Raw genomic sequence first — 72,089 nt, 5'->3', positions numbered from 1 at the left:
TCATGATCCCAGGGTCCTGGAATTGAGCCCCACATCAGGCTCTCTGCTCAGCAGGTAGCCTGCTCCCCCCCTTCTCTCTGCCTGCCTCTCAGCCTACTTGTGATCTCTCTCTTTGTCAAATAAATAAATAAAATATTTAAAAAAATTTAAAAAGGAAGAACACAAAATTATCATTATTTATAGTTGTAAAATTGCTCCCTAGTAAAACCAAGAGAATCATCTGAAAAATTATTGGAAAAATAAAGAGAATTCAGTAATGTTTCCAGCTGCAAAATATAGGGCAAAATTAGGTTTTATTATGTACCTATAATAATAGATAAGCACATATAATGGGGAGAATTCTATTCACAAAAGCAATAAATGTAGCAAGAAATGTGCAGGAAGTTTTACAAAGAAAGCTATTAGACTTTATGAATGTACCCTAAAAGAAACACGAGTAAATGCAGGTTGTATGTTTTGGGTGGGAAGATAATATTGTGCTGATGCCCATTCTGTCCCAAAATATATAGATGTATGTATTTAATACAATTCCAATAAAAATTCCCAAAGCTACAATGATATGTGTGGTGCTGGTGTTAAAATAAATAGCCATAAAAGTGATGCAGAGGAGAAAACCCTCTATATAACCCAAACATATTTAATATTTAGTATATGACAAAGGCTTCATTTGGCTTAAGTATCTTTGGTTTATTCTCATGTATGCATGACTGTAGCTAGGCATAGATTTAGATGTAAATGCAGATAAAGAGGTAGATATAGATACAGTTTTGTCCTAATTCCCTTTATTTAATGTGTATCTCATTTACTAATCCTTTTATTGGGTTTATGGTTTTGATCCAATTTATGTTTCTTTGACTTTAATAAAGAAGTTTAAATAATTTCTTTTTGCTTTTATTTTCATATTACAATTAGCCTGGCTCCTGAAATTTTATTTGGTTAATGTTTCCTTTCCCTTTAAAAAAAAAAATCTTAGTTTTCTACTATGTATTTAATATTTTTGAGTATTTTTTTCCTCTTGCTTTTTATATCACTATGTTAACAGCCCTCACTCCTATTTAAAACAATAATACCATATTTCTATCCATAATTCTTTTTTTAAAAAAGATTTTATTTATTTATTTGACAGAAAGAGACACAGCTAGAGAGGGAACACAATCAGGGGCAGAGGGAGAGGGAGAAGCAGACTGCCTGCTGAGCCGGGAGCTTGATGTGGGGCTTGACCCTAGGACCCTGGGATCATGACCTGAGCTGAATGAAGGCAGATGCTTAATGACAGAGCCACCCAGGTGCCCCTGTATCTATAATTCTTAAATGTCAATTTTGAGAATACAAAGTTTTCTATTATATTCTATATAAGATGAGGACATCAGCATCTTTAATTTATTTCATTGTGATGCCTCCTGCCTCTGACTTATTTTTGTTCTTCATTTTTGAAATTTTATTTAATTTTGAACAAATAATGCTTTCTTATATTTCAAAGTTGAAAGGGCACAAGAGGCTGTCCAGTGAAATTTTCTCTATAACCTCTGTCCCCCAACCAGCTACCTAGTTCCTCTTCCTGTAAGCAGGCAATCAAATTAAGTTTGCCAAGGTGTTATTACACAATAATAATTTGTTTTTTCTTCTTTCTCCACTGGAAGATTTTTCTCTCTTCCTTTCACAGCAAAAAGACTTATGTTGATTATTTACCTATTATCAGCTCAAACCAAATGTGGATATAGTTGCTGGTTCTCATTAAAAAAAATTATTTTAGAGAGCACGAGAGGATGAGTGCATGTGTTTGAGAGGGTGGCAGGGGCGGGGCAGAGGGAGAGGGAGAGAGAACCTGAAGCAGACTCTGCACTGAGCGGCAGCCCCACACAGGGCTCAATGCCAGCACTGGGAGATCATGACCTGAGCTGAAACCAAGCATCTGCCACTTAGCGGACTGAGCCACCCAGTGCTCCTACTGGTTCTCTTATTAATTAATTAATTAATTAATCTGACAGAGAGCAAGAGAGCACAAGCAGGGGGGCAGCAGAGGGAGAGAGAGAAGCAGGTTCCCCACTGAGCAGAGAACCCGACTGATGTGGGGCTCGATCCCAGGACCCTGGGATCATGACCTGAGCCAAAGGCAGATGCTTAACCACTGAGCCATCCATGTTCCGCAGTTTCTCATTTTTTTTAAAGTTTCTTTTTTTTTTTTAAATATTTTTTTAAATGTATTTATTTGACAGAGAGATCACGAGCAGGCAGGCAGAGAGAGAGAGAGAGGAGGAAGCAGGCTCCCCGTACCTGGTTCTGGTGACTATGGGGGATTATGCTACTGGGCCCCACATAATTCTTTCTACATGAGTCTACCACCTTCAAGACCAGGAGATGTAGCTGACCTACCTAACACATTGAAACAAACACAGAAATTAAAATAAAATGTAGAGACAGAGGATTATATTCCAAACATAGTCAGAATTCAAAACAAGATAAAACCTAAGAATAAAATGAAACAGAGATAAGCAATTTACCTAATAAAGATTTCAAAGTAAAGGTTATAAAGATGCTCACTAGACATAAGAGAAGAGTGGATGAACTCGTGAGAACTTCAACAAGGAGAAAATATAAAACAGAAACAATCAGAGCTGAAAGATACAACAACTGAACTGGAAAATATACTAAAGGGACTCAACAGCAGATTTGAGGATGCAGCAGAGTAGATCAGTGATCTGGAAGATAGGATCATAGAAATCACCCAAGCTGAAAAGCAAAAGGAAAAAAAGAAAAAAAAAACTGAGGATGGGTGAAGGGACCTCTGGGACAACAACAAGCATATTAACATTTGCATTATAGAAATCCCAGAGGGAGGAGAGAGAAAAAGGGCAGAAAACTTATTTGATGAAATAATAGCTGAAAGCTTCTCCACCCTGGGGAAGTAAACAGATAGCCAGGTCCAGGAAGCAAAGATAACTCCAAACAGAATGAACCCAAAGAGGTCCACTTTAAGACACACAATAATTAAAATGTCACCAATTATAGATAAAGAGAGAATCTTAAAAGCAGCAAAAGGAAAAAAAAATTATATACAAGGGAAACCCCATAAAACCATCAGCTGATTTTTCAGCAGAAATTTTGCAAGACAGACGGTAGTGGCATGATAGATTTGAAGGGCTGAAAGCAAAAATACCTACAACCAAAGATACTCTACATGGGAAAGTTATCTTTCAGAATTGAAGGAGAGATAAAGAATGTCCCAGACAAACACAAATTGAAGGAATTCATTATCTAAGCCAGCCTTACAAGAAATGTTAACAGGACTTCTTTAAGCAGAAAAGGTCATACATTGAAATAAGAATATTATGGAAAAAATTTACTAGTAAAAGCACACATATGATAAAGTTTGAACATCAATCATTTATAAAATTTGTATGAAAGTTAAAAGACAAATGTAGTAAAATCAGTTATACCTATAGTAATTAGTTAAGGGATGTCCAAAATAAAAAGATGTAAAATATGTCATCAAATACATAACATGTGGAAGGGGGAGTAAAGGTGTTGTGCTTTTAGAGTGTATTTAACCTTAAGCGACCATTGACTTAAAAGAGACTGGTATATACATAGAGTATTACATATGAACCCCTTGGTACCTACAAACCAAAAATCTATGCTAGATAAACAAAAAAATAAAGAGAAAGGGACCCAAGCATAGCACTAAAGAAAGCCATCAAATCACAAGGGAAGAGAACAAGAGGAGAAGAAAGGAACAGAGAAAAACTATAAAAACATCCAGAAAACAATGAACAAAATGGCCATAAGTACATATTTATCAATAATTACTTTGAATGCAAGTGGACTAAATGTTCCTATCAAAAGACATAAGATGACCAAATGGAATTTAGGAAGACCATTTATATGCTATCTATAAAAGACTCAATTCAGACCTAGAAACACATCCAGACTGAAAGTGAAGAGATGAAGGAAGATATTCCATACAAATGGAAGTACAAAATAACTGGGCTAAAAATACTTATATTGGACAAAATGGATTTTAAAACAAAGACTATAACAAAAGACTAAGAAGGGCATTACATGTTGATAAAGGGATCAATCCAACAAGAGGACATAATAATTATAAATATCTATGTGCATGACATAGGGCACCTAAATCTATAAAGCAAATATTAACAGACATGAGGGGAGAAATTGCCAGGAATGTAAAAATAGTAGGGGATTTTACACTCCACTTGTATCAATGAATAGACCATCCAGACAGAAAATCAATACAGAACACAGTGACTTTGAATAATGTATTAGACCTGATGGACCTAACAGATGTATACAGAACATTCTCTCTATAAACAGCAGAATACATAGTCTTCTCAAGTGCACATGGAACATTCTCCAGGATAGATAGTTTGGCCACAAAATAAATCTCAATAAATTTAAGAAGATTTAAACCATATCAAGCATCATGATATGGTGCATACCGCAACGCTATGAAACTAGAAATCAATTACAAGGGAAAAAACTGGAAAAAAACACAAACATATTGAGACTTAAACAACCAATGGGTCAAAAAAGAAATAAAAAAGATAATAGAAAAACACCTTGAGACAAATGAAAATGGACACACAACACTCCAAAATCTTTGGGACACAGCAAAAGCAATTTTAAGCAGGAAGCTTATAGCTATAGAAACCTACCTCAAGAAACAAGAAAAATCTCAAATAAATAATCTAAATTTATGCCTAAAAGAACTAGAAAACGAAGAATGAAGATCAGAAACAAGACAATGATACTCACTCTCACCACTTTTATTGAACATATTACTAGCCACAGCAATCTGGTAAGAAAGAGAAATAAAAGGCATCCATATTGGTGAGGAAGAACTAAAACTGTCACTATTTGTAGGTGATATAATACTAAAAATAGAAAACCCTAAAGACTGCACCAAAAAACTATTCACACTATAAATGAATTAGATAAAATTATAGGATACAAAATTAATACACAGAAATCTGTTGTGTTTCTATATACTAATAATATACCAGAAGAAAGATAAATTAAGAAAACAATCCCATGGGGAAACCAGGTAGTGGGTATTAGAGAGGGCACGGATTGCATGGAGCACTGGGTGTGGTGCAAAAACAATGAATACTGTTATGCTGAAAAAAGAAAAAGAAAACAATCCCATTTACAATTGCATCAGAAAGAATAAAATACCTAGAAATAAATTTAAGGAAGTAAAGATCTATATTCTGAAAACCATAAAACATTGATGAAAGAAATCGAAGACACAAATAAATGGGAAGGTATACCATACCCATGGTTTGGAAGAATTAATATCATCAAAATATCCATACTGCCCAAAGTAGTCTACAGATTCAATGCAATACCCATCAAAATACCAGTAGCATTTTTCACAGAACTTGAACAAATAATCTTAAAATTTGTATGGAACCACAAAGGACGCCTATAGTCACAGCAATCTCAAGAAAGAGAATAAAGCTGAAGGTATCACAACTCCAGATTTCAAACTATACTATAAAGCTATAGTAATCAAAAGCATATGTTGCTGACACACAAATAAACACATAGATCAACGAAACAGAGCCCAGAAATCAACCCATGCTCATATGGCCAATTAATCTATGACAAAGGAGACATGGATACACAATGGGGAACAGACAGTCTCTTCAGTACATGGTGTTGGGAAATTTGGACAGCTAAAAGAATGAAACTGGACCTGTTTTTTAATACCATATACAAAATAAACTCAAAATGGTAATGCTTGATAAAATAAAGAGTACATATGAAATTTTGTGATAATGAACTTATTTCCAATTGCGGGGCATGCATTAGAATTATTGTTGGAGTTTTCAAAAATATTATTGCTACTGAGAATCCCTGAACACGTGCATTCTATTTTTTTTTTAAGATTTTACTTATTTATTTGACAGAGATCACAAGTAGGCAGAGAGGCAGGCAGAGAGGAGGGGAAGCAGGCTCCCTGCTAAGCAGAGAGCCCGATGTGGGGCTCGATCCCAGGACCCTAGGATCATGACCTGAGCTGAAGGCAGAGGCTTTAACCTACTGAGCCACCCAGGCGCCCCGAACACGTGCATTCTAAAAACTTATCACAGTTAATTGTGATGTGCATATCATAATAGAAAACATTGCAACAAATTATATTCAGAGAAAGCAGAATTGGACACCATTCAAGGAAACCTGAGACTCTGAGGCTTTATTAGAGCATATTAATAATGACTGGGACAAACAATTTTCAAAGCCCTATGGCACAGAACTGGTGACTTACGTCTGGGTCAATATCTGATAATCCACACTCTTCAGTATGGTTATATAATCAACAATGAATCAATGAATTGGACCATCAATACATGTGTATTTGCAAAAGCATTCCAAGTGATCTGGGGACATGCATTTGGTTAATAACTTCTGTTGAATGGCCAAGTCCCTTTTGATCACAATATTAAGATTTGTTCCACCATTGTGGAAGCATTTGTAACTCACAGTATTGTGTATGTCATCAGAAGCCTTCTTTCCTTCTAGATTTGCAGGGTTTCCTGCACTAAGAGATAGCCTCACTCGGAGGCCTGGGTGGCTCAGTTGGTTAAGCCGCTGCCTTCAGCTCAGGTCATGATCCCAGGGTCCTGGGATCAAGTCCCACATTGGGCTTCTTGCTCAGTGGGGAGCCTGCTTCTCTCTCTGCCTCTGCCTCTGCCTGCCGCTCCGCCTGCTTGTGTTCTCCCGCTCGCGCTCTCTCTCTCTCTCTTTCTCTCTCTCTCTGTGACAAATAAATAAATAAATAAAATCTTAAAAAAAAAAAGATAGCCTCACCCATAGGACTTGCAGTCTGGTGCCTAAGAGGTATGATCTGAGGGGTCAGTTACAGTCTTTTTACCTGAACTCCAAAGATTCATTTCTTTAAGTGTAGTATTGTGCCTTCCCCATCTTTGGCCCTTTTAAAAAATGGTATAAAAGTCCATCACTAAGGGATGCCTGGGTGGCTCAGTTGGTTAAGCAGCTGCCTTTGGCTCAGGTCATGATCCCAGTGTCCTGGGATCGAGTCCCACATCGGGCTCCTTGCTCATCAGGGAGCCTGCTTCTCCCTCTGCCTCTGCCTGCCATTCTGTCTGCCTGTGCTTGCTGTCTCTCCCTCTCTCTCTCTCTGACAAATAAATAAAAAAAATTAAAAAAAATGTCCATCACTAAAATCTTAGTCTGAATAAATATATCAGGCCTATTTTAACAGGTAGATATTGGACTCTTAGAGGAGATGTTTCAAGGCACTGACTGTAGAGATAAAAATCCTATAAATAAAACCATCCTTCCTCAGGACCACTACATTTGCTGAAAGAGGAGAACTTCCTAAAAATCTTTCTGAGTTTTTCGTTTCTCCTTGGCATCTCTCACTGATCATCGCTGCTCCCTTGTGTAGGCAGCGCAATCCCATTCCCCTTTCAGTCATCTGATTCAACCTGGTTTGGCAGAACAAAGCACGACTTTACTTATGACCCTAGAGTAACAAAAGGGAAATAAAAATAGAGTGTCGTGAAGCCAGAAAACCTGAGTGTCATGGAATAGCTTGCTCTACGAAAATAAGTACAGTGTCATGGTGAATTATCACAATTTCTAAGGCCCATCTGTCTGGATTCTATCCCCAACTCTAATCTTTATGAGCTTTGTGACTTGGGACAGTTGATTTAACCTCTTCATGAATCATTTCTATTAGTCATATGAAGGTAACACAGTACTTATCTCACAGGTTTGTTGGAACCTAAGTCACTTGCATCAGCATGTAGCAAGTACATAGGTTTCCATAGATGTCATTCCCATTATTATTCAGTTCAACAATATGTCCCTTCTTTCAGGGAACCCTAAGAAGAGCTCTTACTTCTGACCGGGCTCCAGAACTTTTTTCAAATGTCAGACAGTGTCTTGGATACTTCTTGCCTGGAAATACAATAAAAATTCAGATGAGGAGAAGCAGAGTTCTTTTCTTTACTCACCTGGAACCTGTAAGATTGACATCAGGAATAGCTTTTCCTTTGAGGCAAAACTAGCTCTTACCCTAAGGAATTTTTTCCTATCATGGCAGGCCAGAACAGGGTAACTACCTCAAAAGAGTACCACAACCCCAGCATTCATATTTCCAAATGTCGCTCCCAATATTGCCAAGGCCTGGCTATTCTTACTGCTACATGTTCTGTATGATGATAGTGTACAGGGTACAAAACAGGTTTGGCTCTTAATAATTGGTCACTTGACACCAAATGATGCCATAACAATCAATGCTAGGCCATGCTGAGTTTTCCATTTCTATAGAGTGGTCCTTGCTCAATGGTGCAGAGAGTTGTTCTGATTTATATGTTTGGGTAGGTTTCACAGTGTGTCCCTTTCAAATAAACTTTGTTGTCAAGTGTTTAGAGTGAGGAAGAGCTATACTCCAGAACTGATGAAAGTTTGCTATCTTAAATCATTTTGGGCTGCTCTAACAAAAATGGCTTCTGCAACAGTTATTTTTCATAGTTCCGCAGCCTGGGAAGTCCAAAATCAAGGTGTTGGCAGATCTAGTGTTTGGTGAGAGCCCACTTCTGGTTTGTGGCTGGCTGTCTTCTGATATCTTCACATGGTGAGGAACAGAGAGAGGGGAAGCAAGCTCTCCCATGTATCTTCTTATAAGAACACTAATCCCAATCACGAGGACTCTGCACTCATGACCTAATTACTTCTCAAATGGCCCCATCTCCAATGCTATTACCTTGGGGATTAGGCTTCAACTTATGAATGTTTGAGGGACACAAACATTCAGTCTTTAGCACTTTATCTCATTGGGAATGGGAATTACATTTACAACATCAGCTAAAGCTTTGAATTTTACCTTTGCAGGCCAAGGTCACCTAGGGGTGCCAGGCTAGAATGGACTCAAGCCGCCAACAGAGAGAACCTGTTACCGAGACTGAATTTTGGCCCAGTAATGTGGATTTTAATGAAGTCTGCCTTATACATGCCTTTTCTTCTCATTTTATGGAATTTATTTATCCAGCTTTATTGAAGTATGATTAACAAAAACTGTGTATATTTAAGGTGCACAATGTGATATTTTGGTGTATGTATATTTGTGAAATAATCATCACAATAAAGCTGATTAATATATGTATCATGTCACAGAGCTATCATTTTTTGTTCTAAGGACTCTTGAGATCTACTCCTTAGCAAATTTCAAGAGTGAAACACATCATTGGCTATATTCACCATGCTGTATATTAGATTTCCAGAACTTATTCATCTTACAAGTGAGAGTTTGTGTACTTTGGTCAATATTTCCCTTCATCCACCCTCCAGTCTCTGGTAACCACTATTCTACTCTGTTACTATGAGTTCAATTAAAAAAAAACTTCTTTTTAAATGAGGTTGTGTGATATTTGTTTTTCTGTCTCTAGCTTATTTCGCTTAATATAATGACCTCAATGTTAATCCATATTGTTGCAAATAGCAGAATTTCTTTCTTATTTAAGACTGAATAATATTCCATTATATATGTGTATATATTGTTATATATCATATACATTATATATAAACATTTTATATATATAAACTATCTACAAACACCTTAAGTGTCCATTGACAGATTAATGGATAAGGAAAATGTGGTACTTAAGAAATGTGGTATATAAAGAAAATATACCACATTTTCTTTATCCATTAATCTGTCAACAGACAAGTTGTTTATATATCTTGGCTACTGTGAGTAACGCTGCAATAAACCGAGGAGTGCAGATATTTCCTCTATACTCAGAAGGCGGATTGCTGGATCATATGGTAGTTCTGCTTTTAATTTTTTAAGGAACCTCAATACAGTTTTCTTTCTTTTTTTTTTTAAAGATTTTATTTATTTATTTGACAGAGAGAAATCACAAGTAAGCAGAGAGGCAGGCAGAGAGAGAGGAGGAAGCAGGCTCCCTGCTGAGCAGAAAGCCCGATGTGGGGCTCGAACCCAGGACCTGGGATCATGACCTGAGCCGAAGGCAGCGGCTTAACCCACTGAGCCACCCAGGCGCCCCTCAATGCAGTTTTCTATAATGATTTCACTAATTAACATTCACACCAATGGGCTGTGACATGCTTGTCAATATTTTTTATCTCTTGACATTTTGATAATTGCTGTCCTAACAGCTATGAGGTAATACCTCACTGTGGTTTTTATTTGCATTTCCCTGATGATTAGTGATATTGATCATCTTTTCATATACCTGACGTATATGAATGTCTCCTTTGGAAAAATGTCTATTCAGGTTTTTTGCCTACTTTTATCTGGTGGTTTGTTTTTTTGGCTATTGAGTTGTATTGAATTGGTGCATATTTTGGATATTAATCTCTTGTCGGATATATGGTTTGTAAATGTTTTCTCCTGTTTCAGAAGTTGCCTTTTCATGTTGTGGATAGTTTCCTTTGCTGTGCAGAAGCTTTAAGTTTGATGTGGTCCTGCTTGTTTTCACTTTTGTTGCTTATGTTTTTGGTGTCAAATCCAAAAAAATTATTGCCAAGACCAATGTTGAGAACCTTTTTCAGTGGGTTTTCTTTTAGGCTTCTGGGTTTACATTTAAATCTCTAATCAATTTTAGAGTTTTTTGTGTGTATGTATGGTGTAAGATAAGGGTCTGTTTTCATTATTTTTCATGCAGATATTCAGTGGGTTCAACACCATTTGTTGAAGAAATTATGCTTTTCCTATCGTATATTCTTGTGCCCTTGTCATAGATTAGTTGATGGTATATACATGAGTTTATTTCTGGGCTTTCTATTTTGTTCCACTGGTCCATATGTCTATTTTTATGCCATATGTCCTATTTTATGTCCATATGTCTATTTTCATATTGTTCTGGTTACTGTAGCTTTGTAGTATAATTTGAAATCAGCAAGTGTAAGACCTCCAGTTTTGTTCTTTCTCAAAATTGCTTTGGCAATTTCGGATCTTTTATGGTTCCCTATGAATTTTGGGATTGCTTTTTCTACCTCTGTGAGAAATACCATTAGAATTTTGATAGGGATTGTGGTGAGTCTATAGATCAGTTTGGGTAGAATGGACGTTTTAACAATATTAATTCTTCCAGTGCATGAAAGTGGAATATTTTTTCTATTTATTTGTATCTTCTGCAATTTCTTTCACTAATGTTTTATAGTTTCAGTGTGCAAATCTTTCTCCTCCTTGGTTAAATGTATTCCTAAGTATTTTATTCTTTTCGGTGCTATTATAAATGGAATTTTCTTAATTTGATTTTCAGATAGTTTGTTGCTAGAATATAGAACTGCTACTAATTTTCGTAATTTGATTTTTATCATGAACTTCACTGAATTCCTTTATTAATTTTAAAAAATTTTTAGGGGACTCTTTTGCATTTCTATGGAGAAGATTAAGGTCACCTGAAAACAGAGATAATTTTGCTTCTTCCTTTCTGATTTGGATGTATTTTTTTTCTTGCCTAATTGCTCTGGCTAGGGCTTCCAGTACTATGTTGAGTAGAAGTGGTGAAAATGGGCACCCTGATCTCATTCTTGATCTTATAGGAAAAGCTTTCTGCTTTTGAATATGATGTTAGCTGTGGGCATCTCAAATATGCCTTTATTTTGTTGAGGTATATTTCTTCCTATACCTAACTTGAGACTTTTTATTATGGAAGGATGTTGAATTTTGTCAAGTAATTTTTTCTGTGTCTTTTGAGATGATCACATAACTTTTACCTTTGTTCTGTTAATATGACGTATCATATTTATTGATGTGTATATATTGAATCATTCTTGCAACCCTCGGATAAATTTCACATGATCATGGTGTATGATCCTTTTAATGTGCTATTGAATTCAGTTTGCTAGTGTTTTTGTGGAGAATTTTTGCATCTGTGTCCATCAGGTTTATTGGTCAATAATTTTATTTTCTTACAGTATACTTCTCTGGCTTTGGTGTGAGGGTAATTCTGGCTTGTAAAATAAGTCTGGGAGTGTTCCTTAATCTTCAGTTTGGGGAAGAGTTTGAGAAGGATTGATATATATTCGGTAGATAGAATTCATTACTGAAGGAATCTGGTCTTGGATTTTTCTTTGCTGGGAAATTTTTGATTACTGATTTAATCTCTTTATTCATTATTTTTTCATTAGTTTTCTACTTTGTAATTCAGTTTTGGTGCGTTGTATGTTTCTAGGAATTTATCCATTTCTTCTAGGTTACCCAATTTGTTGGTGTATAATTATTCATACTAGTCCTTATGATACTTTTTATTTTTGTGGTGTTGACTGTAATTATTCAGCCTGCCTGGAAGATCTCTGAAAACACCAGTCCCAGAGTTTATTTTTTATTTCTTATTTATTTATCTATTTATTATTATTTTTTTTAACAGAGTTTATTTTTATTTGACCTGACTCAGAACTTGGTCACTGAGAGCAGCTTTTAATCCAGGGATATTTATTTAAAAAAAAAATTAAAGATAAATTTTTAATATTGGAAACTAGCCAAATGTCCATCAACTGATAAGCAGATCAATAAAATGTGGCACATCCATAAATCAAATATCAGTTGGTAATAAAAAGGAATGAAGTAATGATACATGCTACAAAATTGAATACACTTTGCTATGTGAAAAAGTCAGATACAAAAGGCTACATAATGTGTGATTTTATTTATATGCAATGTCCAGAATAGGCAAATTTGTACAGAAAGTAAGTAGTTCAGTGGTTGCCATGGGCCGAGGGTGGCAGAAAGATAGGGTCTGACTACTAGTGGGTGTGGGATTTCTTTCTGGGGTGCTAAAAATATTCTGAAATTAGATAGTGATGATGTTTGCACAACTCTGTTAGCATACTAAAACTCCCTGCATTGCACACTTTAATATAGTGTATTTGATTGCATGTGAATTATATCTCAATAAAGCTGTTACTAAAATAATAAAGGATAAACAAAAATATACAGGGGCAAATAATAATAACAAAGGACATGCAGAGAAAAGTGCATACACACATCCCTCCATAACACGCACTTTTCATGAACCATGTTGTATTTCCCTGGTAGTGAAATTGAGTATGTTTTCATATGTTTATTTTATTTTGAATATTCCTCTTATTTGAATTGCCTGCCTCTAATTTTTGACTGCTTTTCCTTTGGTTGTTTGATTTTGTTCTGATTCATTTGTACATGCTCTGCATATACTCTGTATACTAATTTTTCAGACAGGTATCTCAAATATCCTTTCTCGGTCTATTGGTTGTTTTTCTGTATCTATAAGGTTTTTATTGAAACACATTCCTTTAAATGTCAATTGTATCAATCTTCTGGTTTGTGCTTTAAGACACTCATCCCTGGGTGGCCGGAGTCGCTCAGTCAGTTAAGCGTCTTCTTTTGGCTCAGGTCATGATCCCAGGCTCCTGGGATCTAGCCCCACATTGGGCTCCCTGCAGGGAGCCTGCTTCTCCCTCTCCCTCTGCCCCTGCCCCTGCTCATGTGCTCTCTCTCTTGCTCACTGTGTCTCAAATAAAATCTTAAAAAGAAAAAAGAAACTCATCCCGACCCTTAGGTCCTGTTGATATTTGTCCTCTCTTCTTTATTTGTTCTTCAAGGTTCACATATATATTAAAATTAGTCTTTTCTGTACTTAAAAAGCCCTTTGTGACAACGTGTCCCTATAAACAGAGATCTTGAACTGCCACCTCTTTCTCTTTATCTCTGCTAAGTCAGATCATTGATCGTAAATTGGAAAGAAAAGGGGTATACTTGGGTCTTTCTTCCTCTTTAACTCCTCCTAAGGTAATCCTTGAGGCAGATTCCCTTAAAACTTGAAACGGAAATGACATTGAGGCAAGCTGCCCTTGGAAACCTCAGATTACCTGTGAATCTCAATAGATTCTTTTCAATGCTTTGCTTTTTAGGTCATTATAATTACATGCCAGTATAATCCTTGAATTTTGACAGTGAAACCACCAAGTCATTGTGACATTGGCAGAGAATATGGTGGGAGATAGTTTTTCTCAGGGACAGTTCATTTTTCTTCCTTTGCTCTGATGCTTTCAACGGGAGTGCTTCTGCTGTCTTTGAAAACTTTGAATTTACATGTTTTTGGTAACACTGAAATAGGACATATGTTATCGGAGAGAATGGGCAGGAAGACTCAGTAGAATCTTACACTGTGAAGAAGCTGAAGGAAGCATGTTTCAGAAAGACAATAGATATATTTTTAAACATTTGGGAAAAAAATTCACTTTTACTTGCTAATGTATTCTATAGATCAAGAATGGTAACTCACTTGTCTATCAAAGCTCTGTGATCCACAAGCAGGAGAAAAAAAAATCAGTTCAGGACTGCATATGTAAAAATGCAAAATGTGCTTTCATTTAAAGAAGAAAATGATAAAATTACCCATTAACCTAACAATAACAGAGAGCACACATTTTTATGCAATCACTACAACTTCTGACAAAAATATGCTTCAGTTCTACATTATTGCTAGCACATTTCTCACATCTAGTAATGACTTAAGTTTGTCTGTTGGTTTAGAATGTGTGACATTGTCACATACATTCATATTTGATTTTCAAAATAAGCCTATGGTAGATAAAGGAAGTGTTTTATTTTTATTTTTCTTATAAATAAAGTGAGATTCAGAGGGATTATACAATTAGTCTAAAGTTGGAGGGTGGCAGAACTGGAACTGAAATTCCTACCTCAGTCTATTAAGCGATACCAAGAGGAAAAGAGGATTTGCAGAACAATAGCAGTGAAGGTAAATAAAGAGCCAGATAAAAGGCATAGTTGGAGATTCTTGACAACAAAGACAATGAAAGAGAACAGTGGACTTACTACGTGTTAGTACCCTAACATCCTTGACTTAGAGATATTGTGACATTTATTTACCTTACTGTTGTTAAGTTTTAAGTGGTATTAAGGGGCTGCACCATTTTACAATGCAATTAGGAGTGTATGGGGTTTCCAATTTCTCCACATACTTGCTGGAACTTGGTATTACGTCTTTTTGTTTATAGTCATTACTCTGCAGGTAAAATGGTATCTCATTGTGTATATGATTCAAATTCTCCAGATGGTTAATGATGTGGATTATCTTTTCATCTGCTTATTGATCATTTGTATACCTTCTTTGGAGAAATGTCTATTCAGATCTTTTGACAATTTTTAGTTGAGTTCTTTATCATTTTGTTGAATTTTAAGTGTTCAATTTATTTTTCCTTTGCTCAAGCTTTTGGTGTCATATTTGGAAAATCTTTGCCCAATGCACAGTTATGACAATTTATATCTATGTTTTCTGGTAAGAATTTTTAAAAATTTTTATTTATTTGAGAGAAGAGAGAAAGCATGAGTTGGGGGGACAGTGGGAGAGAGAGAAGCAGACCCCACCCGGTGAACAGGGAGCCAGACATGGGGCTCAATCCCAGGACCCCAAGATCATGACCTGAGCCGAAGGGAGATGCTTAACTGACACCACTCAGGTGCCCCTCTGGTAAGAATTTTATAGTTTCATCTCTTTACATCTATAGCTTTGATCAGTTGCTAATTACTGTTTGTATATGGTTCATTTTTTTTTAAATGGTAAGCATTCAATTTATTTTTTTTATAAATTTTTAAAATTTATTTTCAGCGTAACAGTATTCATTGTTTTTGCACCACACCCAGTGCTCCATGCAATCCGTGCCCTCTCCAATACCCACCACCTGATTCCCCCAACCTCCCACCCCCCGCCCCTTCAAACCCCTCAGATGGTTTTTCAGAGTCCATAGTCTCTCATGGTTCACCTCCCCTTCCAATTTCCCTCAACTCCCTTCTCCTCTCTAACTCCCCTTGTCCTCCATGCTATTTGTTATGCTCCACAAATGGACGGGACTGGAAGAGATTATGCTGAGTGAAGTAAGTCAAGCAGAGAGAGTCAATTATCATATGGCTCATTTTTTTGCATAGGACATCCAGTTGGACCAGCATCATTTGTTGAAAGATGATTCTTTCATCATTGGGATATTTTGGCACCCTTGTCAAAAAACCAATCGAACGTAAAAGTAAGGGTTGATTTCTTGACTCTCAGTTCCATTTCATTGACTTAACATTTATCTTTAATGCCAGTGCCATACTGTCTTGATTACTATAGCTTTGTAGTAAGTTTTGACATCAGAAACTGTAAGTCCTCCAGCTTTGTTCTTCTTTTCCAAGATATTTTTGGCTATTTTGAGCCCTAGAATTTCCATTTGAACTTTAGGATCAGCTTTTTAATTTCAGCAAGGAAGGGAGGTAGGATTTCAATAGGGATTTATTGACACTATAGATGAATTTGGGTAGTGTTGTTATCTTAACAGTATTAAGCATTCCAGTCCATTATTATAGAATGTCTTTTTAGTTATTTAGGTCTTTTTATATTTCTTTCAAAAATGTTTGTATTTTCAAGGCTCATCCATATTGAAACATGTATTAGAACTTTCTTCTTTCCTTTATGACTGAAAAATATCTTATTGTTGGACTATAAGAATACCATATTTTGTTTATCTATTCATCTGTTGATGAATACTCAGGTTGTTTCCATCTTTTGGCTATTGTGAGTAATACTGCTATGAACATTGACCTATAAACATTTGTTTGAGTCCCTGATTTCAATTCTTTTGGGTATATACCTAGTAGTGGCATTGTTAAGTCATATGGTAATTCAATGTTTAGATTTTTAAAGAACCACCAAACTGTTTTCCACAGTGGTTGCACAATCCTACATCCCTACCAGTAATGTGTAAAGGTTCCAATTTCTCCATATCCTTGCCAATACCTGTTAGTTTTTGTAATTTTTATTGTAGTCATCCTAATGGGTGTGAAGTGGGATCTCATTTTGGTTTTGATTTGCATTTCTCTAATGACCAAATCTACTGAGCATCTTTTCTTAACCATTTGAATGTCCTCTCTGGAGACATGTCTAAGTTTTTTTTTTCCCCATTTTCATTTGTTTTTTTTGTGGTCTAATTGTAAAAGTTTGTTATGGATTCTGATAATCCTTTTTCAGATATATGATTTGCATATATTTTCCCATTCTGTACGTTTGTCTTCTCACTTTCTTTATAATATCCTTTGATAGCGAAAAGTTTTAATTTCAGTGAAGCCCAGTTTATCTATTTTTTTTGGTTACTCATGTATTTGAGGTCATATCTAAAAATTCCTTGCCTAGTCCAAGGTCACAAATCTTTAGCCACATGGTTGCTTCTAAGACTTATGGTTTCAGTTTTTCATGTACATTTGAGTTAATTTTTATATATGGTATGAGATAGGAATCTAAAATCATTCTTTTGCATGTGGACATCCAGTTGTAAAGAGACTGTTCTTTCCCCATTGAGTGGATGTGGCCACCTTGTCAAAAGCTAATTGGCCATAGACGTACAGGTTTATCTCTGCAACCCCATTCTAATTCCATTTGTCTGTATGTCTATTCTTATGCCAGTACCATACAGTTTTGATTACTATAGCTTTGTAGTTAGCTTTTAATTTGAGAAGTGTAGGTCCTCTGCCTTTATTCTCCTTTTTCAATATTGTTTTGGTTTTTCAGGGTCCTTTGGAATTCCATATGAATTTGAGGATCATCTTTTCCATTTTTATAAAAAGGCTACATATATATTTTTAGAGATTTTATTTATTTATTTATTTTTTTGACAGAAGAGAGAGAGCACAAGCAGGGGGAGCAGTAGGTAGAGAACCTGAACCGGGAGCCTGATGCAGGGCTCCATCCCAGGCCCCTGGGATCGCGACCTGAGCTGAAGGCAGATGCTTAATGGACTGAGCCCTCCAGGCACCCCCAGCTATTGGGGTTTTGATAGGGATTATGTTGAACCTGCTGTTAGTTCACTTTGGGTAGTATGGATATGTTAACAATATTGTCTTTTTACCCTAATCCAGTATTATTGGCCTGCCATGCCTGGGTTCAACTTTCTGCCCATGATTGGGGGCTGCTTGGAGTGTGGGAGCCCCCAACCTCTCAGCTACACTTACCAGATTTAGCTTATTCAACTTAGAGTTGGAGAGGGTGAGAATCGTTGGTGGCCTGCTTCTCCTGGGGGCATACAGTAAGCCCTTGACTGGGAGCTGTGTGGGGACAGAGCCCCATCTTCTTTGCCACACTTTATCTGTGTAGAGCTTCTGCCAGGCAGATCTGGGAAGGGGGAGGAAGGAAGTGGGTTGTGGCTCAAGGGCCACAGACCCAGTGTTCTCATGGATATTTGATAGATCCTCTAGAATGAATGCTTCTTCATTTGTTATATACTCTTAATACAATTAAGAGACTAAATGACTGTTTTGTAAAAGAATGTGTTTTGTTTTGTTTTTGTTTTTGTTTTACCAGTTATGTTATTAATCCCCCCCATGCTGGAATTCTGTAGAAGTGTTCCCTTAGGCTTTTAATGTTTGGTTTCTGTATTAGTTTCTCCCATTTCTTTTGTGACATGGGTCATTTGTTGTTTCTTTTTTTTTTTTTCCCCTTGCTCAGCCTAAAGTATATAAATCTATTATTCCTTTAAAGATTGAACTTTAGATTTTGTTGATTTCCTCTCTCACATATACTTTTTCTATTTTATTCATCTCTGTTCTTATCTTTATTATTTATTTCCTTCTATTTTCTTTTATGGTTAATTTAGTGCTTTTGCTACTATCTTGAGATGGTAGCTTAGATTAGTAAAGTTCAGTCTTTCTTCTTTTCTAATGTACACATTTAAAGCTGTACATTTCTGGGGAGCCTGGCTGGCTGGGTTGTTGGAGCATGTGACTCTTGATCTCAGGGTCGTGGGTCTGAGTACTGTGTTGGGTGTAGAGATTACTTAAAAATAAAATCTTAAAAAAAATAAAGCTATATATTTTTTTCTAAACACTGCTTTAGCTGCATACCTCAAACTTTATCTCATATTTTTATTATCCTTCCACTTAAATATTTTCTAATTTCCATTCTGACTCTTTCTTGACCCATGAGATATTTAGAGGTGTGTTCCTTAATTTCCAAACACTTGGTAGTATTCTAATTAAACTTTTTACTGTTTTTACTCTAATTGCACCATGTTCAAAGAATATATTCTGAATGATTTCAAGCATTTTACATTTGCTGAGGTTCATTTTATAATCACATTTATTCAATCTCAGAAAACAGTCCATGTATAGTTAAAAATGATGTACATTTGACCCTCAAGCAGTGTGGGGAATAGAGGTGCCAACCCCCCACACAGTAAAAAAAATCTGTGTATAACTTTTGAGTTTCCAATTTCCAGCCTACTGTTGGCTGGAAGCCTTACTGATAACAGAAACAGTTGATTAACACGTATTTTCTATGTTATATGTATTGCACACTCTATTCTTATGATAAAGTAAGCTAGAGAAAAAAGATGTTATTAAGAAAGTTATAAGGAAGAGAAAATACATTTGCAGTACTGTACTGTAAAAAAATCCATGCATAAATGAACCCATGCAGTTTAAATCCATGTTGTTCAAGGGTCAACTGCATATTCTACTGTAGTTTTTATGCAGTATAAATTAATTTCTTTTCATATAAAATCTATATATTAGGTCAAATTTGTTAAGTGTATTTTTTAGGTTTTCTATATCTTTATAGATTTTTTTCCTGCTCATTCCATTGAGCTATTTTGAGAGATGTATTATAGTATTCAAGCTATTCCACAATGAGATTTGTGAATTTGCCAATTTTCCCCCTTTATTTTGTCAATGTTTGCACGTTGTATTTTGAAACTCTGTTACAGGGTGTATAAAGAATAAACAGACCTGTACAAATAGAGTGAACAGTGCCCAAAGATTGCCCTGACTTCAGACACTAGCCACAAGTTCAGGAATCCTGAGGCCTACAAATTTGGGGGTTCCCATGACCATTTTCGCTTTAAAAATTCACTAGAATGACTCACAGAACTCACACAAATGCCATACTTATGATTACAGTTATGTTAGGGCAAAAGGATACAAGTCAGAACCAGTCAGAGGAAGAGAGGGATAAGGTGAAGCCTGAGAGGGTTCCTATCCTGAAGCTTCTGTCTTCCTCAGGGTCATGTTACCCTCCAGGCATCCATGTATGATAATATTCAAAGAATATTGCTAGCCGGGGAAGCTGACTTGAGCTTTTGATGTCTGTGCTTTTTAATGGGGATTGACTACATCCGATGTGCCAAAAGTATTGTATCCCAGGAAATCTTTCGTTCATGGGCAAACTGGGATGGTTGGTTATCCTACTGAGACCTGCCTGATCTCAGGGTCTTCTAAAAAAATTTCACTTAAGTATTTGAGAGAGAGAGAATGGGACCATGAGAGGGGGAGGGGTCAGAGAGAGAAACTGACTTCCTGCTGAGCAGGGAGCCTGATGCAGGACTTGATCCCAGGACTCCAGGATCATGACCTGAGCAGAACAAAGGCAGTCGCTTAACCAACTGAGCCACCCAGGCATCCTGATCTCAGGTTCTTAATTACTGTGTTATATTGCTTTCCCGAAAGCAATATAATATTCAAATATTCAAAGATTTGTTGTCATTTAGTATGATTTGCAGAGTCTTGCCAAGTCATCTGGCACTTTTCTGTGTGCTTGAGTAGAAAAAGCCACGACCGTTGGGTAGAACTTACAAGATGTGGTATTGTTTCAATATAAGAAGGAACTTAGTAACAGCCTGTTCTGTCCAAATATAGGGTGACTTGACTCTAAGTGTTGTACTTTGTCTTGTGTTTCTGTTCAAACCAGTGCAAGATACTAAATATACTTTTGTTAAATTTTAGTCTTATTTGCTTCAGTATATTTCTGAAATCTTTGACTGTTGTTTTTAGTTCAGGTTCTGTGATGCCGCATTTTAGATATACCTTCAAATTCATGTAATTCATAATAATCCATGTAGGCCTTCACCTGAGTCATTGACATATAAGCAGCATGTCTGCTCATTTATTTATAATCCTGCCTCACAAATTTTGAAGCAGCTTGCAATGAAAAAAAAAAAAAAAAGACCTAGTATGTTAGCACATAAATATGGAATCTTTAAATACTACAGTGAAGAGAATTCTGCATGGGACTAAAATAACATTGGCTGAACAGTGAGCTTTCATCTGGATTCACTTAATTGAAGGCTATCACATAGAATGTCTAGAAGACTGGATCTTGCTTCATTCTTCTATAAATACAACTTTTCCGCAGTGTTTTAAAAATAGGAACTCTATAGCACTCGATATGGGACTGTATTAAAGAGTGAGGGCCCGACACTGCTGGGTGGCAATAGGGACATGCTTTAGAAACCAGACAGTTCAGTCGTGTTATGATGTTGACAAATAGGAATTTTCTCAGCAGACATTATTTTCTCTACATTTAACTTACCACCAAACAAATTAGTATTATGTAAGTGCTCCTAAAACAACATTTATGGTTGGTACTTGGAAGGTTGACAAACTGGGTTACTCTGTGGTTTTTAATTTGGGTGGCAATGATACAATAATAGCATAATAGAGTCACGCTGCTTGAATTCAAATCCCAGTTCTGACACTTTGGAGCTGATGGCCTTGGGACATTAACTTCACGTTTTTCTGTCATAGTCTTCTCACTTGTAATTTAGAAATGGTGGGAGTGAGAGTGATGAAAATAAGAAGGACCCCACATCAAGAGGCTGTTGCAAAGATTAAATAAGTTGACGTATCAGAAACACTAGTTCTCAACCTCAGCTACATATTGCAATCACCTGGTGAACTTAAAAAAAAAAAGGACTAATGCTTGGACTGACATCACCCTCCAATATTCTAATTTAATTGGTGTCCATCAAGGCCTGGTCATCTGGAATTTTATAGCTCCCCAGATGATTCTAATTTATAGTCAAGGTTAAAAATCCCAGATCCAAAGTAATTATAAGAGCGCCTGGCAAATATCAAGCATTTGGTAGGTGTTAGTTATTATCAGTCTTCAGAAGTTGGGGTGATAGTTTTCTTAGATTTTTATAAACAAAATTGGAATGTTATCTGTGAATGAAAACTACCTTTTACATATTCTTGTTAACATAACTTCCCTTTCTCAATAGCATAATAGGTTTAAGATTTGTTTTTTTTTTTTTTTTTTTATTTACACAATTTATTCCCACTGTGGTCTACTTTTCTTTACCCTGGCAGGGAAAAGCAAGTTGTAATCCAACAATACTGACCTGATGCATACAGATAAATGTGCAATTTGTTCCAGATTTATTCCATAAACTGTCTTTTAAAAGTATTAAATTGAGAAGTTCTTTTTTTCTTGTCCATTCTGATTTACACAGCAAGCCCTAGATGACGGATTTATAGGGAAATCAACCTCGCAGTCCATAGAGAGTCCATGTGCAAGGTCTTGATAACCTCCCACCCACCACAACATTGAAGTCATCTGATTATTATCTTATAATTTACGAAGAGTTCATAGAGATTAAAGGATTTTCAAACTGTAGTCAGATCTTTAAAACAGCATGGTCCTTAGGAGAAGACAAAAGCCCTAAGTTGTATTTCTTATTTAGGAGACAAATCTTGACTCAGAAAGAAGTCTGTATGAGTCCATGATGTCCCTCCTTAGTCTCTCATCCTCTACTAACATATTTTCTTCTAGGGGTTCCTGGCTGGCTCAGTCGGTAGAGCTATGCAACTCTGGATATCAGGGTTGTGAGTTCAAGCCCCACCATAAGTGTTAAAAGCTTACTTGAAAAAAAAGGAAAAAAGTTCAAATTTTCTTCTTATATGTAGAAAGTAAAATGCCTAAAAGCCTTGAAAATGGGGATGCTTATTATAAAATATAGGTCTCTTTCAAATACCTGATACTAAAACTCAGAGGAAGAGCTTACACATTATAATTTTTCTGTTTTGAGGCCCAATTTAGCCACATTCCAGGACTAAGAGCTCAACCATTAGAAGGTATTTAAAAAAGAGCCTCTACCTTGTCTAGAAGTTACAACTATGAATTTTCTTAGTCTTTTTTTTTTTTTTAAAGATTTTATTTATTTATTTGACAGAGAGAGATCACAAGTAGGCAGAGAGGCAGGCAGAGAGAGAGGAAGGGAAGCAGGCTTCCTGCTGAGCAGCGAGGCCAATGCGGGACTCGATCCCAGGACTCTGGGATCATGACCTGAGCCGAAGGCAGCGGCTTAACCCACTGAGCCACCCAGGCACCCCTGAATTTTCTTAGTCTTAACTGAAATTGTAGCTGCAGGTTGAATAAGATGACCTGAAATTGGCAAATTATTTCATTCAGGTGGATGTACACTGTCCTCAGGCAATTTTTTGTATTATAAGTGTCTGGAGGTTTTTAGATCTAAATGATTTGCAACGAAGTAGGGATAGCTAGAGATTTAATCGAATGAGGAAGGTTACCCTAAATCAATGATTCTCAGTTATAGATGTCTTGCCACAGATATCTGGAGCCCTTCCCCAGTCATACTAAGTCAGAATCTCTGGGGGTGGGCAAGAATAAACATTTTTAAAAATCCTAAATGTGATTTGTCTGAACTACAGCTGGGAAGAGTTGAATTAGATATTATCCAGGGATAAACCCTCAGTGAGAGATAAAATGTTTACTTCAACTGCGGTAAGTACAGAACCTCGTAGCACAGTGCTAGTGACCTCCCTCCAGGGTGAAATTGATCCATTCATCAACAGGCTTCAGCATGTTAATTTAACTAACTGAACTCACCTGGTCATATCATTTGACTCATATTTTCCCATTTAATTCATGAAGCTATTCAGAAGTATTTTGCAAAAAACCTTTCAAAACAATAAAAGAAGAAATATTTTGCCAGATGCTTTTGAAAGCCCAGATACATTATATCTGTTATTACTAGTTTGGCAACCTTATTTTAAAAGGAAGTGATATCTGAAACTTACTTTCAGATGGTTCAGAAATGGGAGAAAACTTTACATATATATAAACTATATTTGTGTGGATATATGTACACACACACACAGACCTTTGTGTATATACAGTAGTCCTCCTTTATCTCTGGGGGATACATTCCAAGACACCCCCCCTCCAGTGGATGCCTTAAACTGAAACTAGTACTGAACTGTTTTTATACTGTTTTATTTTTTAATAAAAATTTTAAAAGATTTTATTTATTTATTTGAGAAAGAGAGCATAAGAGGGGAGAAGGTCAGAGGGAGAAGCAGACTCCCCATGTAGCTGGGAGCCTGATGCAGGACTTGATCCCAGGACTCCAGGATCATGACCTGAGCTAAAGGCAGACGCTTAACCAACTGAGCCACCCAGGAGCCCTTTATACTGTTTTATTTTAACCTATGTTTTATACTATGTTTAACTGTGTTACTATGTTTTACATACCTATGATAAAGTTTAATTTATACATTGGACACAGTGAGAGATAAATAATAGTAACTAATAATAAAATAGAAGAATTATAACAAGAAACTGTAACAAAAGCTATGTGAACGTGGTCTGTCTCTCAGAATATCTTATCGTACTTTACTCACCTTTCTCCTTCCTGGAATGATGTAAGGTGAGAAAATGCCTACGTGATGAGAAGTGAGGGGAATGATAGACCTTGTTACATAGAGTTAGGTTGCTATTGACTTTCTGATTGTATGTTGGAAGGAGGACCATCTGCTTCTGGCCTGCTGTTGATTGAAACCATGGAATAGTAAAACCATGAATAAAAGGGATTAATGGAGAGAGAAGGGAAGAGGGGAGGAGGGGGAGGAGGAATGGAAGGGAAAGGCAAAGGGGGAGGGAGAGAGCGCTAGTGTAAATGTGGTGAAATATTAACATTTGGAGAAGCAAAGTGAAGTATAAATGTATGTTCATTGAATTTATTCTTCCAACTTTTCTAGACCTGTAATTTTTCAAGAGAAAAAAGTTAGAAAATAAAAAGTGAGGACATTCTAGTGGGATTAGCTGCTGATGAATCCATGAATCATGAATTCATGAGAACCTCATGAATACAACTTTTTTTTTCTTTGGAGTGTTTGAAAATCGATCTGTTAATAACTATTCTGCAATTCAACTTTTCTCCAGTTTTGAGCATTGAGGCAATGCTCGTCTATATTCAAATTCGTTTTTCTTGTCCTTTATTTTATTTATTGGGTGCTCATCTTTACCAGGCACTATGCTGGCTGTATAGTGATGAATAAAAGATAAATCCCTATTTTGTTATCTTAGTGACCTGTATAATCTGTGTCATTTGTCTTGATTTCTCCAGAACCATACCATTTACACTTCCCTGAGTAAACCCCACGCTGTTCCACTCTAATACTCCAATGACATAGCTGGGGGCATTCTCATCAACTTAGCGTATCTTTCCGCCCCATTTGTCCTTGTTGAAGTCTTATTCATTTGGAAAGTCCAGATTAAATAAGACAGTCACAATAAGCCCTCTTGAGATTTTATGGGAGAAACTGATCTTTCTCCCCTGACTCAACACTAGCAATTTTAACATGTTATATGTTACACATTGCTTTGTAATTTTGAGAATATCTCAGATTATGAGCCCTAGAGAGAAAACTGTTTTATTCATCTTTTGTTTTGCCAAATAGATTTCAGTGGCATGCCTGGTACATGTGTGCTTGTTCAATCAACTTGAGAGATTTCCAGAATAGTCCTATGTTTATAGCCATAAGATTTTTGTCACATTGAGATGGAATCTTTTGAATCCATACATTTTACTAAATTTATGTTTATATATATTTTTATTTTTTTATTAAGTAACCTCTACACACAAGGTGGGGCTTGAATTCACAACCCTGAGATCAAGAGTCGCACACCCTCTGACTGAGCCAGCCAGGTGCCCCCATTTTATCTAATTCAAGGTAGCAGAGTCTTCCTATTATGTATGTTAGAATGCCCTTTCCAACCACATTTCTCTCTTTCAAGTTGAAGGCTCTTCTCTTTCATGGAAAAGGAAGAAGAAAAGTGGAGTCACGTTGCTTACTTTTGGTCATTTGGTAATATTACACCATTTGCTCTAAGCAGTCATCTTGCTGATTTTTGTTCTTTTTGTCTCACAGGTAGCTAAACAAATTAAAGACCTTCTTTTTGTCTTTAACATGGTTTTTAGCTTTAGCTCACACAGATTGAGTTTGTTGATACTGTTTTTATATGTTTGGGCCATGCTTTTGGTTTTTGTCCTTGGCTATGGGATGTTCTTTGTCTCTTTTGTAAAGATCCAGATCCTTTGAGAGACAGGCGATCAGCAATGTGATTTTGTCTCTTCCCCCTCCCCTTTCTAATAGCCACAAACTCATTATCTAAAGACAAAGTGTAGTGGTTAGGAAGAGGTGTTTAGGTGTCAAGCCCATTTGGGTTTAATTTTGATCTTCTACTACAATTTCTTTTTCTGTGACACTGGGCTAAGAACATCTATTTCCTCGGGAAATAGTGAAGACGGTAAAATATAATGAATGTGAAGTATTTAAGATAATTCGTGGCACATAATAAACCTTTATTGTTAGAAATAGTCACAAATATTAAATTTTCCAGACTAGCGATCCTGCAAAATTGAGTGATAATGTGTCAAAGTATTAGAGTCAAACCTGTTAATACTACTCTACTTAATTTCATTTATTTTTAGTCTTTTAAATCTGAATCTGAAGTAGACTCCATGCCCAGCACAGAGCCCAACGTGGGGCTTGATCTCACAACCCTGAGATCATGACCTGAGTCGAAATTAAGAGTTAGTCGTTTAGCTGACAGAGCCATCCAGGAGCCCCAGTACTACTCTATTTAAAATCCTAGCCTTTGATGATTTGAGGAAACATGCAAAATGTAGATCACGCATATCTCACAGGACCATTGGAAAAATTAAAAGAAATAATTCATGTAGAGCACTTAGCTCACTACTTGCCTTATTGTAAACACTCAGTAAATATTGGCTATTATGATTTTGGTTATTAATAGAGAAACATTCATGAAAAAGACTTGCACTTTTGAGTGATTCAAATGCTAAAACCTTAAAGCAGTAGTTTATTTTAGACATTGCATTAAAGTAGGATTATTGCTTCTCTTCTACAATTAACCCCACTCAGTTATATAATCACAGAATTGTTCCTTCCCTCTTGGATATTGTTTTAAAATAAATAAATATTTATTTTAATAAATAAAATCTCTGTGATTGTATCACTCCCTTTTTAGCATCTTTCCGGGTCCCAAATATTCACATTCAGTGATGCAAGTAGACAAATCCTCCTAACTTATTCATAGGAAAAGTACATTTGTACTTAACAACTACATGAACATGAGATTTATAGTTTGATCTGATTGCCCAAAGGAAAATGGAGGAGTGGTACCCCCGTTTTTATTTCTGTTGTGTGTATGAAACAGTGCTAGGTGCTTTACATACATTATGTTACTTTATTCTTACATGATTGGTATTTTTAAATGGATCAGTTAACTAAGGTTCAAGGAGATTTGGCAACTTGACCAAATTTGCATAGTTAGTGAGTGATGGAGTATGAATTTGAACCCCCTTCACTCTGATATTAGAACCCCAACTCTACCATTCTGCATCCCCAAATATCCAGCTATTGGCTTTGATGCACTGATACTTTCCATGAAGGTGCTTCAGTGTTCAAGCTTCCAAAGACGATGCTATTTCAGGACAATAGTCGAGCAGACTTTATCAAAAGTGATCCCAGATAGATCTGTCTTGTTAGTACCTACAAGATAGCATTAAAGCAAAGTTGCAGTATATTACCTGTGGATACATAACTCCATTGTATCGGGTTATATGGAGGCGAGTGCAATATATTTCCAGCATGATGCAAATACGACTGCTGAATGAATGACCATATGGCTGGCCTATGTTTCAGTTCATTAGGAATAAATAGTAAGTGACAAACGTTTCTCATTTGAATCCTCCAAACTAAATGTCACACTTCATAGATGACACTCATTTAGAGCCAGTCTGGGAAAACAGGACTGGTGCCTAAAATGATACTTATTTCATGGGTATAATTTTGTTTGAATACCTTGGATGTTAGCAACAATTAGAAACGAGTAAAAATCAGTTCTATTTCGGTCTCTCAAAAACAGCTTCTATTTTTGTACCTCCAGGTTTTAATGTTCTCAGGTGGAAGATGGGGAGCCTAGCCCAGATGATCACGAGCACCCCATCTGTTCACCCTCAATAATTGGGGTGCATGTGCTGTTGGCATGTCGTCCAGTCAGCCAACGACTACACTCAAAGATTTTGGCTTTTCTTCCCGTTCCTGCTACAGGAGGCAGAGAGGAGACAAAACAAAGCCATGAAAATTTCTAGTTGTTTTCAGAGAAGCAATTATTTATATGGAAACAAACAATTCCCCTAGTTCTTTCTGTCTTTTATCCACATTTGATTACTATATCCTTCAAAGCTGAGTGTGGGGGCTAGAGGATCTCACTTTGAAACATACATTGTTTATTTCAGAGAGGAAAAGAAATATATGTCATGTGTGGAATGCTTGGGAATCTGAGTCATTGTAAACTGAAGCTCAAAGACCATGACACTTCCAGGCTAGGCCTCTGGTTGGGGAGCTGCCCTCCTGGCTTGCTCTCCTCTCCCTCACAAATAGTCTCTTGATACTTAGAAACATTTCAAGTGTTGTATTATGTGATGAGATTACTACTATTACTACTACTACTACTAGTAATAACGATACCCTACTATGAAGCAAATGGAAATTCACCTCAGAGTAGTTGAGAGGATGGCATTACTCTATTTTTAGCTGAGCATTAGGAATTATCTTTATGAGGGAAGACAGAGCTGATTGGGAAATCATTTAAAAAAAAGACAGGAAGGGGGCGCCTGGGTGGCTCAGTGGGTTAAAGCCTCTGCCTTTGGCTCAGGTCATGATCTCAGGGTCCTGGGATTGAGCCCCGCGTCGGGCTCTCTGCTCAGCGGGGATCTTGCTTCCTCCTCTCTCTCTGCCTGCCTCTCTGCCTACTTGTGATCTCTCTCTGTCAAATAAATAAAAATCTTTAAAAAAAAAAAGACAGGAAGTCTCCTGAACATCTATCAAAAATGATGCCTGCCTTCCAAAACAAAGGTCTTAATCTGGTTTTGAGCCTAAGAGGGCCTAGAAAGAGGCATAAGGTAAAGCACAGCTCTTCTTAGTGAGTAATGGGGAGACTGGTATTCACACATGGCAAAAGTAAGAACATAGTTCATGTTTCTAATTCCTATAATATCTCAAAAGGGAAACTAAATCTCAAGACTTTGGAATAATGTGGTATGTGAACAAGAAACTTACTTAGGAAAACTGAGGGTGTTTTCACTAGGATGTGTTGTTGGGAGACACGAGCCTCTAGGGGGAACAACAAAGCCACTGAGAATTACACATAGCCTTTTTGAAATTCTAACTTCCCATAATTGACCCATGGGTGGATCCACGAATCCAGATGACAAATGTATATGGTGCTTCTATAGTAAGTCAGCTATAGAAGCATATCATGTTCGAAAATAATTTAGGGTGGGAAAATGGTGAGACTCACCAGCTCAAGAAGGTAAACAATCTAAAATAACAGGAAAATGGTAAGAAGTTTATAAACTGCTAATCATCATTCAACAAATATTTATTGAGGACTTGATTTGGCACAGCACTGCACTAGTAATAAGGGGGGAGGGAAAACCTCAATTTCAGGAGAGCAGTCAGAGGACATTGTGATATGAAGCTTACCAGACACCGATTTTAGATGAAAAGGATCTAAAGACATAAAGTAATGCCTTGAAATAGTATCTGGAAAGTTGGTTCTGATTTCTGTTTAAGAAAATATCAATGAGCTGTTAACTGAAAAGAAAATTTGGGGTCTTTATAGTGTACCTCTTGTACCTCACATTCAAGAATGACCCAAATCTGTAATGTCTTAGCTAAGATTTCTCAAGTGTTATTTGGAAAGTATTTTAGTTTGATCTAAAGATGTGATCTTTCAGGACAGAGAAGCTCTTAGCTACCCAGCTTCCATAAATATCAGTCTTATAAGGATCATGGTCCCTGGTGAGAATTTGATGAAAACTATGGATGTTCTTCTGAGAAAATTATACATCACCTATGCATATTTTAATTTTTGTAAGTTATTCTGGGAATTTCAAGGCTCTTTCAGTCCATCCATGGAACTTCCAAGAGCACCTGAACTTCCCAAGAGAAGATCCATTTTCTCAGAGGGTATTCCAGAGCTCATGATGCACAGATATTGGTTGTGGGACTCAGGGAATCTGCCCACTTAGAAGTCCTTGCATGGACAGAGAGATCTTTTAATCTCATCAGGAGAGTATAACTTGCTGATTTCCAAGGAGCCCTAGGCTCAGAAAGATAGAATAACTTTGATTAGTGAGACATATTAGTGAGACAAGATGGTGAGCACAGGCCCACAAATGGCTCCAACGCGCTTTCAACTCATGTTTAAGAATCTTGCTGTACTGAGAAATTTTTTGTAAGAAGTTCTGTGATGACTAGAAGGTAACAGGATCCATGTTGTACAGTCACCAAGAGAGGCGGACTTCTTCCAAAAGGTATCTAGGATCTAGGACTTCCTAGAACAATCAGAGTCTGTTACTTCTTATTCCAGGAAAGAACATCCCCCAGAAACACAAGAAAGTAGAATGTATCCAGGACCCCTGAGAGGATTGAATATTCTCTATTTGGATGAAGTTGGTTAAGTAAGTAGGATAATGTCCTGAAGATGGAGGACCCCTGAAGGAATAGATTATTCCTTATGTGGATGAAGTTGGTTTATAACATGTTAAGGTTGAAGTGTCTGTAGATTATCAGAAGGACAGTTGAAAATATGAATCTGGGGGCACCTGGGTGGCTCAGTGGGTTAAAGCCTCTGCCTTCGGCTCAGGTCAAGATCCCAGGGTCCTGGGATCGAGCCCCACATCGGGCTCTCTGCTCAACAGGGAGCCTACTTTCTCCTCTCTCTTTGCCTGCCTCTCTGCCTACTTGTGATCTCTGTCAAATAAATAAATAAAATATTAAAAAAATATGAATCTGGACTGGGAATACATGTTAGGGTTGTAAATACAGTTTTGTGTGTTGCTCATCATTTATCTTTCCCCACTCAACCATTTTTCCTTTCTTTCTTGTTCTTCTTCATGATACCACTATTGATCTGTTGGTTCAAACTGAAAACCTAGAAATACTTTAACACTTTCTCTTCAGTCGTCTTACACTTCTACCACTTTTGAAGGATCACGGGTTGTTCTACACTTGGGCCATTACTTTAGTTCAGGCTATCACCAGTCCAGGCTGTTATAATAGCCCCCGTCGCCGATCAAACTCCCTCCCCTACAAGTCAACCTCACCATGGCATGGTTATCTTCTTAAAATCAATCTGTGTCATTCCCTTCCATGGAAGGTCTGTTGTTCTGATAAAGGACAGTACTGCACAATCCACCTGAAATAAAGAATTCTGAGGTTGAATAACTTTAGGAATTCTGCACAGTATGTTTTCTTCTAAAAGATTCATATATTATTATATTCAAGGCTCTGAGAAGTCCTTCTCTTGCCCTTTGATACAGCATTTTCTCACAGGTATTTGCTCATGGAATTTTTTTCACAAGATGTTTATTAAAGCCCTCTCACGTTAGTGTTAGCTGAAACACATTTTGGGGAATGTTCTCCTGTGGGCTAAAAATACAAAATAGCTTGGAATATGAAACCACTTGGAATTTGATCCCCTTATATTGCTACAGACATTTTTAAACCACTTACTTCCCCATTCCTTGCATCCTTGCTTCAACTACATCAAACTTTTTTTTTTTTTTTTTTTTGTCAGAGAGAGAGGGAGAGCAAGCAAGCACAGGCAGACAGAATGGCAGGCAGAGGCAGCGGGAGAAGCAGGCTCCCCGCCAAGCAAGGAGCCCGATGTGGGACTCGATTCCAGGATGCTGGGATCATGACCTGAGTCGAAGGCAGCTGCTTAACCAACTGAGCCACCCAGGCGTCCCTACATCAAACTTTTTGCCATTTCTTCATACCCCAGATTATTTCGTTTATTTTCCCCTTACTGCATACACTACAGTAGCAATTGTGAAAATAAATGAAATCATGAGTATTGATTTAGTTTCCCCATCCCCTATTCATCTACTTAACGTTGAGGATGCAAAGAAAGAAAGATGAGGCACTGAAGAAGTTGAAATTGTGGGGAAGAAAGAATGAGGCCTACCCAGTGGAATTTCTGTTTACTTAAGAAGAAGAAAAGATGGAAGGCAAGATAGAAGAAAAATAGACTTTTTTGGAGGAAAACTTATATTTAAAAATTTTGACAAACATTTCTTCAGTGCCTCCTATGTGCTGAGCCTTGTGCTAGACACACAAAAATCTTACAATGCATCTTTTAATCCTATTTTAAAGCTCAGTGAGAGAAACCAAGTACCAACTCAAACTTCAAATGCAGATCTGTTTGACTTTTTCCATGGCTATGCATAAAAGTGAATCAGAAATAAAAATAAGTAACAGGGGAAACATTATGGATTAGCATATTTCTAGCAATAATAAAAAAAAAAACAAGTTGGGAACATTTGTTGAGTGCTTACTATGAGTTAGGCCATGATCTAAGAAATGAGGCTAAAGAAGTTATTTCCTTTCTGTTTGTTATTTCTGGTTTCCACCAGCAGAGTGCATATTGTTGTCAATGTCACCATTCATCAGGGAATCCATTGAGACTTTATAAGCAGAAGGTAAGTGAAGTACTTACCCATTGAGAAAGGGAGCTTAGAAATGATAAATACAGATTTTTTTTTTTTTGCTTTACTTGCTGAACATGTCTAAGACGACTGTCTCAAAATAAGAGATATCAACAAGTGATGTGGAATTTCAAGTGAGGAGAACGTTCTTCAAAAGGAGACATCTTGAAAAACAGCAGTAGACAATATACACATAAGGAAATATTTCATGAGAAGATTAGGAATAACTGAAAGTCCAGAATTATAAAGTTTAATGAAATGTAGAGCAGATTATCAGTTGAAGCCAGAATAAAAGTTGTGAGATTTAAATCACTCACTTAAGATAAAAAGTGGGGCAAAGGGGAAAAGAAGAGACAGCTGGGGTGCCTGGGTGGTTCAGTCAGTTAAGCGGCTGACTTGGTTTTGGCTCAGGTGGTGATCTCAGGGTCATGAGATCAGCCCTATATAATGATCCGTGCTCAGTAGGGAGTCTGCTTGAGATTCTCTTTCCATGTGTCCCTCTGCCCCTCTCCTAACCCCCCTCTCTCAAAATAAATAAAATCTTCTTTAAAAAAAGAAGAGACACCTGATTTCTAATTGTACAGTTGCAGCAAACTCTTATACTGTACATATGAATGCATTGGGAAAGTGTATTTATACAGAAAAGTGGGAAAATAATTCTAAAGATGATGGGGTGAGGAAGGAGGATGCAAAGGCATAAGGATGAAATTGGTTGGGTATCATACATAGACCCCATGGACTAATGGAAATGCTGGAATGTACAGAAGATTGAAGTTGTAGCTAAAACTTTTACCTTGAAGATGAAGTGGTAATAGAGAAAAGGAGTAAAAGAAAATAGGTAGAACAAATGTACACTTCTGATGATGACACTGACTTTGGTGCCAGACTTGTCCTGCCTAACTAGAAGACTAGAGAAAATATAGGAATTAATCATTTTCATATACTGAGGAATATGCAGTATTGGACAGTGAGCCTGGAAAGAGGGACAACAAAGAAGGTGAGCCCTTCTGTCTGAATGTACTTTTTGCACTCTGTGTGGGGGGTGGGGGGGCTCCCAAACAGAGCAGGGCATCTTGCTGAGTTGAAGAGACAGAGATGAGTTTGGGGATGCTGATGTGATTAATTTGCAAAGCAGAGTACTGGAGAAGAGGGAGCTATACAGAAAACAAACTCTCAAGATCCTCATTGGTGGTTTCCTGGAGTCTTTGGCAGAATACTTGAATTCAGAATATGTAAAGAACTATCAAAACACAGTAATACGAAAATGAGCAATCTAATTAAAAAAAGAATCAAACATTTGAGCAGACACATTAGTAAAGAAGATACACAAATGGCAACCACATAAAAAGGTGCTCAACTTCATTATTCATTATTCATAGGGAAAATGCACATTAAAGCCCAAATGAATTATCACTGCACCTGTATTAGCATGGTTGACCATACCAAGTGGTGAAGATGCAGAGAAACTAGAATGTTCAAGGAGTGTCTGTAGAAATGGAAAATAATGTAACCACTTTTGAAAATTGTTTGGCAGTTTCTTAAAAAGGTAATTATACACATACTTCTTATCCAGCCATTCCAGTCCAGGAGAAACAACAAAGCATATATCCACACAAAAACATGTACATGAATGTCTACAACAGTGTTATTTTTTTTTAAGATTTTATTTACTTATTTGACAGAGAGAGAATGAATGGCAGGGAGCAGCAGAGGGAGAGGGAGAAGTAAACTCCCCACTAAGCAGGAAGCTGGATGCAGGGCTTGATCCCAGGACCTGGAGATCATGACCTGAGCTGAAGGCAGATGCTCAACTGACTGAGCCACTCAGGCATCCCATAAAAGTGTTATTTTTGATAGAAGCTGGAAACAACCCAATTGTCCATGAACAGGGAATGGTCATACAGATTGTGGTTTATCAATACAATGGAATATTATTTGATCATAAAAGAAATGCATTATCAATATATACAGTAATATGGATGAATAAATATGCATATGGAGTAAAAGAAGCCAGACAAAAGTACATATTTTGTCAATCTATTTGTATAAAATTATAATAATGCAAATTAATCTATAGTAATAGAAAACAGATCAGCAGTAGCTTGAGGATAAGAGAGACCAGGGAAATGCATGAAGGTGGGAATCACAGAAGTGAACATGGAAACATTTGCAGGTAACAGATATATTCACTGCTGTGATTGTGGTGATGGTTTCACAATTATAGAGATATATGAAAATGTACCTTTTTAAATAATTTAAATATGTATACTTGTATATTGATTATGCCTCAATTGAAAAGGCATAAAAATAACAAAAAAACCCCCAAAGACATTAGAATAAGTGAAGGCTCAGAATGATATATCTCATGAATATAGGTGCAAAAATTCTTATAGGATATTATCAAATAGAATCTAGCTGTATGTAAGGATAGTGTGTCATAGTCAAGTGGAATTTACCCCCAGGAATTCTATGTTAGTTTTTCATTGGAAAAATAATCAATTTAACTTTTAAACAACCAAAGGGTTGAAGAAAAAATCACAAGTTAAATTAGAAAATATATTGAGAAAGATGAAAATGAGAATACAACATACCCAAACTCATGAGATATAGTGAAAGCAGTTTCCAGAAAAAAATTTATAACTGTAAATGCTAACATTAAAAAAAGAATAAAGTTCTTAAATCAGTAGCCTAAACTCAAAGCTATAAAAGGAAGGAAATAATAAAATCTAGAGCGGAGATAAAATAGCGAATGAAAAAACAACATAAAAATAAATAAAGCCAAGAGTTGGTTCTTGGAAAAGATTGACAATATTGGCAAACTTTTAGCTAAAATGACAGAACAAAAGAGAGAAGACTCCAATTAACTAAAATCAGTAAGTGAGAAGATTACTATTGATTTTTACACAAATAAAAAGGATAAGAGAGTACTATGAACAAATAAATGCATGCCAACAAATTGGATGATGCAAATGAAATGGACACATTTCATTGGACATCATTGCAACCTACCAAGACTAACTCATAAAGAAATAAAAATATGAATAGGTCTATAACTAGTAAAGAGATGGATCAGGAATCAAGTGTTCCAAAAGAAAACCCTGGACTAGTAGCTTCACTAGTGAATTCCACCAAATATTTAAGGAAGAATTAACACCAAAATCCTTCTCAAAACTTTCCAAAAATTTGAAGAGGAGGGAACACTTCTGAACTTATTCTATGAAGCCAGTATTATGCTGATGTTAGAGCCAGACAAATACGCTACAAGAAAAAACTACAGATCAATATCCCTTATGAATGTTGATGCTAAAATCCTTAACAAAATATTAGCAAAGCAAATTCAACAGCACATTTAGGATTATACAACATGGGGTTCTCTCCCTGGAGCACCTGGGTGGCTCAGTCACTTAAGTGTCCAAGTCTTGATTTCATCTCAGGTCATGATCTCAGGGTCATGAGATTAAGCACCGTATAAGGCTCCGTGTTGGATGTGGAGCCTGCGTGAGATTCTCTCCCTCCCTCTCCCTGTTCCCCCCACTCTAAAAAAAATAAAGGATTACACAACATGACCAAGTGGTATTTCTAGGATACAAGTATGGTTCAATATTGAAAAATCAATGAATGTGATACACCACATTAACAGAAGGAAGGAAAGAAAACCCCACACAATCATCTCAATCAATGCAGAAAAAGCATTTGACAAAATTCAACATCACTTTATAATTTAAAAAAGCTCAACAAACTAGGAATAGATAAAATATATCTCCACATAATAAAAGCCATATATAAAAAAACCCACAGCTGATGTCTTATTCAATGGTGAAAGACTAAAAGATCTTCCTCTAAATCAAGAATAAGGCAAGGATGCTTGCTTCCACAACTTCTTGTCAACATTGTATTGGAAGTTCTAGCCAGAGACAAAAGAAAGAAATAAAAGGCATCCAATTTGGAAATGAAGAAGTCAAATCGTATCTGTTTACAGATGACATGATCTTATATGAAGAAAACCCTAATCAGTCCACATACAAAAAAACCTTAGAACTAATAAACAATTTTGGAGAAATTGAGGATTCAATATGCAAAAAATCAGTGTCATTCCTATACATTAACACTCAATGAGTAACCCGCAGAGGAAATGTAATAACAATTTCATTTACAATAGCATAAAAAAATCAAATCCTTAAGAATGAACTTAAGGAGGTGAAAGCCTTGTGTACTGAAATGTATAAAATTTTGCTGAAAGAAATTAAAGAAGGAACCAATAAGTGGAAAGACATCCTATGTTCATAGATAGGAAGACTTCATTATCGTTAAGACTTCATTAGTACCTGAAGTGCTCTACAGATTCAATGCAATCCCTATCAGAATTGCAAGAATTTTTTGTGTGTGAAAATGAAAAAATCCATCTTAAAAATTTATGAACAATCTCAAGGGGACCCAAATAGTCAAAATAATCTTAAAAGAGAACAAGTTGGAAGTCTCATATTTTCTGATTTTGAACTATATAACATGGTCCCAGTAACCAAAACAGTGTAGTACTGGTATGAAATACAGAATACAGACCAATGGAATAGACTAAAAAGCCCAGAAATAAATGCAAATGGTTTTGACAAAAATTTCAAGACCACTCAATAGGGAAAGGACAATTGTTTTAACAACACTGACGGGAAAATCGGTTACCCATGTGAAAAACATGAACTTGGACTCTTACCTTATACCATATACAAAAATTAATTCACAATGGATTGGAGAACTAAATTTAACAGGTACAATTATATAACTCTTCTAAGAAATCATAGGGAAATGCTTCATGACATTGTATTTGGCAGTGATTTCTTCGATATGACACCAAAAGCACAGGTAACAGAACAACACATAGATAAATTGGATTTCATAAAAATGAAGACTTTTGTGCATCAAAGGACATTATCAACAGAGTGAAAAAACAACTTACAGAATGGGAGAAAGTATTTACAAATTATATGTCTGATAAGGGGTTAATGTCCCTATAAAGAAGTCTTACAACTAAGCAACAGAAAATCAAACAACCCAATTTAAAAGTGGGAAAGGACTTGAGCAGTCATTTCTCTAAAGAAGATATGTGGATTGCCAAAGAAGTTCATGAAAAAATGCTCAGCATCACTAATCACCAGGGAAATGCAAATCAAAGCCATGAGACACCACTTCTCACCCATTAGGGTGGCTATTGTCATAAAAATAGAAAATAATGCTTATCCATTGATGGGAGTGTGAAATGGTGCAGCCATTGTGGAAAACAGCTTTGTGGTTATTCCTCAAAAAAAAAATTAAAAATAAAATTACCATACAATCAAGCAATTTCACTTCTGGGTATATGCCCAAAAGATTTGAAAGCAGAAATTCAAATAGATATTTGTATATGAATGCTCATAGTAACATTATTCACAGTAGCCAGAAAGTGGAAACGATGGAAATGTTTACCAATGGATGAATGGATAAACAAAATGTGGTATATACATATAATGGAATATTATTCAGCTTTAAAAGGGAAGGAAGGGACGCCTGGGTGGCTCAGTTGGTTAAGCAGCTGCCTTCGGCTCAGGTCATGATCCCAGCATCCTGGGATCGAGTCCCACATCGGGCTCCTTGTTCTGTGGGGAGCCTGCTTCTTCCTCTGCCTCTGCCTGCCACTCTGTCTGCCTGTGCTCGCTTGCTCTCTCTCTGACAAATAAAAAAAAAAAATCTTTAAAAAGGGAAGGAAATTTTGACAAATGCTACAAAATGGATCAAACCTTGAAGGCATTTATGCTATGTGAAACAAGCCAGGCAAAAGGATCAATATTTTATGATTCTGCACATGAGGTCCCTACAATAGTCAAATTCATAGAGATGTGAAGAATAATGGTTGTTAGGGTTTACGTAGAGGAAGAGTAGGCATTTAATGCTTAATGGGTACAGAATTTTAGCTTGTGAAGATGAAGAAGTTCTGAATGTGGATGGTTATGATGGTTGAGCAACAATGTGAATATGCTTAATTTCACTAAATCGTACAGTTAAAAAAATTGTACAGTTTACCAGAATAAAAAAAAAAAAAACAATTCAGTCTACCATATGAAACTAATCAAAGAGTAAAAACTCATTATGTTCAGAAAAGGTGCAGAATAAGCATTCCACAAAATTCATGATAAATACCCTCTGTTCTTTGGGAAGAGAAGGGATCTTCTTCTACAAGATAAAAGGCATTTAAAGCAAAATAAGGCAAAACAAACAAACAAAAGAAACCCCAACCCCTTTAGCTAACATCATGTCTAATCTTGAAAGACTGAATGCTTTTTCCCTGGGATTGGGAAGAAAGGCAAGTATGTGTGCCCTTACTATTCCTATTTAATATTGTATTTGATGGCCTTGCCACTGCAATAAAGCCAGAAAAACATAGGACATAAAATTAAAAACAAGAAGTATATTCATTATTTATAGAAAGAGGATTGAATACATAGAAACTCTCATAGAATATATATATATACCACACACTACTGAAATCCTAAGAAAATTTAACAAGAATGTTGAATATAAGGCTAATAGAGAAAAATCAATTGTATTTCTCTATACTAGAAATAAACAATTGAAAAATGAAATTTCAAATAACCATTTACAGTAGCATAAAAAACATGATATATATAAGGTAAATTCAGCAAAACGTGTCCTAGATCCCTACACTGAATAGCATTGGAAGAAATTGTTTTTAAAAAACCCTAAAGGAATGGAACAATATACTGTATTCATATACGGTAGAGTTAATTTTGTTGAGGTGTCAGCTGTCTTAAAATTTACCTATAAATTCAACAGAAACAAAATCAAGAGACTTTTTTTGTAGGAATTAACAAGTTGATTATAAATCTCATATAGAAATGCCAAGACCCCATGATACCCAGAACAGTTTTGGAAAAGGAACAACACTGGAGAACTTAGATCTCCAAGCTACAACACTTACTATAAAAATATCTTATAGAGACTTTAGAAATTGAACAAGGTCTGTGGTTCAGTTGATTTTATACAAATGTGCTACGTAATCAATGAGAAATGGACAAACTTTGTAACAAATTGTATTTACCAGCTGGAGATCTGTTAGGAAGAAATTTACTGCTATCCTTACTGCTTAACACACACTAAAACTAACATAAAATGGAATATAGAGCTAAAAGTAAAAGGTAAAGTTGTAACATTTATATAAGAAAACAGAAAAGATCTTTGTAACCATGGATTAGGCAAATATATCCTAGAATATAAAAACCTTTAGCCAGGACAAGGGGACAAGGTAAGTTGGACTCCAACCATAATTTCAACACAATAACATGAAGAGCAAAGCTTCTTTCAAAAGTTCTATTGGCGGTCCTCAACAGATGAATGGTATATAACTATAGTGGAATATCAGATAGCCATAAAAAGGATGACATCATACAATTTGAGGTAATATGGCTGGAGATGGAGGGTATTATGCTAAGTGAAATAAGTCAGAATGAGAAAGACAAATACCATATGATTCCACTCATAAGTGGAATCTAAAAAACAAAATAAATAAATAAACGAACAAAAATCAGAATCAGACCTATAAATACAGAGAAAAAACTGAGGGTTGCCAGAGGGGATGGGGCAGGGGGTTGGGTAAATGGGTGAAGGGAAGTGGGAGACACAGTCATCCAGTTAGGTAATGAACAAGTCATGGGGACAGTAGGCACAGCATAAGGAATATAGTCAATGATATTGTTATAATGCAATGCAACTGATGGGAGCTACACTTGTGGTGAACAGAGCATAAAGTATAAACTCGTTAAATCACTAAGTTGTACACTTGAAACTAACTTAAGGTTGTGTGTCAACTCTACTCAAAAGAGAAAATAAACTAAAATTGCTATAAACATGAAAAAAAAGAGGTAGTCTGCCAATGGTCAGTGACAGATCAAGAATAAAATATTTACAACATATATATCCTAAAATGGAATTGTACTCAGAACATATTTAAACATTTTCTGGCTACAGATTATCCAGCTTTCGTGGCATTCTAGGTGTGGCTGGTGTTACCTAGCCCCCTGTGAACTACCGTAGAAACTCCCCACCAACATTTCAGTGTTCTCTTTATAAAACAATGGCAAGAGTCCCTAAGAGAGAGGTGTCATTGTCAGATAGTTTTGGCATCATGTACATTTGAATAATCCTGTCATTGTTTTTAGCTCACTTCTAAAGATCAGGCTTTGCTCTATTCAACTGATTTCTAGAATATATACAGAGATTTTTTGCAAGAGGGCAAGATTTTAGAAGAGGGTTGTTTTCTCCTCTGTATGAAGCTTGCACTTGCAAAACTCACCACTTAATATCCTTCCAACTTTCCCAAACCAAAGTCTACAATTCCAAATAAGACTGTAGAATTCCGGTTTATAAATACCTCTTTTGCCACAAAGATTTGATGCTGGAGGAAAGGCAGATGTTTTCTCACAATTTGTAAGTTTTTGGGTTTTTTTTTAGATTTTATTTATTTATTTATTTATTTATTTATTTATTTATTTATTTGAGGGAGAATGAGTGAGAGAGAACATGAGAGAGGAGAAGGTCAGAGGGAGAAGCAGACTCCCCAAGGAGCTGGGAGCCCGATGCGGGACTTGATCCTGGAAGTCCAGGATGGTGACCTGAGCTGAAGGCAGCTGCTCAACCAACTGAGCCACCCATGCGCCTACAATTTGTAAGTTTTAATCTTTGTCCTAGGCATCAGATCTGGTTTCTACTGTTGCAGCAGACAGACTCACTTATTAGGATAAATCTTAGATTTCTTCCAGAAATGTCTGTGTTCTGACTAAAAGATTTTTACATTGTTTGGGGACCAGCGATCAGAATATTGACTGAAAATAAAATAACAAGCTATATTGGAATTAAAATTAAAAAATAAAATAACATACACTCATCTCAGATGGAAGAAACAGTATAGTAGACATTCTGAACTTCTCTCTTAGTGTCAGTCTGGGGTAGATGGACTGGCTAAAGAGGGTAGGCTTCATGATTTAGCAAAGTAGATGTGATTTACAAAATATTCCCTAAACTGAGTAGGTTGCAAAAACTCAAATGGGGTGGGGGTGGAGGATGGGGGAAGGAAAGACAGAAGGAGATGGAAGGAGAGAGAGTCTTGAGTGGAATCCAGAGTTGTGATCTTGAGTCCAGAAGGACGCATTGATTGTTATAATAGCTACTACTTCTTGAGTTCCTTCAGTGTTGCAAGAACATTCATCCTAAGAATGAGGTATTAATATCTCCAGTGAATTTATAAGGAAATTGAAACATAGGTTAGATACCTTATCCAGGCCAATGCAGTTAATAAGTGGTAGATTTGGAAGCTGAACCTCATCATTCCTCCTTTAAAGCTATTTTTTTTGTGGGGCACCTGGGTAGCTCAGTCAGTTAAGCCATCCACTCTTGATTTCAGCTTGCGTCATGCTATCAGGGTCGTGGGATGGAGCTCTGCCTCTAGCTCCATGCTCAATGCGGAGTCTGCTTCTCCTTCTCCCTCTGTTCCGCCTCCTGTGCACGCGCGCTCTCTCTCTCCCTCTTAAAGAAACAAATAAAAATTTAAAGAAAAGCATTTTGTCACCTCTCAAAGACTATTTGTGAATTTTGATCGCACCAGACAAACTGTTCTCTGTATTCTTTTATATTACTTTCTGGGTGTGGGTGGCCCTGGGATGTCTAGTATCTGTCTGACTCTGAAGGATGCCAAAGTTTTCCAGGTAATTCCAGGTAATTCCTGATCTGGATGAGGCAGGGATAGAAATTTTGTGATTATGTCATGGCGAAGCTCTGTTTGTTTTTATTGGGAATGCACGGACACATTTCTGTCAGCAGAGAGCTTCAGTGTTCCCCTATGTTAATATAAATACCTAATTTCTCTTCATGTTTTGTTGACTAGAGCAAGGGCTGAAGTGTTCAGTTTGAATGAATTATTTGTTTTCAGTGTTCCAAAAAAACCCGCACGTGTACTGGTCTACAAAACTGACACCTCAAGGGCCAATAGAATCTGGAGTTGAAAGAGACCTCAAGAAACGGGAGTTGACCCAGTCTGGCCTTGCATCCCAGCCTCAAGGTACACGTATTGTTAAGGGGGATTGAATATCGCTCCTATGTTTTGTGAAGTTATTTATTCTAAATGGTTCTTATTATTTAGGAATGTTTGAACTAGATAGGCTCAAAGAGACTGTCCAATAAAGTTATTTCATTTTACAGATGAGAAAACTGAAGCCACACCCATTGTTGAATTATGCTATGGGTCTTTTCCTTCTGGGTATAATACTGGCAGATTTTTCTGTGAAAATCATGTCAAGGAAATTTTAAGTCTAGCCCGCGACATCTGAGAAAAGCATTCCTTCTTTGCTTCTCCTAAGGGGAGTAGGGGGTTAGAGCAAGGGAACATGAGTGTGTATGTGCGCCCTTGGACACGCACGTGCACGTTGGAGACTGCAAAGCTCTAACTGCTACTGGCTTTGATAAAGAAATGCCATGGACTTGAGCATTTCACTTAGACTGAAAATGACTTCCTGCCAAGAAAGGCTCGCTGCAAGTTTTTGGCTGGTGGCAAATGCGAGATAGGATCATTCTTGTTCCAGAGCCACCAACAATGCGTACCAGTCATGGTTACTAACCCACACTCTAGGGGTGAGGAGATTGGAATTCTTTCACATGGACTGATCCTGGGTTTGCCTAGAAGCAAATACACGCTTCCAAATACCTTCCACATCTGGATCCCACACTGTGAGACTTGGCAGTCGGATTGCTTTAAAAATGTTGCAGCATATGTTAGATAACCTGCCAGGATATGTCGAAATGGTACATAGTTTGGAATATTCCACATATGGGTAAGTATATAAGTCCTTAAATGCTGTTTTTCTTGTCTTTAATCTGGCAAGGAAGTGTAAACATACAATCAGAAAACTGTAGCAACATGGTTCATATTTAGCATATTTATTCATCTTTGTTTTAATTATATTTTCTGGGAAAGTACTATTTAAAAGATACACTGTTTAATGCAATAGCCAAGTTGTCCGGAAAGACTTGTATATAGAGAGATCTCTAATGCAACGTATTTTCAGTGGGTACGTCTCTTTACATAATTTCAATTATATTTTTCAGTGGGAGTTGCTTTCGTTCAGTGGTAGTAAAAGCATGAAGCACTTCTTAGGAAGGATTCTGAAGTTTCTTCAGTGTTCTAAGTGGGAAAGAGAACCTTGAGTGATTAGTGATTTGGGCGTTAGAGTAAAAAGCTAAAGCAGCCAAAAAATGCCAATTATGTAACACACCGGATACATTTTTTTTCTAATTTTTGTTTTGTTTTGTGAGTAGATGATATATTAACATGATAAACCATGAAAACAGCACAGGAGAATACATGAGAATACATGAGAAATTATTTTCCCTTACATTCTTCTCACTTAATCCCCAAGTGACACTTCTTAGAGGCAACTATTGTTGCAATTTGTTTTAGAGACATTCTATACTTTTTAAAGCATTTTTGTATAAATATCTACTTTTTACTTCTTTTTTTTAAGATTTTTTTTTTAAATTTATTTGAGAGAGAGACAGTGAGAGAGAGCATGAGCGAGGAGAAGGTCAGAGAGAGAAGCAGACTCCCCGCAGAGCCGGGAGCCCGATGCGGGACTCGATCCCAGGACTCCAGGATCATGACCTGAGCCGAAGGCAGTCGTCCAACCAACTGAGCCACCCAGGCGTCCCTACTTTTTATTTTTAAAACAAAAAATCTACCTTTTATAATAATTGTAGCAGAATACATGTATTTTTTAAATGTAAAATTTTGTTATATATATTTTACTAAACTTAAAAAATAACCATATAACATACTCCCGAACACTGAATTGTGCACTTAAATAGATAAATTACATGGTATGCCATCTGTTAATATGGTTGGATTAATTTCTGCCATGTTTGTTTTTGTTTTCTGTTAGTTGCCTTTGTTCCTTGTTTTTGTTTTTGTCTTCCACCTTTTTTCTGCCTGGGTGGCTCAAATTAAGTATTTTCAATGATTCCATTTTTTCTTCTTTCTTAACATATCAGTTATAATTCTTTTTTAAAAAATTAATTTATTAGGGGCACCTGGGTGGTTCTGTGGGTTAAGCCTCTGCCTTCAGCTCAGGTCATGATCTCAGGGTCGTGGGATCCAGCCCCACATCGGGCCCTCTGCTCAGCAGGGAGCCTGCTTCCCTCCCTCTCTCTGCCTGCCTCTCTGCCTACTTGTGATCTCTCTCTCTGTGTCAAATAAATAAATAAAATCTTTTTTAAAATTAATTAATTAATTAATTAATGAGAGAGAGACAGTGTGAGCAGTGGGGAGGAGCAGAAGGAGAGGGAAAAGCAGGCTCCCAGCCGAGAATGGAGCCCATCGTGGGACCAGATCTAGGGACCCTGGGATCATGACCTGAGCTGAAGGCAGATACTCAATCGAGTCATCCAGATGTCCCAGTTACACTTCCTTCTTTACTTTTTTGTGGTTATCCAAGAGTTTGTCATATACACTTACACCTAATCCAAATCCACTTTCAAATCATATTATACCACTTCATGGATAGTACATGTACCTTGTAATAACAAAATAATCCAATTCCTCCCTCCTCTCCCTTACATCATTGCTGTCATTTATTTCACTTATACATAAACATATATAATCTAATACATTGTTGTTATTATCTTGAATAAGTTATTATCTATTAGATCAATTAAGAAGAAAAAGTTTTTATTTTAGCATCAATTATTCCTTCTCCAGTGTTTTTCCTTTAGTATATAATTTTGCATTTCTGACATATCACTTTCCTTCTTAAACTTTTAACATTTTTGCAAGGCAGGTTTTCTGACAAGAAATTTCTTCCATTTTGTTCTCCTGAGCAAGTCCTTATTTCTCCCTCATTTTTGAAGGATAATTTTGTAGGACACAGAATTCTTGGTTGATGGTTTGTTTTCTCTGAACACTTGAAATATTTCATTCTGCTCTCTTCTTGTTTGCTTCTCTATTTGTTAAAGGGGTTTCCTTCTAATTTCTTTCAAGATTTTTTCTTTGTCTTTGATTTTCTGAAGGATGAATAAGGTATGACTCAGTATAGTGTTTTCTTTCGTGTTTGTTTGTCTTTGCATTTATCCTGCTTGGCGTTTTCTGAGCTTCCTGGCTCTATGCTTTGGTGTTGGACATTAACTTGGGGAAAATTCTCACTCTTATTTCTGCAAATATTTCCTTTGCTCCTTTCTCTCTTCTCCTTCGGATATTCCCATTATGCATAAATTATACCTTTTATAGTTGCCCTACTATTCTTGGATATTATTTTCTTTTTTTTTTCCCCAGCTTTTTTTCTCTTTGCTTTTCAGTTTGGGAGGTTTCTATTGACACGGCCTTGAGCTCAGAAATTATTTCCTCAGCTGTGTTCACTCTACTAACAAGCCCATCAAAGGCATTCTTCATTTTTGTTACAGTGTTCTTGATCTCTCACATTTCTTTTTTGATTCTTTCTTAGAATTTCCATCTTTCTGCTTACATTGCCCATCTATTCTTACATGTTGTCTACATTTTGAATTAGAGCTCTTTGCATATTAATCAGAGTTGCTTTCAATTCCCAGTCTGATAATTCCAAACTTCCTGCCATAACTGAACCTAGTTCTGGTGCTTGCTCTGTTTCTTCACACTAGGTTTTTTGCCTTTTAGTATGCCTTGTAATTTTTCTTTGAAAGCTGGACATAATATACTGTGCAAATGAAACTCGGATGAATAGATCTTTAGTGATATGGTGGTAAGATGTGGGGGAAAGAGAAGCATTCTATAGCTCTATGATTAGGTATCAGTCTTTTAGTGAGCCAGTGCTCCTGGGCTGTGAATATTATAAGCTTTTCTCTGTTGTATCCTCCTCAGGTGGGACAGGATGGCTAGAGGGGACTGGAGTTGAGTATTTCCTTTCCTTTAGGTCAGTTATGCTCTGATAAACCCCTAGGGGGTTAGACTCTGATAAAATAATTTCTTTTGAGGCCAGGCCCCATTAAAAACAACAACAAAATACTTTGGTGTATTTCATTTTTCCTCCCACTGAGGGACGCACAAAGGGATTTTTCTTTGATATTCACTGCGAGAACCTGGTAGAATTTCTAGTGGTAAAACTCACAAAAATGTGGAGCCCTCCCTATGACTTGATTCTCTCTGGAGTTTTTAACTCTCAGACATATCCAATCCATACTGAGCCTCTAGCAATTTGTCACTTATAGTTTAAATTTTCCTGCCCTGGGTACTCGTTCCCTTGGGGATTTCCTTTTCCTTTTCCTTTTTTTTTTTTAAAAATATTTTAATTTTATTTATTTATTTGACACAGAGAGAGACAGCGAGACAGGAACACAAGCAGGGGGTGGGTGGGAGAGGGAGAAGCAGGCTTCCTACTGAGGAGGGAGCCTGATGTGGGGCTCAATCCCAGGACCCTGGGATCATGACCTGAGCTGAAGGCAGATGCTTAATGACTCAGCCACCCAGGTGTCCTCTCTCCCTGACCTTGGGGATTTCTGCTTGTGCATATTTGCTCCAGGGAGTCATGATTCTCTATATCTGTCTGTCTGCTGCTGCAATTTTGGAGGCAGTATTTTGCCCTCACTTCTCTAACAGATCTAAGAAAAGTTGATTTTTTTCAGTTTTTTAAATTTGTTTTTACTTTTTTTAACTTCAGCTTTTTACTTGTTGTTAGGATGAAGTGAAAATTTCCAAGTCCCTACATGCCAGACCAGAGACTTGTACTAGGTGCCTGGGTGGCTTAGTCAGTTAAGTGTCTGACTCTTGACTTTTGGCTCAGGTCATAATCTCAGGTATTGAGATCAAGCCCCATGTTGGGCTCTGTATTGGGAATGAGAACTGCTTAAGATTTTCTCTCTCCATCTCCCCTTCTCTCTCTCTCTCTCATCCCCTCTCTTAAAAAAAAATCTGTATCATGTATTTTTCAGTTAATTATTTATCTTGGAAATTATTTCACATTGCAACATATAGCCCCTCTGTTCTTCTTAGTTGGTGCATAACATTTCATTATATGAATATCTTATCATTTAATATTCCCCATATAGATGAGTGCTTAGGTTTCTTCAATGTTTTTGTTATAAACAATACTATAATAAGTACCCTTGTACTTCTTTGCACATATACATCAATAAACTCATCAGATAAGTTCTTGGTGCAAAAGGTATAGTTTAGACTCTCACTATCAATGTATGTGAGTGACCAATTAGGTATGTTCTGACTAATGTAGCATATTATTATTGCAATGATTTAAAAAAATCTTAGGGGTACCTGGGTGGCTCAGTGGGTTAAGCCTCTGCCTTTGGCTCAGGTCATGATCTCAGGGTCCTGGGATCGAGGCCTGCATTGGGCTCTGCTCAGCGGAGAGCCTGCTTTTCCCCCCTCTCTCTCTCTGCCTGCCTCTCTGCCCACCTGTGATCTCTGTCTGTCAAATAAATAAGTAAAATCTTTTAAAAAATACTAAAAAAATTAAAAAATTAAAAATCTTAAATAGTATATTGGAGAAATGGTATCTCCTCATAGTTTTGGTTTGGCATTCCTTAATAATGAGCGAATTTGACTATTTTTTCGTCTGCCATTTAGTTTTCCCTTTTCTGTGAATTCTCCGGTCATGTCTTTGCCCCATGTTTCTTTTCTTTTTTTTTTTAAGATTTTATTTATTTGTTTGAGAGAGAGAGAGAGAGACAGAATTAGAGAGAAAAAGAGAGCATGAGAGGGCAGAGGTCAGAGGGAGAAACAGACTCCCCATCAAGCAGGGAGCCCTATGTGGGACTCGATCCCAGGACTCTAGGATCATGACCTGAGCCGAAGGCAGTTGCTTAACCAACTGAGATACCTTGGCGCCCCTATCCCATGTTTCTATTGGTTTGTTTATCTCTTTCTTATTGATTTGTAGGAACTCTTTATATGTTAAGGAAATTAGTGTTTTGTCATGTGTATTGCATATATCTATTTTTCACAGCAAGTTTCTTTTGACTTCTTAACTGTATTTTCTTTCTATGTAGAATTTTGTTTTATTTATTTTAAAAATTCTTCCATTAGTTTATTTTTTTTACAGTGTTAGATTAGTTTCAAGTGTATAATATAGTGAGTTAACAATCCCATACATCACTCAGTGCTATGCAGAATTTTAGAAACATTTAGGTAGTTAAATTTATTAGCTTTTCATTTGATGGCCTCTGGATTTTGTATTATGCTTAGAAATGGCTTTCATTACTGTTTTTATATTTTTGCTTCTCATGTTTAAATTTTTGATTCATCTGGAATTTATCTTGGTATAAATTGGGAATTAAGGATCCAACTTGATTTAATATTATTTTTTCAGGTGGCTACCCAGTAGACCCAATTTTGGGTTATGCTATTTTAACTAAATACTTAAACATTTTTCTATTTCCTACATAGCTTCTCAGTAATCACATTTCATTATACTGATGCTGTAGTAGTAATATCATATTGAAAAACTGTTAGCAGTTTCCAGTTTTTGTATATTATGCTGCAATGGTCTTCTTCATGTATCTTCTTGTTTCTAATAAATTGTTTTTCTGGGACAAATGATTAAGAGTGGAATAATTGAGTTTACTAAGTATGACCATAGTGACTGTTATTAATCTCACCATTGATTAATAAAATCTCATCAGTTCAAAGTTATTTTTTGACTATTTTATTAAGTTGAAAAATGGAAATCCAAGATTGTTTTAATTGGAATTTATTTGATTTTGAAAGTATGAACACTTTTTTTGGTGTTCATTTACTCTTTTCATTTAGTGGAAAGACCATGGACTTTGGAGCCAAACAGATCTAGTTTTAAATTTCAGGTCTGCCAGTTACTAGCTTTGGTATTGCAGCTGAAAAATGAGTATAATGATACCTACTATATAAGTTTTTTTTTGATAGTCACATATGTGGCATGTGAAAAAAACTGACTTGGGGACTGATTTAAGGAATAATAGCTATTATTATTTCCCTTCATTGAATTGTCTATCATATTCTTTGTAAAAAATTACATTGTGCAGAAATACCAAAGAGGCTGGTTGAAAACTGAAGTAGGGACAGGAGCCTTAAGCCATAAGAGTAGGGACAGGAGCCTTACTAGCCATAAGACTTAACTGCTCTTGAGTATTAATTTCCATGTAACAATTGAGATAATAACCCATTTTGTTTTTGTAAGGATTGAATAAGAGAACAGATGTGACAAAAGTTGGTAAACATTAATATAAAGTTTTTTTTTTTAAAGATTTTAATTTTTTGACAGAGATCACAAGTAGGCAGAGAGGCAGGCAGAGAGAGAGGAGGAAGCAGGCTCCCCGCTAAGCAGAGAGCCCGATATGGGGCTCGATCCCAGGACCCTGGGACCATGACCTGAGCCGAAGGCAGAGGCTCTAACCCACTGAGCCACCCAGGCGCCCCAATATAAAGTATTTTTTTTTAAATATTTATTTTAGAGAGAGAGAGAATGAGCAAGTGTAAGGGGTGGGAGGGCCCAAGGGAGAGGGAGAGAGAGAATCTCAAGCAGACTCCCTGCTGAGTGGGGACCTCAGTGGGGCACTTGATCTCTCAGACCCTGAGACCATGACCTGAGCCAAAATCAAGAGTTGGACAACCAACTGACTGAGTCACCCAGACACCCCTAAGGTAAAGTATTTTTACTATTACTATTATGATGAGGAGAACTGGATGCTCAAAATCCCTACAGCTAAGGATGTCATCCAAAATCTACTATGTCTTTCCCTAATATTCTGAATCTGAAATGCTATCAGTGTGGACTGTGTTTCCCTTAGAGAACTCTCCACCTTATTAGCAGTTTAAAGGGAAGAGGATCAGGCTTTCGCTTTTGACATAGGGTATCCCTAGAAAAAGAACACATATATGAAGCAATTTATGATACTTATAGGACATTGAAATTTGCATTTATTTATGGAAAATAACTCATAATAAGCTAAAATAGTCTCAAGGGAAATCCCTAATCCCTGAACCTTTGTAAATCATAATCATAGAATCTTTTGATGTCTTAGAGCGATGGAATAGAAGCATGGTGACAGCAATATTTCCATAAAGAATACTAGATACAGTTAAACTGAACCAAGATGGTAGAGCAAGGGAGTGAAGAATGTCATTTTCTTGAGGCAAACAGACATGAATGCCGATCTTGTGTTTGTCATATATCAGCTGAGTGACATTGGCTAAATTGTTTCAGTTCTTGTAAAGTGGGACTTATAGTTCCTACCTCAAAGTGTTGTTATGAGGGGTAAATGAGAGATAATGGTGCTTATAGCATGCTTTCTTAATACAGTTCCTAACACATAGTAAATACTGAAGAAATGGTAGCTGCTATTAACATAGTTATTATTAGCAGGATATTAATGTCTTAATTAATTACCATAATAAAATGTTTACACACGTGTGTGTGAATAGAAGTAACCACTATGGTTACCTCTTTTATTGAGTAACATTGCCCTGAACAATACTCTTTAAAAGGAACCTCATATGTGAAGTCTGAGAACTTTAGCTGGTAGAACTGGATCAGCCTGGAGGGGAAAAGTAAACTGTTTCTCTCACACTTCACAGAGGTACCTTCACACAGATAGGAAACATGAAGCTTCAGAAATTCAGGAGGAATGAAAGTTAGTTACAAATAGACATTTGGTTAGGAATATGTAAGCTTGAGGTAATTCAGAAAAATTATGAAGAGATTGGATCAACAGTGTTCCCAGAATCCATCTAGATGCAAACTAAAATCAGTTTATTTCCACAGATAAAACACTGTTTTTCTATAGATTGCAACGTAATAGGAGAAAATATCAGATGTTTTTGGGAAATAGTAACAAGTGGATTATTCACCTAACCAACTTTTCCTTCAAACCAAACAACAGATTCTGTATATGCCATGACCATAGTTTTTTTTTTCAAGTTCTTCTTTTATGATGAATTTCAAGTCCTATTTAAGGTTGATGAGCATAGAGTGTGAACTTTTACACCAAACATTCTAATGGGATGATTAGCCCTAAGTTCCTTCACACCTACTCATCCTGCCCATTGCTGGCCAAACATTTCTTAAAAAAAAAAGACCTAATTGTGCCAGTTTTCTGCCCAAAATTTCCTCATTATGAGCAGATTAGGGTCACCTGGGTGGCTCAGGGGGTGTAGCATCTGACTCTTGATCTTGGGGTTGTGAATTCGAGCCCCATGTTGGGTGTAGAGATTAGTCAAAAATAAAATCTTTAAAAAATGAACAGATTAAATGAAAACTCCAAAGTGGGGTTATAAAGACCCTTTTTAACAATGCTTTGAGATATATAGATATAGATATTTAGAGAGAGTGTGACCGGGGGAGGGTGGTGGGGTGGGGCAGAGGGAGAGAGAGAATCCTAAGCAGACTCCACACCCAGCATGGACCCTGACAGGGGACTCGATCTCATGACGCTGAGACCATGACCGGAGCCCAAATCAAGAGTTGGATGCTTAACCGACTGAGCCACCCAGGAGCACTGACATATATTTTTATTGTTCCTACACTTACTTTCCATTCTCTCCCTGCCATACACCAGCTACTTACATTTGGTGTGTATCAGAATCAGGTCAGAAGCTCACTAAAGACTTCAGGTCCTTGGGCCATATCTTGAATTCTGGCAGTGGCCTTTAGGAATTGGAGTTCTCAACGAGCCATGGAGTTGATAATCAGATCTCAGTCTGACAAACAACGGCCTAAACCCTGTTTTGCCAAATGTCTTCTCATTCCCTCAAAAGTCCATCTCATTTTGTACCTCCCCACCTTTGTGTCCTTCAGTTTAAAGTTTTTATTCCTTTTTTTCTGCCTGATTAACCTACCAGTCCTTCATGACCTGCCTCATGGTTACTCCCTGTTCGAAACTTTTGCCTAAACAGACTTAATGTTCCTTCCACACTTTGTATGCATGTTGAATGCTGATATTTGTATTAATCTCCCTCGATCAATTTAGACTTTCTTCTAAGGGCTGAGAGCTTCTCAGTCATTTTTGTATCACACTCTAGAGCTTGGTACAGTGTCTAATACATAACACTAGACGCCGGAGAAATGATTTTTTAATGAATGAATAAGTGAGTTGATGGAGGAACTTCATTTGTATATTCACTGTCAAATGAAACGTGTATTGTAGTTTAGAAAAGGTTTGGTTGAATTCTGCCCTGGGACGTAAATAGCGATTTCCTTAGTAAAAACAATTAGGAATTTTGCTGAAGAGTTCATAGTATTAGGTTTCACTTCTTTTATTGGTAGTTAAATAATAAAAATCTAGTTTGAATATTGTACTTGGTATGAAATTTTCTAAAATTTAAATAGCACAATTAAAGCTCTGTGCCCTACAGCTGATGAATTTAGTTAGCAAAAGAGATCTGCAGATTGCATTTCAATTACATGACTTCAAATGGACTTTGAAATGTTAATATATCAAATCCCAATGATAACAAATGTTTTGTCATAACAGGTGGTATTATTCTGAGCCTAGGAACAATAACAATGATAACAAACAGGGAAGAAAATTTTAGATCCATACCAGTTTCATAAAATCCATACTCGGGGTACAGGTTTGAACTGAGAGTTGTCAGAAATCTAGGTGTAACTGATACGAGAATTTTCCATCAGAGGGTCCTTTGTTTCAAACTAACCAAAAACACTTTCAATTAAAGGACAAATTTGTTTAAGTGACAGTTGTTCATTGAACAAATATTTATCGAGCTCCTATTTTGTGTCAGATTTGGCCCTGAGGCCTAAAGACACATCGATGAACCAGAGGCAAAGCCTCTGTTAACAGAGATTACTTTCTGGTCTGAGAAGAAAGTCAGTAAACACAATGTGATTGTGTGTGTGTGTGTGTGTGTGTCTGTCTGTCTGTGTGTGGGTGTGTGTCTATGTCTGATATCACCATTATCAGATAGAGTAAGATAGAGTAGGATATGGGGGGGTCTTTTTGTTAGGAAGGGATGGGAAAGCCTCGTTAACAAGATGACATTTGAGCAGAGGTCTAAAAAGAAGTGAGAGAGTAGGTCACGTGGCTATCTGGGGCAAGAGAATTCATCAGTCAGGGACAGCATTTGTGAAGGCCTTGAGGGCCGAGTGTGCGCGGGGAGTAGGAGGCTTACCAAGGAAGCGGGTGTGACTGGAGTGCAGCAAACTGGAAGAAAGAGGTAGGAACTGAGGTCTTCGGAGTAGTGGCAATGCTGGTGTGTATGTGGTCTGGGAGAGGAATGGAGTTTATATCATGGAAGGCCTTATAAGTCCTGTTAAAAAAGGAGAAGACACTGGAGACATTTGAACAGTGGAGTGACATTATTTGATGTTTACAGATTGCCTACCTAAGCTGTGTCTTTCATTCTGGATTCTTTGTTAGTCATCGCTTAAGCCACACTTGAGTTCATAACTTCGTTTAGAAGGCAAAGAGTGGGTTTGGAGCTGTTTAGGCAGTTTAGGTAATTGTTAATAATATTGATTATGTTTAATTAATAATACTTGTCATCATTCGTTTTCAGCGTCATTACAATAGCAGCAATAATAGCAACAACGTGCTTAAATGCTACCACTTACTTAGTGCCTGCTCTGTGTACTCTCTGTATATGTTATTTCCCACAGTCTGCAATTACCTGTGAGGAGGCACTGCTTTTCTTCCTATTTCATGTTTGTAGAAATGTGAACATGAATCACTCTCCAGAAAATATTTTATTTATGCTGCTATGTATCTTATGCCAAACTACATCTATCTTTTGGTATAAAGCAACAACAGAAGTCTAGTGCATAACTGGTTTATTTATTTGGCTTACTTACCATTTTTTTAAAAAAAGATTTTATTTATTTGAGAGAGAGTGCACAGAGGGAGAGGAAGAGGGAGAAGCAGACTCCCTGCTGAGTAGAGAGCCCAGTGTGAGGCTCGATCCCAGGACCCTGAGATCATGAGCTGTGCTGAAGGCAGACTCTTAACCAACCGAGCCACCCAGGCGCCCCTGGCTTACTTGCTTTTGACAAGTAATCACGGTGGTTTGATCCAAATGGAAACTATTCATTGAATGTACTATATTCCAGTTACCGTACTAAATTCTTTATTACACATTGTCTCATTTAATCCTCAGACAAAGAAGCTGGAACTCAGATGTGATATAACTTATCTAAGGTCACACAGCTGGTAAATAGTAGAACAGGGACCCATTTAGGTGCCTCTGACTCCAGGGCTTGCATTTTGAACTGCTGTGCTCTATGATTAAATAATGGTGAGAATAGACAGGTCTTCAAAACCATTAACAATATGTTTGGCATTGCATATTTCAAAATCTTCTTTATTTTATTTTTAGCCGGTGGATGTAGAGCAATCAGTGGTTGGATGTTTAGGTCCCTTTGGAGTGGTACGATAACCTAAGTTCCTATAAACCTGTATCATGATGGTACTGTTCCTTCTAGGTCAGCCTCTGTGACAATCAGCCACATTATTGCCTTGATCTGTCCACATGATCCCTGTGTTGTTTATCTCATCATCTGAATCGTCTGGTCCTTGAGACCAGCGATGGCCATGGCATGCCTATTACTTTGAATATGTAATATGTGGAAAAATATATTTTTCATTGCAGTCTGTCCAATGCAAGTTAAAAAACGGTAACAAGGACAAAATGCAAAGCTGAATTACTGAAGGAGAAATGAGAGTGGGGAGAAGAGGAGCTGTGAGAAGGAAGGGGATGTGGATGTGATAGATGGGGTGGGGGGGAAGAGAGAGAAACTGGCAAATGGACAATATATTACCAGTATGAGTCTTCCAACAGCTACCAGTCTACAGTAAACTCTGCAAGATTCTCCTTTCACTTCCCTCTCCTTATCCTAACTAAGAACTCCCCCTAAGGCTTGCTCATATTTGCAAAGTCAAAGAAAGAAAAATTGTTATAAAGAGTTTATTTCTTTGAAATAAATGAGACTGGAATCTCCTGGAAACTAGCAGGGACATTTTAATTATCTCTGTATTTTCAACACCTGGCAAAGACCTGGTTCATGGTAGGTCCCGAGAAGGTGTTTATTGAAAAAACGAGTGTCTCAGCGAAGCTTAAGCTCTAGAGATGGTGTGGATAACGTCAGCTGTATACTACACGAGCACCCTGAGGGCTAGCTTTGTAAAGTGTCAAATCCAACTTTTCCAGTACTGATGGTGTTTGGTCCAAATGGCTGGTAAAGGGGATGATCCTGCCATTCTTTCATTTTCCATGTACTTCTGTCCTGGAGAAAGGAGGACCATTCACTTCTCTAGCTTCCATGCTTGAATCTCCAAAGAATCACAGAACAGCCATAATTAACCTACTGGCCCCAAGTCAATGAATGTTTCTCAAGGATTTACTTTTTAACAACCAGAGCAATGAGCTCGATCTTCCTCACCTGTCACCTCTACTGTTCGATGCTGCCTAGAGTTTGCTGTCTGAACAGTGGGAAAACATTATGGGTAGGTTAGCTAGCTGGGTAGGTTAGCTAGCTGGATATGTAATAGAACTCACATTTTAACCAACTCTATTATTCATCCTATGTCTAACAGAGGAGCTCCTGGAGCTTCTCGGAGTATTTGGCAAAATTTTAAGGGGAAAAAAATAGAAATTTACAATCTGATAGAAAAAATACATTTATTTTGAAAGTATAGGACCAGTTATATACTCATTGTCATTTTATTTCATATAGATTTACAGTTTTAGATTTCTTTAGGAAGCTTTCCCAGTACTCCAAGAAGATTTGTACAGCCAATTAAGTTATGTAAACAAAGCCCTAAATTGTTGCAATTCAAGCTCTTTTCACCTTATTGACTCCATCTTAGCTACAGGCATTCATTTTTGAGTTAAGAGTCAGTAAAGAAAAATCTTGTCTTTACAACATTTTACCTGTGAGATTTGCTCTGAGGTATATTATATTTATCAATTATTCCCATTTCCCGAGTTATCTGGCTAATTTTTTAAAAAGCATTTTTCTGATTGCCTTTAACCCAGAAATTCCCAGAATGCTTAGAAGTCCCTCTTGAATTGGGGAAATTAATTCATCTTGTGCCTCATATTCACAAGAATGGCATAGTGAACATCGTGGCTGGGCTTTGAGCCCGAGTTCCATACTTCACGAACTGGTTGATTTCGGGTGAGTTATTTAACCTCTGTCTGCTTCAGGGTCCGAATTTCTCCTCTCCTTATTTATGAAACAAGGATGAGAACTGTCTCTCGGGATTCTTGAGAGGTTTATGGGTACGTTTGTCAAGTGCCCAGCATCGTGCCTGGTTCCCCCTCCCTACTTTATTCACAGTCTTTGATGTCAGCACCTCCCTCACAACCCCTGGGGACTTCATGTCTGGGGAAACGAAAAGTGGCTTCTCTTCACAAAGAGGTTGGGGACCTTCAGATAGAATCAACGCTAGAGGCTATTTACATGACATTTATTTTTTTGCATTAACGCCAAAGAAACCTGACTGGGAGTTTAGCACAAATAGCTCAACAAGAATGCATAAAGTCAGGGGAAAGTAGACTTAAACTAACAGGACTAAATGTTCACTGAATGAGTGTTTAGTTTACCGCAATCTGTGGGGCCAAGACTCATGCCATTGAAAATAACTAAAGCACAATGAAATGCAAGGTTGTTCTTAAAGTTCATTCATTTGTGTTTTGATTTGTTATCTTTTTCTCTAGACAGTGTCTTCTGGAATTTCTAGGATAGAGTTTATCTTTTTTAAAAAATATTTTATTTATTTATTTATTTGACAGAGAGAAAGAGAGAGAGAGAGAGAGAGTGCACAAGCAGGGGGAGCAGCAGAGGGAGAAGGAGAAGCAGGCTCTCCACTGAGCAGGGAGCCTGATATGGGGCTTGATCCTGGGACCCTGGGATCATGAACAGAGCTGAAGGCAGACACTTAGCCCATTGAACCACCCAGGTGCCCCTATAGTTCATCTTTTAAGCTTAAAATAAGAGGAGAATAGAGGCTAAAAGAGGGGGAAAGGAGAGAGGTTGCCAATGGGTACTAGGTTTCTTTTAGAGGTAATGAAACTGTTCTGGACTTATATAGTGGTGATAGTTGCACAACTTTGTGAATATGCTGAAGACCATTGAATTGTACATTTTAAATGGGTACATTTATGGTATGTGAATTATATCTCGACTTTTGAAAAAGATGAATAATTTTGATTGTATGACCAATATAAAATAGGACCAATATGAAACAGGAGTGTTAATGGTGAAGTAAGATACAACATAATTTTATGGAATTGTATCAACTTCCAGATATCTGAACATGAACTCTTTCCTGTGGGGCTATGCTGGAAATTGTTTACACTAAAAATTCTCCTTTTGGTTGCAGATTTTACAAATCTGTATTGGACACCATGAATCCAAATATTAGTAAGATAAATACCTAAAATCTCAAGCAGTCTCAGAATTCCCAGTGATAAGTGTCCTGTTTTTCATGTCCTTAGAGTAAAAGCCCTATAACCCTTCAAGAACTTCTTGTCACTTGACTTCCTGACATTTGCTCTATCTTCTAATCTTCCATTGTTTTGTACCTCCAAAGCAAATTATATTCAAAGCTGTACAGGGGCACCTGGGTGGCTCAGGTTTCAGCTCAGGTTTCAGCTCAGGTCATGAACTCAGGGTCGTGGGGTTGAGCCCTGCATTGGGTTCCACACTCAGTGTAGAGTCTGCTTCAGATTCTCTCTCCCTCTCCCTCCCCCTGTGCTCCTCCCCCTGCTTGTGCACATGCTCCCTCTCTCTCTCTCTGTAAAACAAATAAAGAAGTAAATAAATAAACAAAGCTGTACAATGTATTGTTATTTTTCTGTCCCTTTTAGGGGTCTCAGGGAGAGGTTGAGTGGATGAGTCCCTCAATCAAAGCCAAATAACCATTTGTTTTTATTATTCTCTCTGAATTTATGGCTACTTTTTGAGAGATGTTCTTTTGGCCCCTTCCCTCTCTCTTCATTGTAGACACCAACAATGAGGTGTTGCTTTTCCCCACCCCCATTCTCCAACTTTGAGAGTTTGTCTTATTTGAATTAATCATACAAAAGCTTCTAGGCTGCCTGGAGCAGGGACTTGACTATAGCTTCATCAGTAAAATAAAGTATCAATACAATTGGATGGCGACTAGAAATTAGGGCTCAGAGAGGCAAAACCAGTGGAGAGAATGATTTGGAGGACTCATCAGTCTGGCTTCTAGAATGGTTATACCTGCTATAGAATTTCCCAGAGCTAAAGTGAAATATGCTCCCAGTTACCAGTTTTCCTGGTCTGATTGCATAGTCACCAAGCCAGATTTCCTCTATTGGTATTGGGAAGGAGATAGAGAGGGTGCTTTAAATAAGGAACACAGCTTTATAGTCATTGAAAAGTGGTATATCCTTATTATAAAATAATACAGTAGCAGTCAAGGTGGTATATCAGATTTGTGAGAATTTTCCAAAAGATTTTATTTATTTATTTATTTATTTATTTATTTATGGAACAGAGAGAGAGAGAGAACATGAGTTGGGGGAGGGACAAAGGAAGAGGGAGAGAATCAGGCAGACTCTGTGTTGAGCACAGAGCCTGATTCAGGGCTCGATCGCATGACCCCGAGATCATGACCTGACTGTAAATCAAGAGTCAGATGTTTAACCAAATGAGCCACCCTGGTGCTCCCAGATTTGTGAGAATTTTGTTGGTGTGACTCAATCCCTGAAAACCTGGGATATTTGAGAAAGTTCTTGTTCTGGACTTCAAGACTAATGAGAGCCAATCTGACAATATCTCTCCCAAAACATCCTCATTACCTAACAGTGGTGCTTAAATATTGCTATGACAACTGGCCAGTTTGGTGTATTTAATTACTTGGCCATTTTGGATAATTTAGTCATGCTAATTGTAAGAAAGGACAAAATTCCTTTACCCTCTTAGGTCCTGTAGCTGGCAGTGTGAAATTAATTGACAAAAGACAGATTAAATACAGCCAGAGTTTACTAACATGTGCATTAGGCATACACGTGGAAAACTCAGTGATGAGTAACTCAAAGTGGTGGGCAGAACTTGGGCTTGTATAGCGTCTTCACAAAAGAACAACAAATTTATAGAGAAGGGACAAAAGAAAAGGGGTTTAGGCTTTTAGAGTGGCAAGCTGTAAGAAGGTAAACATATGGAGAAAACGAATAGAAGATAGGAATTATTTAGTAAGGTTTGTTATGTAGATTCTTTTTGGTGTCCATCTCTGGGCTGTTGATAGTCTAGAGCTCTGTTAGTCATTAAGAGTTCTGTCCTTCGGGCGCCTGGGTGGCTCAGTGGGTTAATCCTCTGCCTTTGGCTCAGGTCATGATCTCATGGTCCTGGGATCGAGCCCCACATTGGGTCTCTGCTCAGTGGGGAGTCTGCCTCCCCCTCTCTCTCTGCCCGTCTCCCTGCCTACTTGTGATCTCTCTCTGCCTCTGTCAAATAAATAAATAAAGTCTTTAAAAAAAAACAAAGAGTTTTAAAAAAAGAGTTCTGTCCTTTAGGGTAAAGGAAAGAGAGACACATTTACAAATTCATATCCTGCTTTCAGGCAAATAGGAGGAGGGCAGACAGTTTTTCTTCTATCTGCTTCTGCTCAATTGTCTCTAGCTTAAAATAATTCTTATACCAAAGTGGCATATTTTGGATAGTATATTATAACACCCTACTTAATCAATTGAGTCAGTCAGATAAGTAGGGGGAAATGCCAGATCAGTTAAGTGAATGTGAACTAAAAATAAAGACAATTATCAATTTTTAATTTTTCCATCAGTTGGGTTGCACAGCATTGAGATGCTATGTGGTAGAACTCAGGTGCCTCTGTGAGATCCTGGTTTGAACATGATGCTCTCAGGCCTGCAGATGCCTTTGGGGCAAAGGGAAATTGGAACTCTTCCTTCTCCTTATGTTCTTGGGACCAGATTCAGCTGGAAACAACTGGTCTCAGGAATGTACTGAATCAGACATTTACTCATTCCACCACATGGATTCCACCTTATTAACTGATTTAATATCCCTCTCAGTTACTCTTTATATGATGCCTAAGCAGACAATTTGATGCAAACAATTACTCATATTGGCCATTTTGCTGAATTTTTAGGCTGGTTTCTGCAAAATGAATAATCTGATTGTTAGCTCTTTTTCACTTGCTTTCATCCTGATGGTATTGTTCTCATTGTATTGGAAACTAAAGAGAGGCACAAAGAGAATCTGGAAAGACATATCAATAATGAGCAATCTTCTTAACTATCCTCCTTTCAGGGATATACAGGTCTGGAAAAATACAGTGGCAATTAAAGTAAATCTCCCTTATGGGTAAGTGAATTGAAAAAGATCGGTGTTAAGTATGTATGTGGGTATCTTTCTGTGTGTATGCATGCGTGTGTGCGTGTGGCTCATGCGCACACGCATGCTTATAGAACTTGGTAGAAATGGAAATGCTATTGGTCTGGATAGGGACTCAGGTGGCTGCGGTGGGGGAATATAAATGACCTTAAAAAACATAAGCTGAAAAAGATGGTCCCCACACATTTAATTATTCCATAATCTGCACTTCTAATCCTCACCTTTAGAACCAGGGCATTATATCCCCACTTTAGCATTTAGTAATTCCTGTTCTCCTTCAAAGCCTCATCTGTGTGTATGAGTGGGCGTGAGAGAGACAAATCAGAGTTTTTTTTTCTGAACCCTGTGTCCTTCTAGCAGAGGAGAAAGTCCTTTCAAGAACATCTTTTTTGTTTTTTTTTTAAACCTGGTCGTTTAAATTTTACTGTTAAGTAATCTCATGATAAATAATAGGTATTAACTAGAAAAAAATTAAAGTGATTTACCATTGTTTAATTCTGCTAGCCAAGCCGCACTTGCCCTGAAGAGCTGCATAATTTATTCAAATGACCTGGGGCTTTTAAAGTCAATCTTCCAGCAGAAAAATTACCCCCTGTCCCCAGGAGAGTGAATTTTTTTGCATTGTACGGCTTTCCTATGACTGACATTTATTTGACTCGCAAGTGTATTTACACTGTCGGCTTAACTCGGAGTTCTTTGCCGAATCAATAATATGCTGTATTTCTTGCTTCAAGTGGTGTCAATATTATTGTTATTTCTTTAAAAAAAAAAACTTTTTCCCTTCGTTCCCTGCAGTTACAAAGTTTTTCTTTGAGTTGTGAAAATTTTTGCTTCTAAAATTATGAGGAAGCCGAGTAAATGTTCTTTTAATCTTCTGGGAAATGTGTGCCTCTTTAAACTTTATTTACGTCAGAACTTACTGTAATGAAGGACAAAAGCTCTAGACAAGGTCCCCTGCTCCTCGGGGGTGTTCAAGGCTAGGTCTCCCAGAGGCGAGCCTGCAGTTTGTTCTCAAACGTTTATAGCTTACCTCCTGGCTGTTTCTTTGCAACCGGCCCGAGAGGGGGCTAGAAATAGAGCAGGGTGGGAATCTGACCCATCGTGACCACTCAGGGGGCTCTGGCCTGGAAAATTCCCCTGTATGTGGCAAAAACAAACATTAGAAATGGAGGGAGAAACTAGGCTTAAACAAAGAGTGAAACCAGTTCTCGTTGCATCTCTCCTGCCGATAACCATATGTGCCCGCTCCTTCATTTCCCAGACATCAGCGCTCCATCATCTGGACCAGAACCTCCACCTGAGTCTGTCCAGAGCATAAGAAAAAAATATTTTTAAATGTGACGCAGTGGTATGTATGTATTTTAGGAGCATTTCCTCAATGTGCAAACTCAGTCTAACCGAAAGAATCAACAAGTGTTGTGGTGTGCAAACCTTCGAATCCTACTATATTTTTCAGGCAAGGGTTGACCTCTTCTTTCCGGTCCCACGTGCCACAGGACTGACTGCAATATGGGGAATGAAATTAAGGAAAATCTGTTCTCCCACATAACAATCCTTCAAACTCTTTCCCCCTCCTTTAGTGTTTTTGTGACAGCGTGTGAATGATCGGCTGTGGCTTTTTGTAAATGTCACATGCTTTCCTTTTGCCAGGACAAAGAACGAGAGGAAAGGGCCAGCGAGGGCTTCTTCCGTTAACGTGGAGGTTAAGAGCATGGACTCTGTCATGAGATTGTGTCCGTTAAAATTCAGATGTCCTCCATTTAATAGCTAGGTGACCTCAGGGAAGTCATTTATCCTCAGTGAGCCCTAGCTTCCCGATTTGGATAATGGAAGTAATAGCAAGAATTTATAATGGCATCTACCATATGGGAAGCATGGTTGCAGGCACCTTCAATGTATTAGCTCATTTAATTTTCAAAACTCTGTGATGTAGGTAATTAACATCATCCCCATTTCTCAGATGAGAAAAATAGACATGGAGAAGGAAAGGAACTTGGCCAAGGTCACAGGCTAAGGAAGTGGGTACAGCTGAGCTTGTGGAGTCTGGCATTTGTATCCTGAAGGCCATGTACAGGCCAGTACATTTCATTGGCTCTCTCTGAAATTACTGAACACTCAGCACGGTGTTTGGCACTTAAAGTTTATTGTTGGCTGTTAGTCTCACTGCAGTCCCCAGTTCTGATCTTTCTTTTGTCACACTTGCTCCTATGGGACTGATCTATAAGGTTGGTCACCCCCACCAAAAAAAAAGTAAGAAAGAAAGAAAAACCAACAGTGATCTGAGCTGTGGTGGTTGCCTGATCCTTCTTCACCTTTGTGGGCTTTGTGTTTAAATCTCAAACAGGACAGGGACCTATGAAAGGAGGCACTATTTGCTAATACCTCTTTTCGAAGACATGAAAATTATATCCCTCCTATCACCACCTCTCCAGCCAACAAAAATTGCTTGAAGCAAGGGAGAAGTTTTAGAAAGTTCATACTTCGAGTAAAGTCACTACTGTACTTTAACGAATAGAGGTAAAAATCTCAAAAAGTAATGAAGGTGAAAACAGACATTGGTGGACAAAGGTCGCTGCTACTGGAATAAATTCTCTATTCTCCACTCCTTAACTCGCCTTAGAATGTCAGTATCTGGGAAAAAGAAAGAGAAAATTCTGCAAATAATTATATTCTTCTTTTAAAGTAAGCCACTGATTTCAAAATTCTCTAACACATTTGTGGAAACTTCATTTTTTTTGTTTGAGATTTATTTGAATGAGCTGTTATGATTGGAGACAGTGAGAATTTCAGATTAATGTTTTGCAGCCAAAAAAAAAAAAAAAAAAAACCTCTCTGGAAAGCTGGCAAGTGTTCATAAGTCAGCCCTAGAATTATGTAGGTTGAAGGCTCCCAGTGGACAGACCGAACATATAAGAAGGAAACCAGAGATCTAGTGCTATTACGTCCCTGAGTCTAAGGGAACGAATAAGCACAGAATTAAAAGCATTCTTCAGCCTGAATTTTTAAGGTAGGTCTGCACAATTTCTATGTACTGTATTTGGAGAGTAGAACATACATTAAGTGAAAGTGCTTTTTTACGGATGAACTTTCCCTTTTTTCCTGTATTTTCACACTGTATTTTACAAAACTCCTAAATTCTTTCACTGCTGTTTCTCTTACAGGAGTGCGCTTAGGAACTGGGCAAGCTGATTTAGGATAACTAAGTTTTAAACTCCAACGACCAGTAAGTCTTCGAGCGGGTTTATTTGAGATTCTTTCATGATACTTTGTTAGGTCAAGATGATGAGACAATGCACTTTAGACAAAAATGATAACTTTGCTGTTTATTAGGAGATTCTTTGGTGATTGTGCTGTTCATTGAGTCGTTTCTATGTATTTTGAAACTATCAAAAGTAATAGTCTTCCCTTTACTGTGCTTATTTCCAGCTAATTTTCTTTTGTCTTAAAGTAATGCTGCTCCTAAAAAGCAAACCAAACCAAACCAAACCCAGTATCACAAAAACCTGCGCCCTGATTATGACATTTGAGAGCCATAGAGCACTGTTCCTATTTTGTTGTGTTAAAAGTGAAATGATAGCAAAAGAAAATGATACAATTAGCTCATGATTCATCATTGACGTTCAATTCTTATTTCACAGCAATCAAAACTATTTCTGCTTGACTCTAAATCAGATTTGGCTATTTTTTTTCTTGTTCTTTTCCTAATTGAAAAAGAAAATGGATTTCCTTTTAAGCAGATTAAACATCTAGATCGAAAACTAGTGGTCTCTATTAAATGCGAACAGGGGGCTTTTAGAAATATGTACCTACTCCAGAGCTCTCTGCTAATGATGTTATTATTGTGGAAACAATGGAAAAATAGAAGTAAAGGAATTCGGGTTAAATTAGTAATAAGCCAGCCCTACCCCCCATCTCAATATGTTCCTTTTGCATATTCTCTTGCAGTCTTTTGTGCACTTACTTATTTTTTCCATAGCTTATGTTACTTATATTTTCCATAGCTGTAATGATTTGTACATAATTAGTTACTTGAAATAAGGCATTTCTCTATGCAACAACGGACAGCAATGTGGTTTCTAGAAAGTATGCAGCCTGAGAGATGTGCTGAGGTGTTTTTGAAATAGTAACTTTTCTTCTTTCTTGACTCCTTCTCATTTGTTTCCCCTATTTCTTACCCACGCGAAACTTTTGAACTATTGATTTTCTTGAAGGCTTTTGAAAATATGATAGAAACGATGGGCAAAAGAGAGTTTTGTCTAGCATTTTCAGTCCCTGAGGCTGAAGGTCTTACCTGCTTAGTACTGTTGAGGAAATTCCCTTTTCTTCTTCAAGAAGCAAAATCCTCTCCTATTTCACAAGGCATGGCTGTGCTTCCCAGTGTTTTCCTATAATCACTCACCTTTTCCTTTTTTTTTTTTTTTGCTTTCAACAATTAGCATTTCTAAATGCTAATAATTTCATAATGTCCTACACTCTGTATGTATTCTGGGAGTTCCATTTTTTTTTTTACATTTTCACAGAAGGCATAAGACGTGGGAGCCACCGAGCTTGCAGTATGAAGAACAACATCACCCTTGCCACCATCAGCAAAAACATTACCAACAGCCTTCACTTCGGACTCGTGAACTTCATCGGCAATGAGTCGACCTTGAACTGTTCGCACAAGCCGTCAGATAAGCATTTAGATGCAATTCCTATCCTCTACTATATTATTTTTGTGATTGGATTTCTTGTCAATACTATTGTGGTTACGCTGTTCTGTTGTCAAAAGGGTCCCAAAAAGGTGTCCAGCATTTACATCTTCAACCTGGCTGTGGCTGACTTGCTGCTGTTGGCCACTCTTCCTCTCTGGGCCACCTATTACTCTTACAGATATGACTGGCTCTTTGGACCTGTGATGTGCAAAGTGTTTGGTTCTTTCCTGACCCTGAACATGTTTGCAAGCATTTTTTTTATCACCTGCATGAGCGTTGATAGGTACCAGTCTGTCATCTATCCCTTTCTGTCTCAGAGAAGAAATCCCTGGCAAGCGTCTTATATTGTTCCCCTTGTTTGGTGTATGGCCTGTCTGTCCTCATTGCCAACATTCTATTTCCGAGATGTCCGAACCATTGAGTATTTGGGAGTGAATGCCTGCATTATGGCCTTCCCCCCTGAGAAATATGCCCAATGGTCAGCTGGGATTGCCTTAATGAAAAATATCCTTGGTTTTATTATCCCTTTAATATTCATAGCCACATGCTATTTCGGAATCAGAAAACACTTACTGAAGACCAATAGCTATGGGAAGAACAGAATAACTCGTGACCAGGTCCTGAAGATGGCAGCTGCTGTTGTCCTCGCGTTCATCATCTGTTGGCTCCCCTTCCACGTTCTGACCTTCCTGGATGCTCTGGCCTGGATGGGTGTCATTAATAGCTGTGAAGTTATAGCAGTCATTGACCTGGCACTTCCTTTTGCCATCCTCCTGGGATTCACCAACAGCTGCATTAATCCCTTTCTGTATTGTTTTGTTGGTAACCGGTTCCAACAGAAGCTCCGCCGTGTGTTTAGGGTTCCAATTACTTGGCTCCAAGGCAAGCGAGAGAGTGTGTCGTGCCGAAAAAACAGCTCCCTTAGAGAAATGGAGACCTTTGTGTCTTAAACACCAGAGTGGAATGCGTGTTCGCAACACGGCTACTTGGTTCGAGGGCCCCCTGAATGATCGTTCAATGCCTTTAGTCAAGGAGTAAGTTTCTCCCTTCATGTAATCTCTTCTCACTCTTCTAGAACAGGAAGCCAAATGGACCTCAAGTGTCACCCAGTGACTTTCAGGAATGGCCTGTTTCCTTCAGTTTCTGGGTAACAATAGTGTCATTGGGAGGACAGAACCATGACCTCGAAGTCACTCAGGAGTTCTCTCCAATGATAAGTAATAGCAAATTGTGACTGGTGATTTGGGGTTTCAGATTTCTCCTTGACAGACGCTGAAGTTGGTTGTTGTTGTTGTTGGTTTTTATATTCATTTTCATCAGGCTTTCCTCTCGAACTGAAGCCAGGTGTTTTTTTTTTTTTTTTTTAACTCATTGCATTATTTACAAGACATCATGCTAAGAAACATGAGCATTTCTAAGTCTCTAAACATATGCCTTTTACTTTAAAAATACTATAAATAATAACCATTTACATTTTATTTGAGCACAGGTTGATATTTAACATATAGCTACATATCGAGTAGAGCTAGGAATGTAGATTAGATCACCTGTACTCCTGCATTTATCTTATTTTTATGGTTAGAGGAAGTAGAATATGTAATAACATAGATTTGAGATTAACAAGTATTTGAGTGTTCACTAAACTCTGAATATATGCTCTTTAGAACTTTCTATCCATTTTAACTATTGTTTGAAGATTTCTGTGTTCTCTGACAATTTTTTGAAGACCATAACTAAACACCGTGTCGTGTTATAAAATGTAAAGGTCACTTTTTACATCCTTGACCTTTTGGTGCTTTGATATATAGGAAGTTGACTCGTCTTTTATTATTGATGCTTTGGTTCTGGGTGGCTTCCCGAAATATTTGGAGGGCTTCTTTAACTCATTAGTTTGTAATCAACCTTTACCAGGCATGGGAAAAAGTTATGCCAGAATGGGGTTTTGATACCCAGGGAGACAAAGAGATCTAGCAAATGATAAGTTTGGTGTCACACACAAAAACCTACCTGTCAGGGCAGTGCGATGTGTCTTTGAAGGTAGAGGCCATGGGGTGGTCTGGACATACACCTACGGCTTCTGTTTCTTCCAGATTTTATAGGATTGTGTGACACTCTCTTAAATCAATCTCTGGTCCATGGATCTCCTTTTCCACACTATTAGAACTCCTGTCAGAGAAGTACCTAAAACTGACTGAGTTACCTACAGTTTACTTAAGAGTATGAGTCCTAATTTTAGAAGTTAGACATTTCATTCAGTACCAGCCCCACATTATACCGGGTTGTCTAGCACCTTTCTAGACCAACGCTGACCTCTGAGGTAGACACAGAGTTTCAAAGACTTCATGTGTCTGCCAGGTTCCAGGGCTATAGATTAAAGCGTTCTCTCACCCCGCTTTCTGGGAAATGCCTACTTTCATGTAATCTATTATTATCAACAAAATAAATAGCTAAATGTGTAACCGACTCTAACTTCATATTTTAAATAATTTTGTAAAACATTACATATAAATAAAAGCTTTAATCGGAAGATGATATGTACTTACTTTTTGTTTTAAAAAATATTTATTTATTTGAGAAGGAGAGAGTGGGGAGGAGGGCCAGAGGGAGAGGGAGAAAATCCTAAGCAGACTCCACACTGAGCATGGAGCCCAATGCGGGTCTCAATCTCACAACCCTGAGATCATGACCTGAGCTGAAATCAAGAGCTGGATACTTCACTGACTGAGCCACCTAGGTGCCTTGTACTTCTCTCTCTCTCTCTCTTTTTTTTATTTTTGACTACTCCCAAGTATAGATTCTCACCTTTTATTGTATCTGTATCGTCCTTACAGTCCCTACTGATACTTTTTCATCTCGGTCCCCATCATTCCTTATCTGGTTTCTTCATGCACTCTTCTAAGTCTCTGTCTCTTGAGTCTTCAACCATAATTTCTTATTAATTATGAAAAGGAAGTCCAGATTGTCTATCAGCAAGATCATAAGAGATCTGATCCTTCCTAGCCTCCCAGGCTTTTTCTCTCTCTGCCATCTCTCTCTTACACTCTGTGTTCAAGCATCCCCAAAGGACTTACTGCTTTTTTAAGGCCTAATGTTCTTTCATGCCGTCTGCTTTTGTTCCCACAACTCTGTCTTCCTGAACACCCCTCCAATCATTCCCACCCCAAGGGTCCTTCATTTAACTGATGAACTCCTACTCAGCCTTCATCATTGAGCTCATGTCAATTCCTTTACCACAATAGTATTTACTATACTAATTAGAATACAACCCCTCTCGCTCCCCTGGCAGCTCCCTCAATAAAGAGAATTCTCTAGTTCTTGGGATGTTAAGCCTGGCTTCCACTTCTATAGGAAGTGACCAGTATTGAGCCTGAAGTGGTTCTCTGAGGTTTAGACTTTTCTGGGGCTAAGAAGAAATTTCATTCAAAAAGGTGCGGTGTGAATATGGGAACTCTGTAGAAATGTCCAAAGGTATACATGTCCTCTTTTCTCTTTGCAAATGTAAATTTCAGGTAAGTTTCTCAGACAGCAAATGAAATTATTCTTCTCATTTGGTTCTATCTCCAGGTTTTATCTGATCCCCTTCCTTTTTCTATGGGCCCTCCTTTATGTACCTCACCTGCACAATGCCCAAGAGGCTCTTAATAATAACAATAGCTCCTATTAGGTGAGCATTATATGCTCTATACTACGATACATATTTTTTATGAATTATCCCATTTTATTCCCACAAAGACTCGGTCATTCTCATTTTACAAACGAGGACACTGAGGCACAAATGAGTCCCTACAAATCTCGAAATTTGGCTCTGACAGCTGATCTGAGTAATCCCAACAGCAGTATTTAGTGGTTTAAATATGGATCTTAAACTACCAAGCAGATATTTCAGAGATGGTCTTGCACAATCCTTAACCCTTCCCTCCAAACCTCATTATTTGCACATCCCTGACCACAGCAGTCCAAGAACTGTGGGCAGGTGGCATATTTGCACCTGTGGAGAAAAGGAGAGGAGGCAGATGTATGGGGCTTTCTCCCTTATTCTCCACTGCCCTTTTCTTGTGCTCCATGTTGTACAGAATTGCATGAAGTAACTGCTACCCCCTGCTGCCCCCTTTACCCCATACACAAAGCAAAACAGTCACCTCAAACATTTCTTTTGAGCAACAAAAAATAATTCAGCTCTGTGAAATGAGATTATATGGGATTCCCAGAGAAATTAATCTCTTGCAATTTGCAGAAGGAATCTGCAATTTTATTATGGGACAGGAAGTATTAATTCTTTCTATATTTTGTGTCCCTAAATTAATTCTACTAAACAGAATGTCTTGGAAAAATTCCCCTTTTTTCCTGCTCTTTTGAAGTCTATATCTAAATGAGAGACATTCTGAGGGAAAGCACACTGTATTTTGACTTTTTTTCTTTTTACCCCATAAGGACCCTAGAATGGGAAACTGGTGGTCTCACATATCAACAAAAGAAAAATCCAAAACTGACAAGTTGAATTAACCACATGTGTTGACTGAAACAAGACAGGGTTGAGGTAGTAAGGAAAGTGTAGAATTTAATTTTTTGTTAATTACTAGATAAACTGTATCAGTAATAATGACTCATATAAAATAACAGAACCTCACATGCCATCACTAAAAATAATCACTTCCCCTGCAAAAGGCCAGTGGCATATAGCTGAGTTGACTAGCCTTCTACACATTCATGCTCACTTGCATAAACATACCTATGAAGGGTTAACAACCTCAGAAAGAAAATTCTTCTGGGATGAGAGAATTCTTTTCAAAATGAGAAATAATTGGCATATATTTCTTGCTAATAATCAGTGTTTTTCATTATTGAAAAACGTACCTATATAGGTTAAAAATTAGCCATAGAGATAATCACTGTTAGTAGCATGGGTTAAGATTACAGCTATACACATAGACACAGATATATACGTGCTTGGTATATATTATTATAATATATTAATTTATTGTATCACATATAATATACATGCTTATGTACTATTTATTTTTATCTCTTTATTGGTATCCATATTTCTCTCTCTTTTCATCTATTATTATAAGGACCTATTTAGCCAGAGGCTTCCATCAAGGTTAAACAATAACCTTGTTGTTTAACCCTTAAACCGTCCCTGCTCCCCTTCCTCCAGGGGACTTACTTAAAAGCAAGTCCCGGAAACCAGCCCCAGGTAACAAAGCCCAGATACAAGGGTGGGTCAGACCAGGTGGAGACACGATCAGTGGGGGGTTGCATACTGTCTCCCTAGCTACCAAGGAGTATGGGCCCCGCCCTTTGGGAGCCTTTTGGGCACCAATTCTTTTTTTTTTTTTTTAAGATTTTTATTTATTTATTTGATAGAGAGAGATCACAAGTAGGCGGAGAGGCAGGCAGAGAGAGAGGGGGAAGCAGGCTCCCTGCTGAGCAGAGAGCCTGATGCGGGGCTTGATCCCAAGACCCTGAGATCAAGACCTGAGCGGAAGGCAGAGGCTTAACCCACTGAGCCACCCAGGCGCCCCCTGGGTGCCAATTCTAACCAAGGTGATAGGCTAGGTCAAATGTCTACTATAGGGTAAATTGTAATTCAATTGGTCACTTATGTGCGACCTAACATGACTGTGGAGTTTCCTCTGTGTGTTACAATGTCATTGGCCACCTGTGCGTGGCCAGGCCCAACCACATGGTCTTTGCCCTTAAAAGCTAGTCTGTGAAACAGAGAAAGGTTGCCCTCTCTTGTAAGAGGTGCGTCCCTGAACGTTCGGTTTGATTCTTGATGCTTGGCGGGAAATAAAGCTTTGCTTGACCTTCGCTTTATATCAGTCTCGCTCCTTTAATCACAGACCCATTATTGGGGGACATATCATTATCTATTGGATATAGCCTTCATCACCCCGTGGTACATTTCTTTTACTATTTAAAATATTCTGAGAAATACAAAACTAAGATAATGTTATATGTCAATTGTATCTCAATAAAAAATAAATTAAAAAAATAAAATATTCTGACTCTGAACTCCTATTTGGTTTACTAGAAAATATTCTTTCTCCCTTTTTGGGTCCTTTTTTCCTCTGATAAGTCCCAGATCCTCAGAGCTTTAAGCAATACAAGAGATTATACCTGGTTACCATTGCCTAGTAGGGGAAAATATTGGAAAATCTGATAAGATCACTGGCCCACTTTCTGCAGTAGTTGTTGCTGTATTATTCATCAGTTGGTGCATGCGAGAACAGATGGACTCCTGTCCACTTCAAGGAGTTTCTAAGTGATCTGTGCATAAGATATCAGACAGAGTGGAGGAGAAAGAAAAAGGAAGCCTCTCTCCCCAGTGTTACTTACACTCACCTATACCTGATACCTGCCATGG

The 72,089-nt window shown here is 37.5% G+C and overlaps 1 protein-coding gene across 2 annotated transcripts; it reads left to right on the top strand.

The window, feature by feature from the left end:
- Positions 1 to 43,372: 43,372 nt before the first annotated feature.
- On the top strand, positions 43,373 to 67,113 carry AGTR2 (angiotensin II receptor type 2). Of its 2 annotated transcripts, none has more exons than XM_047716017.1 (3): positions 43,373 to 43,514; positions 64,187 to 64,248; positions 65,546 to 67,113. In XM_047716017.1, the coding sequence occupies exon 3, from the start codon at positions 65,581 to 65,583 to the stop codon at positions 66,667 to 66,669; it is 1,089 nt and encodes a 362-aa protein (XP_047571973.1). In that variant the 5' UTR covers positions 43,373 to 43,514; positions 64,187 to 64,248; positions 65,546 to 65,580; the 3' UTR covers positions 66,670 to 67,113. The 2 variants fall into 2 exon arrangements, with proteins under 2 accessions (XP_047571973.1, XP_047571972.1); XM_047716016.1 differs by lacking the exon at positions 43,373 to 43,514 and adding an exon at positions 63,976 to 64,032.
- Positions 67,114 to 72,089: the final 4,976 nt, after the last annotated feature.

This window comes from Lutra lutra, chromosome X, assembly GCF_902655055.1.
Source record: "Lutra lutra chromosome X, mLutLut1.2, whole genome shotgun sequence".
NCBI lineage: Eukaryota > Metazoa > Chordata > Mammalia > Carnivora > Mustelidae > Lutra > Lutra lutra.
The sequence above is the reverse complement of the archived record's forward strand: the minus strand, read 5'-3'. Positions and strand labels throughout refer to the sequence as shown.

Bases quoted from the DNA above. Each gene is read 5' to 3' on its own strand.
- AGTR2 (XM_047716017.1), top strand. From the start codon at position 65,581: ATGAAGAACAACATCACCCTTGCCACCATCAGCAAAAACATTACCAAC.